We start from the raw sequence: 72089 nt of genomic DNA on the forward strand, positions 1-72089 counted from the left end.
AGGGAGGGGGCGCACCGTGCGGAGGGGTGGGGGGGAGGCGTAATGTTGTAACAAATAATATTTCTATTAAATAGGCTTTACTTTGCATTTTAATTAACGTGGAATTATTTTTTGTATTTAGAAATAATAGTACCAACTTTTTTTATTTTTTTCCTCCAACATTTGTTGCACTGGCGTGGCGCCCCCTGATGGACGGCGCCCTTAGCATTTGCCTATACGGCCTATGCCACGGGCCGGCCCTGCCTGAAAAACATCCCCACAGCATGATGCTGCCACCTCCGTGCCTCACTGTAGGGATGGTTTTCTCCAAACATGATGTCTGGAATTCGCGCCAAAAAGTTCCATCTTTGTCTCATCGGACCAGAGAATTTATTATTTATGGTCTGAGAGTCTTTCAGGTGCATTCTGGCAAACTTTTGACTAAGAAATGGCTTCCGTCTGCGGCCACTCTGCCATACATGCCTGATTGGTGTATTGCTGCAGAGATGGTTGTACTTCTGGAAGGTTCACCTCTCCTCTCGGGTTCTTGGTCACCTCCCTGACTAGACTAAGATGAATGCAGCAATGTACAGAGACATCCTGGATGAAAACCAACACTTCCCATCCAATCTGATGGAGCTTGAGAGGTGCTGCAATGAGGAATGGAGTCAATAAAGTATTGAGCAAAGACCGTGAATACTTACGTAGATGGGATTTTGAAATAATTTTTATTTGTAATAAATTTGCCAAATTAAAAAAAAAATGTTTTCACATTGTCATTACGGGATATTGTGCGTAGAATTTTGAGGACAAAAAAATTACTTATTTCATTTTGGAATTAGTAACATAACAAAATGTGGAAAAAGTGAAGCCCTGTGAATTAAACATCTACATCCTCTTATCATCCATATTCCAGGAAAAGAAGAAAGCCCAATCAGGACAATGTCCTCCAGGTGAACGTGACTTTGAACAATAGGAAAGCCTGTAATGTCAGCATGCGGACACTGTGTCCATGTCTTGTCTAAGTTTCATTCTGGCTTTTTTCTAAACTCTTTCCTCTCCTTCCTGCGCTGTCCTGTGACACTGATGGGGTCGAGCAAGCACTCGTGTGAATCTGTCAAATTTAAAGCTCGAGTGTGGAAGGGCAGAGGTTCACCACATAAATTAATAGTTTTAACAAGAAGGATTACCACAGATAGACAGACAACATTCACACTCACATTCACACACGAGGGCCAATTTAGTGTTGCCAGTCAACCCACAATACTTTAATATCCAAGAATCTCAATAATGAATTAATTTTATTTCTACAATTTCAAGAGTGCCAATGAAACACAAATACACTATATTGCCAAAAGTACTTGGCCACCTGCCTTGACTCACATATGAACTTGAAGTGCCATCCCATTCCTAACCCATTGGGTTCAATATGATGTAGGTCCACCTTTTGCAGCTATTACAGCTTCAACTATTCTGGGAAGGCTGTCCACAAGGTTGCGGAGTGTGTTTATAGGTATTTACGACCTTCTTCCAAAAGCGCATTGGTGATGTCACATACTGATGTTGGTCGAGAAGGCCTGGCTCTCAGTCTTTGTTCTAATTTATTCCAAAGGTGTTCTATCGGGTTCAGGTCAGGACTCTGTGCAAGCCAGTCAAGTTCATCCACACCAGACTCTGTCATCCATGTCTTTATGGACCTTGCTTTGTGCACTGGTGCACAGTCATGTTGCATCCGCTGACCCCTCTCTGTCAGTTTACGTGGCCTACCACTTGGTGGCTGAGTTGCTGTTGTTCCCAAACTCTTCTATTTTCTTATAATAAAGCAGACAAGTGACTTTGGAATATTTAGGAGCGAGGAAATTTCATGACTGGATTTATGGCACAGGTGGCATCCTATGACAGTTCCACGCTGGAAATCACTGAGAGCGGCCCATTCTTTCACAAATGTTAATAGAAACAGTCTCCATGCCTAAGTGCTTGATTTTATGCACCTGTGGCCGGGCCAAGTGATTAGGACACCTGATTCTGATCATTCGGATGGGTGGCCAAATACTTTTGGAAATAAAGTGTATATTCTGCACTTTGGACACCCCTGTCTATACAAAGCCAGCATAGTTGGGCATAGTTGTAATACACTTAACATAACAAAGTGTATTACAGATGTACACTTTGGGGGTGATCATGGGGATGGGTCAAATGCAGAGGACAAATTTCACCACACCCAGTGTGTGTGTGTGACAATCGTTGGGACTTTAACTTTAATAAAGTTTTGTATTATTGTAAAGTTTAAAAAAAAAAAATGGGCAGATCGATCCAAATATTGATAAAATTGATACTGATGTGTATTTCTGGTCTTGCCATCCTCGTCCAACAATATAATACAAGAACAATACTATACAAACAAAAACAAGAAAAGCTCCTGTTCACTAACAATACAATAGTACAACTGTTACTATGAGACAAGACAAGACGAGACAATTTCACCATCTACGGTCCGTAATTTCATCAAAAGGTTCAGAGAATTTGGAGAAATCACTGCACGTAAACAGCAAGGCCTTAACTTTCGATCCCTCAGGCGGTACTGCATCAAAAAGCGACATCAGTGTGTAAAGGATATCACCACATGGGCTCAGGAACACTTCAGAAAACCACTGTCAGTAACTACAGTTTGTCACTACATCTGTAAGTGCAAGTTAAAACTCTCCTATGCAAAGCCAAAGCCATTTATCAACAACACCCGGAAACACTGCCGGCTTCGCTGGGCCTGAGCTTGTTTTATTTGTTGATGTTGTGGCAATCTTGAGCCAACAAGAGATTGGTCAAATGCCTTTCTGGTGACTTGGAAAATAATGCTCTTTATTGCAGTAGCAACAAGACACAATGACTAGGGAGCTCAAACAAAACAAACTAATATGAACAAAACATCAACCGCATGAATGTGCATGAATGTTTGATGATGGTTGGAAGGGCAAATCGATAACTATGATGGGTTGTCAGTTTTCTCTGTAAAGCGCTTTGAGTGTCTGGAAAAACATTATAAAAATTTACAAAACCCAAAACCAGTGAAGTTGGCACGTTGTGTAAATTGTAAATAAAAACAGAATACAATGATTTGCAAATCCTTTTCAACCGATGTTCAATTGAATGACTGCAAAGACAAGATATTTAACGTTTGAACTGGAAAACTTTATTTTTTGCAAATATTAGCTCATTTGAAATTTGATGCCTGCAACATGTTTCAAAAAAGCTGGCACAAGTGGCAAAAAAGAGTGACAAAGTTGAGGAATGCTCATCAAACACTTATTTGGAACATCCCACAAACTTTATTGATCCACAAGGGAAATCGTTCCACACAGTAGCTCAGTCACAAAGGATGGAAAGGACAATGCAGGTATAAAGTAGACTAAAATGTACCATGGTAGCAATATAAAATATAACATACATGTAATATTTACATATTATATATACAGTATATAATATATACTAATATATTATATTATTATATTATATGTTTATATAATATATACAATATATTTAAAAAATCCCAATTACCATGTACAACAAAAATAAAAATAAAAACAATTAAAAAAAAAAAAAAAAAGGACAGCATAAATAAAGAGTAGATCCAGCAGAAAATATGCATTACATGTTGGTCTGAGTATAATCCATCCATCCATTTTCTACCGCTTGTCCCTCTCAGAGTCGCAGGGGTGCTGGAGCCTATCCCAGCTGCACACCCTGGACATAATCATGATCAACAAATCAAACCTTGAAAAAAATCAAGTAAAAAGTATCAATTAAAAAAATATTGTTTCAAGTGGTCATAAAACCATGCCCCACTATATTCAAACTATGAAAGGGACAAGCGGTAAAAAAAATGGATGGATGGATAGTACGTTCTCCCTTGCTTTGTAATTGGTCCATTGTACGAATCGGTGATGTTCTTTAAAGGCTTTCACGCCGGAAGGAAAAACATGCAAATAAACCCGACTGTGAAAGAATGGGAATAACCTCATTATACTATTGGCTAAGTTTTATGTAAGTTTCTCAATACCCGACCTGTATTTTGTGCCTTTAAAAAAGAATTAGAACTTAACTTTAAAACGCTTTCTACCTCTAACAACCAAAAAGCTGTGAAAACTTTGATGCTGTGCTCCATATTTGGATTATTTACGGAACTTGTGTGAGCCTATGGCTTTACATTGTGTTACATATGTATATATTGCATTCTATTTTAGTTACTTTATTGAGTTTACAACCCCCTGGCGCTGTTTTGTACTTGTTTTGATTATTATTTATTTGCTTGTATGTAAATGTTGAATATCATAAAGGTTTAAAAAAAATAATTAATTAATAAATCATCCATCCATTCAGTTTTTACCGCTTGTCCCTTTTGGGGTCGCGGGGGGTGCTGGAGCCTATCTCAGCTGCATTCGGGCGGAAGGCGGGGTACACCCTGGACAAGTCGCCACCTCATCACAGGGCCAACACAGACAGACAACATTCACACTCACATTCACACACTAGGGACCATTTAGTGTTGCCAATCAACCTATCCCCAGGTGCATGTCTTTGGAGGTGGGAGGAAGCCGGAGTACCTGGAGGGAACCCACCCAGTCACGGGGAGAACATGCCAACTCCACACAGAAAGATCCCGACCCCGGGATTGAACTCAGGACTACTCAGGACCTTCGTATAGGTTGATTGGCAACACTAAATTGGCCCTAGTGTGTGAATGTGAGTGTGAATCTTGTCTGTCTATCTGTGTTGGCCCTGCGATGAGGGGGCGACTTGTCCAGGGTGTACCCCGCCTTCCGCCCGATTGTAGCTGATAGGCTCCAGCGCCCCCCGCGACCCTGAAGGGAATAAGCGGTACAAAATGGATGGATGGATGTACTAACCCCTGTGCCACCGTGCTGCCCATAAATAAAACAAAAAATGTAAATAAAAAAAGAATGGGAATCACTTGACATGCAAAAAAACCAACAAAAATAATAATAAATTAAATTTAAAAAAAATAATCAAAAATAAAAATAAATAAAAAATTAAAATAATAAATGAAACAAACAAAAAATTCAATATTTTAAATACAAATAAATAATAATAATCACTGGACACGCCCCCTTTGAGCTACGTGCTACGACGAGCCTGCTGGTGGGGGCGAAATGCCAAGCAATTAATCCGAAAGAATGCCTGCACATTGTGCTTGTTTGAACAAGGACATTTGGAATAAAATCAAATGCGTAAACTTGGCAAATAATAAAATGTGTTTTGACGAGCGAGTGAATAGAAATGCAATGCCGTTAATGGTAGATTCCACTCGGGCTTTTTTTTTAAAATATATTATATATACCACAACATATTACAGCCACTATGTTTGGATACTTTTTATTTTTATTTTTTAAACCTTTATTTATAGTATTCAACATTTTACAACATTAGCATACATCCACTCAGGCATTTCGCTGCATGGATACCGCGGTGCGCTGACGTACGTAGTCTTTATGCACACGTATGTGCCACGACGGTGTCTTTTTTATTGTTTTGATTGTATATGTATGTGACGTTTGTGCGCGTCACTGACGTAGGACGACAGTCGCCCGGCGCCTTAATTCACTTCCAGGTGCAGGCAGCTGCGGTCCAGTCACATTTCAACACGAACTGCTTAGGACCTGATAAATACGCATGCGCACTGCAGCTAACCCCCCTCCGCTTCCCGAGTGCACTGCCACGTTAGTGAGCGCCAGACACAAAACATAGCACCAAAAAAAGAAAAACAAAAACCAATAAGGAAGAAAGAAATAGCAAATTTGACTGCAAATCTGTCTGTCCCTGCGGAAGACTTCTCGTCGACGAAGATGCTCAAGATATTCCTCCTGTGCACGTTAGCCGTAGCCATTCCGGCGGAGATCACCGAGGAAGATGACGTCCTGGTGCTTAAGAAAAGTAACTTCGACGAGGCTCTCCTACTGCATCCCAACATCCTGGTAGAATTCTGTAAGTAGCACAAAAGCCACCTAAAAGGTTGTCCGCCATTTTTCCTTTCTCTTCGGCTAGCTTGCTAGCTAACCTGTGTGTCATACAATGAAACTTTGTCGCCTTCCCCAAGTTACTTCCGGTACTGGCTAAATCCTGGAGTGGAATGGAAAAGTCTGTATAATGATGTTTCGATGCAGGCTAACACTTGACTTTGATACAGCTAATTACTTGGCGCGCTATACACAACATATAATACTTTAATTTACTTATCTTTGTAGTAGCATGTCTGTGGTCATTTAATGGTGACAATAAAGACAGAAGTTGTTTGCCAATGAGCTTTAATTTTGAACGAGTCACAAATACTTTGAAGCTGTAAGCAACTCAGGCCTGTCCCGCTGCTCTGGAGTCAGATTGTTGACCTGCTCCCAAACCACGTGACTATCCCTGGACCAATCACGGCCTGATCGTAGGTCAGACAAGCCAATGAGCTGAGGGTGGGCGGGGTTTCTGGATAGTGGAGCTAAGTTGACGTGTACTTAAAAGACTGCAGGGTGGCTTATTGTAAAGTATTGTAAAAGGAAGCGCTGCAGGGTATTAGTTTTTGGCATACCTGAATTGAATATGCTTAAGGGCGAACGCAATGGATGATCTGTGCAAAAATATTTTTTTCATCACCCCGTTATTTGATGTTTTTCAACAACATTCCCGTCTTTCACACCAACCCAGCATTAAAATGTTAAGCTCATTCAAGACTATGGCTGTTTATCAACCTCTAATAATTATCACATTTTCTGTACTTTAACATTTTTCTTAAAGGGGAACTGCACTTTTTTAGAAATTTTGCCTAAAGGAACTGCACTTTTTTAGTAATTTTGCCTATTTATAGAACAGACTTGGGCAAAATACGTCCCAAAGGCCACATGCGGCCCGTTAAGATTTTCAATCCGGTCCGCCGGACGTTCTACGTATTTTTTTTTTAGACCTTTAACATCAAAACTGTAGCCGCCATTATGATGTGCAGTGCCGTTTTTAAATGACCTTAAGTCTTGAACTATAGAAAGTATTTCAATGGTTGAAATCTGCGCTTTAGGATGGGCGGGATTCCTGTATGGTTGTGGAGCTAAGTTGTGTACTTAAAAGACTGTAAAGTATTCAAAATGATGCGCTGCAGGGTATTCGTTTTTGGCATACCTGAATTGAATATGCTTAAGGGCGAACACAATGGATGATCTGTGTAAAATATTTTTTTTCATCAGCCCGTTATTTGACGTTTTTCAACAACTTTTACGGTATTCAAACCAACCCATCATTAAAATGTTGAGCTCATTCAAGACTATGGCTGTTTATCAACCCCAAATAATTATCACATTTTCTGTACTTTAACATTTTCCTTAAAGGGGAACTGCACTTTTTTTTAGAAATTTTGCCTTAAGGTACTGCACTTTTTTTTAAAGAAATTTTGCCTATAGTTTAGAACAGACCTTTGATTGATTGATTGAAACTTTTATTAGTAGATAGCACAGTACAGTACATATTCCGTACAATTGAACACTAAATGGTAACACCCGAATACGTTTTTCAACTTGTTTAAGTCGGGGTCCACGTAAATCAATTCATGGTAACGTAAATCAATTCAAGGCAAAAATACGGCCCGCAGGCCACATGTGGCCCATTAAGATTTTTAAGCCAGTCCGCCGGACGTTCCACATAATTTTTTTTAGACCTTTAACATCAAAACTGTAGCCGCCATTATGATGTGCAGTGCTGTTTTTAAATGACCGTGAGTCTTGAACTATAGAAAGTATTTCATTGGTTGAAGTCTGCGCTTTAGGGTGGGCGCGGTTTCTGTATAGTTGTGGAGCTAAGTTGACGTGTACTTAACCAAAGACTACTGCAGGGTGGTGCATTGTAAAGTATTCAAAATGATGCGCTGCAGGGTATTAGTTTTTGGCATACCTGAATTGACTATTATCTGTGTGAATGCTTAAGAGCGAACACATCTGTGCAAAATTATTTTTTTCATCAGCCCGTTATTTGACGTTTTTCAACAACTTTTACGGTTTTCAAACCAACCCATCATTAAAATGTTGAGCTCATTCAAGACTATGGCTGTTTATCAACCCCAAATAATTATCACATTTTCCTTAAAGGAGAACTTCACTTTTTTAGAAATTTTGCCTAAAGGAACTGCACTTTTTTTTAGTAATTTTGCCTATCGTTTAGAACAGGCTTGGGCAAAATACGTCCCGAGGGCCACATGCGGCCCGTTAATATTTTCAATCCGGTCCGCCAGACATTCTACATATTTTTTTTTTTAGATCTTTAACATCAAAACAGTAGCCGTCATTATGATGTGCAGTGCTGTTTTTAAATGACCGTAAGTCTTCAACTATAGAAAGTATTTCAATGGTTGAAATCTGCGCTTTAGGGTGGGCGGGATTTCTGTATGGTTGTGGAGCTAAGTTGACATGTACTTAACCAAAGACTACTGCAGGGTGGTGTATTGTAAAGTATTCAAAATGATGCACTGCAGGGTATTAGTTTTTGGCATACCTCAACTAAGTATTATCTGTGTGAATGCTTAAGGGCGAACACAATGGATGATGTGTGCAAATATATTTGTTTCCAGCCCGTTATTTGATGTTTTTCATCAACATTCACCTTTTTCACACCAACCCAGCGATAAAATGTTGAGCTCATTCAAGACTATGGCTGTTTATCTACCCCAAAAAAATTATCACATTTTCTGTACTTTGTAACATTTTTCTTAAAGGCCTACTGAAATGAATTTTTTTTATTTAAACGGGAATAGCAGATCCATTCTATGTGTCATACTTGATCATTTCGCGATATTGCCATATTTTTGCTGAAAGGATTTAGTAGAGAAAATCGACGATAAAGTTTGCAATTTTTGCTCGCTGATAAAAAAAGCCTTGCCTGTACCGGAAGTAGCGTGACGTCACAGGAGCTAGTATTCCTCACAATTCCCCATTGTTTACAATGTAGCGAGAGAGATTCGGACCGAGAAAGTGACGATTACCCCATTAATTTGAGCAAGGATGAAAGATTCGTAGATGAGGAACGTTACAGTGAAGGACTTGAGAGGCAGTGATGGACGTATCTTTTTTCGCTCTGACCGTAACTTAGGTACAAGCTGGCTCATTGGATTCCACACACTCTCCTTTTTCTATTGTCGATCACAGATCTGTTTTTTAAACCACCTCAGATACTATATCCTCTTGAAAATGAGAGTCGAGAACGCGAAATGGACATTCACAGTGACTGAACATGTAAATACACGATTAATAATATTCAGCTTTGCGAAGCTAAAAAAATAGAAGCTAACCTAGCCACGTAGCCAACGTGATAGCATCTATCTCAAATGCAGATATAAACTAAATTAAAAAAAAACCCTGACTGGATGGATAGACAGAAGATAAAAAATACTATTAAACCATGAACATGTAAATACACGATTAATAATATTCAGCTTTGCGAAGGTAAAAAAAAATAGAAGCTAACCTAGCTACGTAGCCAACATGATAGCATCTGTCTCAAATGCAGATAGAAACTAAATTAAAAAAAAACCCTGACTGGATGGATAGACAGAAGATCAAAAATACTATTAAACCATGAACATGTAAATACACGATTAATAATATTCAGTTTTCGAAGCTAAAAAAATAGAAGCTAACCTAGCTACGTAGCCAACGTGATAGCATCTGTCTCAAATGCAGATAGAAACTAAATTAAAAAAAACTCTGACTGGATGGATAGACAGAAGATCAAAAATACTATTAAACCATGAACATGTAAATACACGATTAATAATATTCAGCTTGGCGAAGCTAAAGAAACAGAAGCTAACTTAGATGCGGCGGCGGGCTTACTCACTGTAGTGCGTCTGCTATCCTGCTCAAAACACAACACAACCTCCTGGTGTTGGTGTTGCTGTAGTCCGCCGCTCCACCGATCGCACCTACAACTTTCTTATTTGCAGTCTCCATTGTCCATTAAACAAATTGCAAAAGATTCACCAACACAGATGTCCAGAATACTGTGGAATTTTGTCGAAGAAAACAGAGGTATTTGAATTGGGTCCAAACACTTCCCTTGCCCTCGTGACGTCACGCGCATACGTCATCATACCGCGACGTTTTCAAGCGGAAGTTTCCTGGGAATTTTAAAATTGCACTTTATAAGTTAACCCGGCCGTATTGGCATGTGTTGCAATGTTAAGATTTCATCATTAATATATAAACTATCAGACTGCGTGGTCGGTAGTAGTGGGTTTCAGTAGGCCTTTAAAGGGGAATTGCACTGTTTTTAGAAATTTTGCCTATCGTTTAGAACAGACCTAGGCAAAATACGGCCCGCAGGCCAAGCGGCCCATTAAGATTTTCAATCCGATTTTTTTTAGACCTTAAACATCAAAACTGTAGCCGCCATTATGATGTGCAGTGCTGTTTTTAAATGACCGTGAGTCTTGAACTATACAAAGTATTTCATTGGTTGAAGTCTGCTTTGAATAAATGGATGATTATAAAATAAGTCAGTCTTGTCTTAAAATTAGGGCTGTAAACGAAAATATTTCATTGCGATTATTGTATTTTGTCTGTAGTTAACTCTTAATCACAGAAGTTTTATTAAACATATACATTTCAAGTGTTTAATATCAACATTGGACTGAACAAATTATTGTCGCTCTATGCAATTGTCTGTTTATTAGGCAAGGCAAGGCAAGGCAACTTTATTTGTATAGCGCTTTTCATACACAAGGCAGACTCAAAGTGCTTCACAGACAACAAAGTGAAATGAAAGAAAATAAAAGCAAAATTAAAATGCAGACAATAAAAATAAAAACAGTGCAGACGTTAAAAGTTAAAAGATTAAAAGATTTAGCTGAAAGCTAAGGTGAACATAAAAGTCTTCAGTCTAGTTTTAAAAGTAGTGAGTTGGGGAGAGTCTGACATCTTCAGGAAGTTTATTCCAGCTATGTGTTGCATAGTGACTGAATGATGATCTCCCTTGATTTGAGTTTACTCTTGGAACCGCTAACAGATTGGTCTCAGAAGATCTTATTGATCTAGAGGGCGTATATAGTGGGAGCATATCAGTGATATACTTGGGCCCTAGACCATGTAGTGATTTATATGTGAGCAGGAGGATTTTGAAATCTATTCTCTGATGTACAGGGAGCCAATGTAAGGATTTAAGAATTGGTGTAATGTGCTCACATTTTTTGGTCTTTGTTAGAACTCTAGCAGCAGCGTTCTGAACAAGCTGTAGCTGCCTGACAGTTTTTTTTGGGAAGACCTGCAAGGAGACCATTACAATAGTCTAGCCTACTGGTAATAATATATTAAACACAAGCTCACTATAAAGACAAAATAAATTGCACCTGCAGTGTGCCAAAACCATCTTTTCATGTGAATAGTTTTTTTGCCGTTGTGCCAAATATTTTACCTACGTGTTCACTACATTTCTTGCTTGTACGCCATCTGTCAGATGCCCCATGGTGTGGTCACTGCAAAGCGCTGGCTCCGGAGTATGCCAAGGCCGCTGGAATGCTGAAGGCGGAGGGTTCAGCGATCCGCCTGGGTAAGGTTGACGCCACGGAAGAGAACGACCTGGCTCAGGAGTTTGGTGTCCGAGGATACCCAACCATCAAGTTCTTCAAGGGAGGAGACAAGGACTCCCCCAAAGAGTACTCAGGTGAGCTGTTTTTTTCTTTTTTACCCAAACTGAATTACCAGAGGAGACGGGATGTTTTTAAAGCAACATTGCACAATTGTTGGTAAAAATTGATTTAAAAAAAATACAAATAAAAATTATAATTATAATTAAGATTTTGTCGAAACAAAATACTGTTGTATTTTGAGATAGGAGCTGTCTCTCTGCTTTTTGTTGCTGTTAAGTTGCAAGCATACTGTAAACACAGTTATGAGCCTCCCCGCTGCTAGCTACTGTGGCAAATGCCTCATTGAACAATGTCGACTAATCGGATTATGAAGCGAACATCTATTCAGTAGCTCTAATTTTGCAATCGGCTTTTAAGTTCAGCTTGAGATAGTTTTAGGCACATGCTTACTAACAATTAAAGACTTCTTCACTCTGAAAGATTTATTCATTTTATAACTGCTACTCATAATTTTTTTACTAAAATATTTTTTACTCCATTTAAAGCAAGAGCAGACAACGTGCCTATAAAAACAACATATTTGATATAAAGGACTCTCAAAATGGCAGCAATATAAAAAACAAAACACCAACGCTATTGAGCTTTCTCTAAAGAGAAAAGCGTTTTGTGATAATCTGTTTTGAAAGCTGTACACGAGTGTGTATATATACCAAGTTTAAAAAAAATGTGTTTTGTCTCTGTTGTTAGCTAGCTAGGTAACAAGCTAACAAGGAGAGTTGGAGACAGTATCCTTCAGATGTTAGACAAGCCTCTTGTCACTTTAAAAGTTGTTTCTATTACATTCTATTTTGTATATTTCAAACAATATTTTTTTTGTTCCAAAAGTTAGTTCTTTTTAAAAGGTGTGTAAAATGTTAAAATGGTGGTGTTTTGGGGAGTGCACGCAAGGACTAAATTGATTTCAATTAATTTCAATGGGCGACAATGATTTGAGATACGAGTGTTTTGAGTTACAAGCTCAGACGTAACCAAATGAGCGTGTAAGTTGAAGTAGTGCTGTAATTCAGAGATGACTGCACCCTAACACATTGCCATTAGAGGCCACTCTGATATTTTAAAGAATTGACCCATTTTCCAGACCATTGTCTTTTAAGTTCAATGTTTTCCAAAGGCTTCACTTTCCCATCGCCACTCCATTTTTTAGGTTATATTGTGTTTACGGTCATGGCAGCATTAAGAGAAGCTTGAAGTTGCTTAAAATGTTTAAATAAATCTACAACCTACTTTAAGAACAATAGAATGTTAGTTTATGTGCATGGACAGAAAGTCTTTGCAGACCACAGTTGCTACAGAGTGGCATTTTTTAGGTATTGCTGGAAGTAGGATGGAGGAAAAAGAAGACAGTAAATGAACGTATGTATTTGTGAACTTTCTGAAGTGGGAAAGGGGTAGGATTAAATAAGCGTTGCTTCTTCCTACTCCTTTTCGGACGTGATGTAAAGAGAAATTATATGAAATTGTGTGTATTACACTGTGTGTTCATGTTCGAAATAAAATTTAAAAAAGAAAAGAAAGAAAGGATGAAATGCGACTGAGGAAGCACAAAGACAGGACACAACTCTTAGTAAGCACAGTCTTAGAATGTACAGTACAGGCCAAAGGTTTGGACACACCTTCTCATTCAATTAGTTTTCTTTATTTTCATGACTATTTACATTGTAGATTGTCACTGAAGGCATCAAAACAATGAATGAACACATGTGGAGTTATGTACTTAACGAAAAAAAAGGTGAAATAACTGAAAACATGTTTTATATTCTAGTTTCTTCAAAATTGCCACCCTTTGCTCTGATTACTGTTTTGCACACTCTTGGCATTCTCTCGATGAGCTTCACGAGGTAGTCAACTGGAATGGCTTTCACTTCACAGGTTTTATACTTTTGATGCCTTCAGTGACAATCTACAATGTCAATAGTCATGAAAATAAAGAAAACGCATTGAAATGAGGTGTGTCCAAACTTTTGGCCTGTACTGTATGTGTATGCATCTTGCACCCTGCAATATAAAACAGGGAATTGACCCACCAAGGAGGAATGATGAAAGCATTTCAGCGCAAAATAAAATAAAAACCCTTACTTGGCAAGAGTGGGTCTATAAAACCCTGTCCAAAAGATTGAATATCGTGATAGTTTGCTATATCAATATATTGTCACACATCTAAACGAGAGAAAAAAAACAGGTAAATCGCCATTTTGGTCATTAGCCGTTATGCTGTCAAGCTATTTTCCTGTGAAATATTGATTGGAAGACATACCTGAATACATGTAACACAGATACCCTGAATGTTTTCAAATCAGACAAATGCTCAATGACTTGGGCAATGAAATGTTTCAGTCCGTTTAAAAAAATGTCAAATTTAGTGGTGATTCTTTGGATTTTAGGTCAATGACTAAGTTTACACTGCAGGCCAAAGTGGCCGAAATCAGATTTTTAAGATCTGATTTTTTTTTTCCAGCTGACTTTTTACACTGCAAGTAAAATGTGATTTTTATCAGACTCCTGTGTAAACGTGCACAGGCCCCAATGTTGTCTAGATGTCACCTGTATACGCACTTCGATAAAGTGAAAACAAAGTTGACCGGGAGGAAGCTGCCTTTGTGAGAGCCTGTTTGCACTATTGAAAAGTGATGCACCGAATATTTGGTCATTTTAAATTGAAACTGAACCAGGTGTGATGAAATATCCATTTCCGCTGGCGACTGCTCCTTTCTGCCGCACACGCCAAAAAAATCAGATTCTGGTCACATACTGAAGTCAAATTTGAAAAGATCAGATTCCAATCGTATTCAGGACTACCTTCTGATGTGACTAGGGCTGCAACTAACGATTAATTTGATAATCGATGAATCTGTCGATTATTACTTCGATTAATAATCGGATAAAAGAGACAAACTACATTTCTATCCTTTCCAGTATTATATTGAAAAAAAACAACATACTGGCACCATACTTATTTGGATTGTTTCTCAGCTGTTTGTACATGTTGCAGTTTATAAATAAAGGTTTATTAAAAGAAAAAAAATTGCCTCTGCGCAGCATAGATCCAACGAATCGATGACTAAATTAATCGCCAACTATTTTTATAATCGATTTTAATCGATTTAATCTATTAGTTGTTGCAGCCCTAGATGTGACCTGGATCTGATGCCAAAATATCAGATTTGAAGCACTTTGGAGTGTTTAGACTGGCAAAAAAAATCAGATCTTTCACTTTAGGGCCAAATAAATCTGATTCAGTGTGCAGTGTTTGATTTTCAAAGTAAAATTTGGGGGTTTATTAAAGAGTGCCATCATTTGGTGTATTTGTCAGAAAAATAACGGCACAGGATAGAGAACACAGGGTTACTCCTATATGTATCTGATCATGGCACGGCACCATGGCTAAATTGAAGCCACCACACCTTTTATAAAAATTGCTTTCTGTGGAGTTGAGGGAAGTAGCACTTTGGACTGAGACGCTGCTTCAGTGGGTCAGTCTGAATTTAAAATGTACATGTCAAAGTTGTCAATTAAAAAGTTTTGTTAATTAGTTTTATCTTCATAAATTAACTTTTTTTTTTTGTTTTAGCTGGAAGACAGGCAGATGACATTGTTAACTGGCTGAAGAAGCGCACAGGCCCTGCTGTCACCACGCTGACCGACGTCACTGCCGCACAGTCTCTGATCGCCGACAGTGAGGTGCTGGTCATTGGGTTCTTTAAGGTGAGAGCATTTTGAATGTGCAGCCCATAATACGAACTCCAATCTAAAGAAGATATTGGTAAAGTTGTAATCTTGTAATGTAAGCAAATACGCCACAGCGTACACGTCAATGTCAGGCATTCAACAATCGCTATTTCTTTGGAATCAATAGCAGTCTTGCAGAAACTCTCCGCTTACTTTACTCTTTACACAAATCCTCAAAGCAACAAAATACAAATTGATGCTTTTTTCTAGTCGATGTACTTGATGAATTGTTGTAGCCCCAATGTGATTGCTGTTTTAAATTTTTTGTGCTGCCCTGGTTCATACACATAACTTTTTAGTCAAAAGTCTCATCTCATTTGTGTAGATTTTTCTCTAAAACATAAAAGTACTTTTTTTTTTGTCTTTTTTATCATACAAAAATGTCAATAGGATGTTGAGTCTGATGGTGCCAAGGCCTTCGAAAAAGCAGCTGAAGCCGTAGAAGACATTCCCTTTGGCCTTACCTCCGAGGATGCCGTTTTTACCAAGTTTGAGGTGTCCCAAGACAGCATTGTCCTCTTTAAGAAGGTGAGTGTTAGCTTCTGTCATCAAAAACTCCAAAACTAATGTGGTAGCAATTACTACTAAAGCATTATAAATGACATGGATTGTATTTTATTATCTTGACTTGTTCCAACAGTAACATTTCACATATAGGAAGAATATAAGGCGCACTTAAAATCTTTTTTTTTCCTCAAAACTCGACAGTGCGCCTTATAACCCAGTGCGCCTAATGTACGGAATAATTCTGGTTTTGCTTACCAACCTCAAAGCTATTTTATTTGGTACATGGTGAAATGATAAGTGTGACCAGTAGATGGCAGTCAAACATAAGATAAATGTGTAGACTGCAATATGATGGCAGTCACACACAAGAGATGCGTGTAGACTGCAATATGACTCAAGTAAACAACAGCAACATTTTATATGTTCCATTGAAAATATAGAATGTTACACACGGCGCTCAAAAATCTATTAAAATGTTTTATTACGGCTTTGGTAAGCTATGAAGCCGCACCGCTTGATGGATTGTACTGTGCTTCAACATACGAGTATTATTATAGTGTGTGTATAAGGTAAGACATATTATCTGGCGTTTTGTTAAACAATATTATGCAAAAGCAACTTTTCTTATCTTCTGGTACCTGCTGAGCTGTATTTGGTATCTGCATAAGTCCTGAAAAATTTCGCGCGTCCGCCTTTGTAGTCGGTGCTGACACCATTGTTGATAAGCTTCTTCTTTTTCTCCTTGTTATGGAACGAACATTCATCCTCCGCTGTTGCCATTTCTAATACAAAGTAGTGTAAAGTTCTTACTTATATCTGTCAGTAAACTCACCATGAAAGCACTAAAACATACCGGTGTAGTATGTTCACATTATTCACCCAAGGAACTTTAGTTCTTAAGAGAGTTGTTGTTGCACTAGTGAGCCACGGATGAGGAGATGCTGCTCCGTTATTGATTCAAGTAAAGTCTGAATGTCATTAAAACAGTTAGCTCCATCTTTTGACACTTCTTCCATTCCCGTCCTTGCACGCTACACCGCTACAACAAAGATGACGGAGAAAAGACGCTGCCGAAGGTGAGCCACTTAAATAAGACCGCCCACAAAATGGTGATCCTGAAGCGACTGGTCAAAATGTTGCATAGATTATGTTTTACAGATCATTTTCAAGTTGCTTTCTGTCAAAGAATAATATTACTCCATTAATGCGCCCTATTAGGGCTGGGCGATATATCGAATATACTCGATATATCGCGGGTTTGTCTCTGTGCGATATAGAAAATTACTATATCGTGATATTCGAGTATACGTTCTCACGCAGTTGCTTTTAGCTGCGGGCATTACACTACAGGCTCCTCTCACTCTTGTCTCTCCTTCTCACAGAGAGATAAAACAAGCGTACCTTCTTACATACTGTCGTGCATGCAACGTCATACGCCCTCGCCGAGCAGAGAGGTAGCAGCATGGGTAACGTTAGCTGTGGTGCTAGCGGAGTGGTGCCAGTGGTAATACGAGAGAAAGAAGGTGCCAATCTGGTAACAAATGAAGGAATAATTAATTCCAAGAAAAACCATCGTCCGGCGGTGGTTTGGCTTCAAGTGGGAATATGTCGAACAGACAACCGTAATAATGTCAAGTATGCGGCAAAAGTGTTGCTACAAAAAGTAGCAGCACTGCTAATTTTTAGCATCATTTGAAAAGTCACCCGCTAGAGAATGAAGAGTGCTTGAAACTCTGCATGTCAACATCTCCGTTCGGTGCCACACCAACAAAATGCCCAAGCAACCATTTCCAGATCAACACCGTATGAAAAAAATAGTCAACAGAAGGAGATAACGTTCACAATAGCCTACCACATAGTGAAGGACATACACTATTTGATTTCCTATTATGCAGCTCATTTTTATTTGACAGTTATGGAAATATCTTTTGTGACATCATGCACAAAAGTGCACTTTATTAGTTTTAAACTATTGTAGTGGCGTTCTGTACAAAAAGTGCACTTTAATTTAGTGTTGTTTTGATGTGTCATCTTAGTGACATCATGCACAAAATTGCACTAATAGCTTGTTTTAAAATGTTTCTGACAATCTTGCACTTTCTGTTTTGAAATTACATGAATGTTTGTGCCACTGCTGAATAACTGTTTAATAAATACAGTTTTGGTAAATTGACTTAGCTGTGATTTCCCTCTCTGCATGAAAGTGTAAAATGAGCATATATTAATGCAGTATGAACAAGAATGTTTTAATGTAGACACATAGAATCATCATACTGGTGGGATTATATGCATCAAGTGTTAATTCAAGGCTAAGGCAAAATATCAAGATATATATCGTGTATCGTGACATGGCCTAAAAATATTGAGATATTAATGAAAGGCCATATCGCCCAGCCCTTTGCCCTATAATCCGGTGCGCCTTATATATGAAAAAAAGATCGAAAATCGACCATTCATCGGCAGTGCGCTTTATAATCTAGTGCGTCCTATGGTCCGCAAAATACGGTATATTAAAGTGGTCATCTTTGGCCTCACGTGAGTCTTTTTATTTAAGCTTGCGTTTTGGTCGACTGCACTTTTTTAGGATACGCGTTTGTAATCTGACACGGTTGACCCCACAGTATCCCAGGTGCTGATTTTGCCATGTCTTGAGGTCCCCCTACATTGCTTTTCACATCCCTGCCTTTTTGCAGTTGTGAGATCTGCTCACAAAGTGATGTGCGCACATGAGAAAAACAATCCACTCTTAGGCTAATTGACTTTGAGCAGTGAAAACTTTCTTCACTTACGTAGCTAATGCACATGTAGATTTAAATCTCCTACGTTCAAGCATCATAGAATTCCGCAAATGAATGAACCTGGAGCTTGAAACCTGATGGTACATTTTTTGTAAGGACACCTGCTGCAACCACATCTCTTGCATGTACACATTGATCGTGGTAATTGGTTTAGGATGCATGCCATGGTCTCCATGGAGGACTAATGGAGCAGCAAAAGAAGATAACTAGAGGAAGTGGGGCATTATTACAAGGTTGGTTGTCTATAATCCGTAATGACAAAGTTTCGAGCAGCTTTAGATTCTTTAACCTTCACCTCAACATGTCAGTTAATGGTCCTGTCTGTTGACATGCTGTGTTCAGTCCTATGGTCGTGTAAATAACCTGGATCCATTAACTCATGTGGGCTCCTTGCCTGCAGTTAGGCAAACTCTCAAAACAGGGTCTCGAGGCAACAGGCTTCATTTTACTGCCAGGAATTGCCAGCAAGTCTGACAGCATGGCATCAGCCAAAACAACCTTCTATTGAGCTATTCTTAACACGCAATAGTCAGTTTGCCTGGAAATCCCCAGGCGATTTTCATGTGGGTTGTCAGTAAATGTTTTGTCATCCAGGCAGACAAATGTGTTTTTCTGTTTTCAGTTTGATGAGGGACGAAACACCTTTGACGGTGAGCTTACCAAAGAAAGCATCCTGTCTTTCGTTAAGGCCAACCAACTGCCTCTGGTCATCGAGTTCACTGAGCAGGTAATTAGTGGGGTCGTGTACATTAACTCACCGATCTAAATTTTAGTAATAAAATAGTCCGCAATGCCACATGTCCATGTGAACACTTCGTTTTTATATCTGTTTTACCCAAAGACCGCCACAAAAATCTTTGGGGGAGAGATCAAGTCCCACATTCTCATGTTCCTGCCAAAAGCAGCTTCAGACTTCCAGGAAAAAATGGACCAGTTTAAGAAAGCGGCAGAGTCATTCAAGGGTCAGGTAGGTCATCTCTAAGGTCACATTTTAGTTATGTTTTTCGCAGAAATCACTTACTTCATGTTAGGATGAGGACATTTTGTTTGACTAATTTTCTCTGTGTAGATCCTGTTCATTTTCATCGACAGCGACGTGGACGACAACCAGCGCATCCTGGAGTTCTTTGGCCTAAAGAAAGAGGAGTGCCCTGCCATCCGTCTCATCACATTGGAGGATGAGATGACCAAGTACAAGCCAGATAACGATGCCATCGTTGCAGAAAGTATTATTGAATTCTGCACACAATTCACCGAAGGCAAACTGAAGGTAGGATTGTGATTGACAACAATGCTTCCTTGCTTAATTCATTTTTGATTCAGATAGATTTAAAAAAAAAAAAAGAGCTTTATGCTGATTTGTGTAACTGGAAAACAACTAATAGTTGTCTGGGTGTACAACTTTCGGGGTGCAGAGGTTTGACTAAGTTTGAATATCAGCAAAAAACAGGCACGTGTTGCGATAGCTTCTCTATAATTCTCTACATATGGCATGTATAGGGATGTAATGATAAATGGCATTAATGATAACCATGGTAAAACGTCCAAAAGTTAGTATTACCGTTTTTAAATTAAGATAATCGAAAAACCAGAACTGCACTTTGATAAACTGACTGGTGCTGACTTAAATGGTAGCATGAATACAAGATACATTCTCTTTTTCCATTAAGAAACCACATACCCCAGTTTAAACTTGTATATAAACACATTGCTGTTTGGGCAACAAAGTTTTTCAATTGTGTACATTGACCCTACAGAGTGACCGATCAATAATCGGAAGAATACGAGACAGAGGTGCGTTCAAGGGCAGCTGAACAGAGTAGAATGCCACAACGACCGCAAGAACACACTTGTTAGTGAAGCATAAGAAACACAAAACATGCAAAATAGTGGGATTTCCAACATCGTATCTATTTATTTTAGTTATCAGAAGAAGAAAACAAAACTGGTTAAAATATTTCAGTGCGATTAGAAGTACTTAGTGAGCACATTCAACAATACCGTGAGAACTGATCACTTCAGTCACAATAACCGTGATGGCATTTTCATATTGTTACATCCCTTGGTGCATGTGCTAGTTTGTTGGTTTGGGCTAGCAAAACACTGACAATGGCGAAAACTTTCGCACATGCAGCATAGCCAATTTTAGTGCGATTGCTCCTCTGCAATTTTAATATGAGCTATGTGTACGTGTGGGTTTAAGCAATTGGGTTAATGAGCAAAGAAACATGTATCTGCAGCATATATGTTGGTTGGGGAGACCGTGCAAGCAAAACTTTGAGACAACTGCAATTGCTACGCTACAGTTACATTTGGGGGGTGCGCATGTGTTTGTGGGTTCGAGCAATTGGACAAACTAACATAGAGATGAGCACATTATAGCCGACTGCAGTGTTATCGCTCTACAGTTATATTTGTTGAGCTTGCGCACAGGTGTGTGTTTGGTGGGATTTGGCGATCAAAGCACTGGGACAATAACACCCACCCACTCACGCATGCATAAATTGTAGCCAACTATAGTGCGATTGCTCCTCTTCCATTGCAATTATTTAGTATGAGGACATGCACAAATTGGTTGGGGGGATTGGGCTAACAGACATGTGCACCTGCTCAGTGCAGCCAACTGTTGTGCGATCGCTTCTACAAACGTTCATATTAGATGACAATAGACTACAAAATAATCTGCTAAATCGAAATGAAGTTGTCATTTTGAGTAATGTGATCGCTCCTTCGCATGCAATAGAAAAAGCAGATGAGGAATTATAAATGTGCAAACATGACACCAAATAACATGCCATTGAAAAAATAATTAAGATAAGGCAATTTAGTTTACCTCACCCAACAAGCCCAAGCACTCTCTTACCTGGCCAAGCAGCTGAGTAGCAAGCATGGTAGCTAATGTGGTACATTCTCACTTGGTGACAATTGTTGTGCTGTCTCTTCCTCCTCAGCCTCACCTCATGAGCCAAGACATCCCTGAAGACTGGGACAAAAACCCAGTTAAGGTTCTGGTCGGCAAGAACTTTGAAGAAGTCGTCTTCAATCCCAAGAAAAACGTCTTTGTAGAATTCTGTAAGAACTGTGCTTCTCAGTTTGTTTGCATAATGTTGAGAACAAATTAATTTTGAAACAGGATTAGGGCAAATCTGTTCGTCCTTACCGACCTTAGCGAGGCAAAAGGCTCATTTTTTAAAGTCCTATTTTCAACATGGCTGTTAAATAGGCAAAGTCTGTGTGTCTTGCCTGTAACCTGAATCTGTACCATTCTTAGTCTCACAGGGAACTAAGCCTTTTTCATTTCAAGCGTCGGTCAGGCTTCACACGTACGCAATGTGGCTGCTTCTGCCATGGGAATTGTTACCAGACACTGATGCTGAAAAGAGCCACTTAAAAATAGTAGCTGTATCATTCAGCAATTCACATTGAAATGTGCACTATTTTGGGTAAATTCTTTGATTCATCCCTAGTAGGGTATTGTGCAACTCAACAGATAATGGCTTATTTCTTAGGGTATGTCCACACAATCAGTATTTGTGAACAAAAAAAAAGGGTGATAGCGGAACAAAAGTCCTTGATTGAATGAACTTTCCTGTGTTGCAGATGCACCTTGGTGTGGCCACTGCAAGCAGCTGAATCCCATCTGGGAAAAGTTGGGAGAGAAATACAAGGACAGTGCTGACATCGTTGTGGCAAAGATGGACTCCACAGCCAATGAGATTGAAGTAGTCAAAGTCCACAGCTTCCCCACACTTAAATTCTTTCCGGTGGGAGATGAACACAAGGTATTTCAATCATTTATTTGAGCAGACTTTTTTTTAAACACACGAGCAGGTCTTCACCTGGTCTTGCAGTTGTTCATTGGAAATATAGGGGTTTATTCACTTCCAAAGTAACGGCCAAGTGTCATTAGAGCTTCTAGGTTTAGCAATGCGAACGGTGGAAATGTGAGCCTGTTGACCTCCATATGCTTCTTGTTTGGTTCTGCTACCTTCCTGCTTTATGATACTTGTAAGACTGCTTTCCTCTTGCGCCGATATTCTCATTTTTGCCATCAGTTGTTTTGTTGGTTTAGCTGTGGTTCTTAACCATAGGGCAGGGGCCTATTGTTGGGCTGTGAGCGCCCCTAGAGGGCTGCCAAAAAATACCTGTTTCTCATCTGTGGGCCGTATGGGCCACAGCAGTACACTGTTTTAATAGTTTTCCACCACGTGTGGCAGTAATGACAATATTTTAAAAAATAACTAAACAAAGAGGTCTGGAGCTAAAGTCAAAGAACTTTCTCAAAGCGCAAAAAATATGACTTAAGTGACAAAGCTGTATTTTAATTTCCGCCTGCAGTTTATTTGAGAAACATTATTTATTAATTAATTTAGAATTTTTAATTTTAGCACTAATTGTATTTACATTTTTCATCAGTTGAGTAATTTTGCAGTATATTTTATTAGTGTTTTGTATTCGGCCTGACCTTAGCCTTAAAAATTTTATACACATTTTTATATAATTTTACATGGTTTATTCTGTTAAACTGTTAGTAGGTACAATTATTGAATACAATTAAAATCAAGACTGAAATTACTAAAAAGAAAAATGCTCCCGCAAATTATCAGTTTTGCTGCACTTAAATAACTGCAGCCCAGACATTAATGTTGCACTACAATATATATCGCACAGCACAAGCTGCTATACTGGTTTCCCCCTCGTAGAAAGTGTGAAAATTAGCTCCTGACCCTAATTTGACAATGTCTGTGGCAGGCTGTGGTGTCTGCATTGAAATACATGTGTCCTTTTCACATGTGACCACTTCCAATAAAATCACGCCTGAGCAATCTTATACTGTATTGTAAAGCTTCTATATACCGGGTTGAAGAAATAAAAAAAACTACATCCTGTCAATAGGTGATCGATTACAATGGGGAGAGAACATTGGAAGGCCTCACCAAGTTTCTGGAGAGTGGTGGTCAGGATGGAGGTGCTCCTGCTGGGGATGATGATGACGACGACGATGACTATGATGAGGTAAGAAATTCACCATTTATTGGTATACGTGTCTTTGCACACAATATACGATGACAAGTTGTTTAGTGGCGTGACTTCTAATTCTAGCAGCATTAAGATATGTTAGTTTTAAGTATATATTATAGTATAAAACTTAAGCAAAGAATGTAGACAAAATATGCAATGATTATAAGTTGCAGCAGTCTTTCGAGCAGTGTTATTTCACATAGGGTGATAAAGAACATAATTATTTTACAATGTATGAGTACCTACAGTAGCACAGATGTATACAATTTAGGGCTGTCAAGCGATTAACATTTTTAATTGAGTAATAGCATCTTGTCTGTAGTTAACTCGTAATTAATCATGATATCACAATTTTTTTATATCTTTAATAAATGTACCTTAAGCAAATAATTTTCGAGTTTTTGGTACTACCAACATGGGACAGGACAATTAGTTTTTTTTTATGCAAATGTTTTTTTTTTGTTGTTTTTTTTTTTAAATGCTCAATACTAAATGGACACAATCTTTTAAAGACAAACACTCTATGACTTCACACAATTATACTGTCTCACACATGCTTATAAGCTTGTGATACAGGATCCCTTTAAAACTAAACCTATTTTTAATAACAATAAAAAATGACTTGCAGTGTGCCAGCACAGCTCAGCTGGATGTGTAACTGTACTGCTCAGTCTTTTTAACGGACTCCCGAATTTTAGTACCCCTACCAAAAATCTCCCGGGGCAACCATTCTCCCGAATTTTCACCCGGACAACAATTATTAGGGGCGTGCCGTGATGGCACTGCCTTTAGCGTCCTCTACAACCTGTCGTCGCGTCTGCTTTTTCACCATACAAACAGTGTGCCGGCTCAGTCACATGTTGTATGCGGCTTCTGCATACACACGAAAGTGACTGCAAGACATACTTGATCAACAGCCATACAGGTCACACTGAGGGTGGCCGTATAAACAACTTTAACACTGTTACAAATATGCGCCACACTGTGAACCCACACCAAACAAGAATGACAAACACATTTCGGGAGGACATCCGCACCGTAACACAACAGAACAAATACCCAGAATCCCTTGCGTCCCTAACTCTTCCGGGCTACAATATACACCCCCGCTACCACCAAACCCCGCCCACCTCAACCCAGTCCCCCACACCTCAAACCCCCCCCCCCCCCCCCCCCCCCCCCAAATCTACCGAATTCGAAGGTCTCAAGGTTGGCAAGTATGCTGTGAAGTGAGTAAGGTTGTATATACTGTATAGAGTAGACTAACCCATGTGGTTCCTGTGGATGTGAACACAATTACTGTAGTGACTAAATAACATAGTGACTGAAACATACATAGTGATTCATTTGGATGAATGGGCTATGTATTTATGTCAACTCTGTTGATACTTTTTCAATTATTTAATCACTAAAACATCTTTTAAATGGTGCTTTTTTTTGCTAATATATTGCATGTTCAATTGCTGAAAAACCAAGAGCTTCGAAGGGGTTGTCCCTCCCACCAGGACCTAGCTGGGGACCTGTGGCCCCCAGACTCCCGTCTTTTTCATTAAGTTCATATCACATGCCTGTTTAGAATTGTGCACCCCATCAATTTTACAAAAATGTCTGAAGTTGATTAGAAAGAATGGTTCAGATAGACTCAAGGTATTTGAGTGCATTTAATCTTTACTAGTTTTCGTTGTGTCTTAAGATCCTAAAATAGCCCTAGGATGAGTCATGATTGTAGGTCCTAACATTATCCCTGACCCCTATTTCTCCAAGTGGGTGTGCTTAAAGGGGAACTGCACTTTTTTGGGAAATTTTGCTTATTTTGGGAAATTTTGCTTATCCTTCACAATCATTATGAAAGACATGACGACGGACTGATTTTTTTATTTTTATTATGAATTCTAAATATTAAATTATGTCAAGTCTGCTTACAATAGAGACTATGGGAGCTGTTTAATTGTAGAGCCCTTAAAAACATCCAAATACCTCCATATAGGTTTTATATACATGATGTAAGTATAAATGTAACTAAGTAACTGGTACATTTATAATAACGTTGGCAATTTACATATTTTGAGCATTTTAATCATACGCGGCACATTAATTAAAAAAACTCATAACGTTTGCTTTTTTTTCTTCATCCCTGATTTCTGCTCACTGTAGACTTTGAGAGCCAACAAACATAATTAAACATCACTTACTGTGCAAGGTCTGCTGTCATTAGGTTGCCGACTGCTAGGATGTTCATATATTCCATTGAGATGAAAAATTACCATAATCCTTGTGAGGGCGGAACAAGTGTTTCATGTTGTCCACGCCAGTTCCAGATCCTAAATGGCTGTCAAAGTGTGCCAACTTGTCAGATTATATCCAATCCAATCCAATCCACTTTATTTATATAGCACATTTACACAACAAGAATGTTTCCAAAGTGCTGCACAGCCATGTTAAAAACAATATTAAAAACAATATTAAAAACTATATTAAAAACAATATTAAAAACAATATTATGCTACACCAATGACTGAATAAAAACAAAGAATAAATGAATAGAAAACCAATACAGAGACAATATAAAAAATAAATATGATTAAAAACGATTTTAAAGGGTGAAACCAATTAAAACAGTAAAATAGACATCAAAATTTATAACCCTAACCCTAACCACACAGGACAACAGAGGACAGAAGACCACACAACTCACGTAGTGTTAAAAGCCAAAGAATAAAAGTGGGTCTTTAGACGAGACTTACAACACTCCACTGTGGGAGCAGTTTGAACATGGAGGGGCAGAGTGTTCCAGAGTTTAGGGCCGACCACAGAGAAGGCCCTGTCTCCCCTGGTTTTAAGTCTCGTCCTGGGCACCACGAGCTGGAGCTGGCTCTCGGACCTCAGAGCGCGCGCAGGAGTGTAAATTTGGATGAGGTCCGAGATATACTGAGGTGCCAGTCCATGTAAAGCTTTAAAAACAAACAGCAAGGATTTAAAATCAATTCTAAAATGAACAGGGAGCCAGTGCAAACTCCGAAGAATTGGGGTTATATGCTCACGTTTCCTGGCCCCTGTTAAAAGTCGTGCTGCCGCGTTCTGGACTAACTGCAACCGGGAGAGAGTTTTTTGGCTAATGCCAGCATAAAGTGCATTGCAGTAGTCTAGGCGACTTGAAATAAAAGCATGCACGACTTGTTCAAAAAGGTTAAAAGATAAAAATGGTTTTACCTTTGCTAAAAGACGAAGATGATAAAAACACGATTTTAAAACGCCATTGACTTGTTTGTCAAATTTAAAATCGCTGTCTATAGTGACGCCAAGGCTGGTGACTTTATATATCTTCAGCCATCTTCTTTTCAGGTGAGAGGCATGATTGATGATCTACAATAAACTTACAGGGTGCAGGGAAACAAGCAAGCAGCTGATCAGTTGATGATGTAAACATCATATTAATATCACTAATACTTGGTTATATTTAAGTTACTTAATGTAAATGGAGTATTGCTGGCGCTTTTTGAGTGGTTATTGATTTTTATGGGCGAAACAGTGGACCTCCCATTGGCTGCGCTGTTATTAGCGGACTTCTATTTACGTTTAATATTTAGAACGCATTTTTAAAAATCCATCCGTCATGTTTTTCATGATTGTGAACGATGGGCAGAATTCCCCCAAAAAAGTTCCGTCCCCCTTTAAACTAAAAGATCGATAGTTGAACAGTGAGCATTGAAGTCGTTTGTAATTCACAATTTCAAGTGTAAATAGGTGAGATGTTAATGTGTCGGGTTTTAATGCAGAGGATTCATGCTGGCTTTTAATTGCCGCTCACAAAGCCGAACATTACGGGTCCTCTTTGCACAACAGGACTGATTAATTTTATTACCACTCCTTCTCAGAAGTCTAATTTGAGCACAGCCTATTACTGTCCACTCATATCTTCTACAGCTGTTCTGTTTACTGGGCCTTGCCCGGAGACGCACGTGCAACATGGAGGGCCTTCCTGCGCACATCTTTCTCAGCTGGTCCCAGACCAGACAGGAGTGCAGATGTCACATAAAGTGGGGCGAGGGGGGAACTATTTGATCCCATACTGGTTTTTACGAGTTCACCCTCTAACAAAGATATCAACTTTTTTTTTTCGTAGCTTGATTGTCACAGAAAGATCTTCAAAAAAAATGTAAAAGTTCATACATTTGTATTTGATACTGTGAAATAACTATTTAAAGGCCTACTGAAACCCACTACTACCGACCACGCAGTCTGATAGTTTATACATCAATGATGAAATCTTAACATTGCAACACATGCCAATACGGCCGGGTTAACTTATAAAGTGCAATTCTAAATTTCCCGCCACACTTCCTGTTAAAAACGTTTTATTATGCTGACGTATGCGTGTGACGTCACGAGGACAAGGGAAGTATTCGGAGCCCGGAGAATCCTATACAACAAGCTCTGTTTTCATTTCATAATTCCACAGTATTCTGGACATCTGTGTTGGTGAATCTTTTGCAATTTGTTTAATGAACAATGGAGGCTACAAAGAAGAACGTTGTAGGTGGGATCGATCGGTGTATTAGCGGCTGGCTGTAGCAACACAACAAGAACTTAGCAGACGCCTAGCCGATGCTAGCCGCCAAACCCACGGATGAAGTCCTTCGTCGCGCCGTCGATCGCTGGAACGCAGGTGAGCACGACTGTTGATGGGCAGATGAGGGCTGATGAATGGGCAGATGAGGGCTGGCTGGCGTAGGTGGAGCGCTAATGTTTTTATCATAGCTCTGTGAGGTCCGGTTGCTAAGTTGCTAAATTAGCCTTAGCGTCGTTAGCAACAGCATTGTTAAGCTTTACCAGGCTGAGAATTATTAACCGTGTAGTTACATGTACATGGTTTAATAGTATTGTTGATCTTCTGTCTATCCTTCCAGTCAGGGATTTATGTATTTTGTTTCAATCTGCATTTGAGAACGATGCTATCACGTTAGCTCAGTAGCTAAGTGTGTCACCGATGTATTGTCGTGGAGATAAAAGTCACTGTGAATGTCCATTTCGCGTGCTCGACTCATTTTCAAGAGGATATAGTATCCGAGGTGGTTTAAAATACAAATCCGTGATACACAATAGAAAAAGGAGAGAGTGTGGAATCCAATGAGCCCTTGTACCTAAGTTACGGTCAGAGCGAAAAAAGATATGTCCTGCACTGCCTCTAGTTCTTCATTCTAATGTTCCTCATCCACGAATCTTTCATCCTCGCTCAAATTAATGGGGTAATCGTCGCTTTGTTGCTCCAAATCTCTCTCGCTCCATTGTAAACAAAGGAAAATTGTGAGGAATATTACCTCCTGTGACATCACGCTACTTCCGGTACAGGCAAAGCTTTTTTATCAGCGAGCAAAAGTTGCCAACTTTATCGTCGATTTTCTCTACTAAATCCTTTCAGCAAAAATATGGCAATATCGCGAAATGATCAAGTATGACACATAGAATGGATCTGCTATTTCCGTTTGAATAAAAAAAAATAATTTCAGTAGGCCTTTAATACCAAAGCAAAACATGAATCCGCAAGTACTTGGTGGAAAAACCCTTGTTGGATGTTTTTTTGTGATTATGGCAAAAGTCACAATTATTGAACCTTCTACCGCACTTTCGGTTATTGCACGGCTATCCCACTCAACTATTCTATTTGGGCGAGGTCTTCCTTGTTGTAGCCAAAGTGTGTCTGAACTAACCATGAATGTGTACACACTCGTGTTGTATCGCTCAGCTGTGTTTTAGTTTCCTCCATGATGGGACTGTCACATGGCTATTTCTTCCCATGCCTTTCTAGAAATTTGTTGTGCTTTGCAACACATGGATGCATGTCGTAACTGCACAGCTAGTAGTGTATTTTAGGGGGTTGGTGTACAGCAAAACAACAAACAGCAGTTTTAACATCAGTTAAAATCTTTGAAGTTGGCTTTTTATTATTTTTAACGAAGGGTTTCAAACATTTCAGAAGGGATTTTTGTCAGAGGAACATTCCGATAGCAGATTGTTTTCACCTCCATGTTTGTTAATAGTGATGCCGCTGGATTAGTTTCAAGTTTGAATGGTCAACAAAAGTATGGCAAGTCCATTCCTCCCTCTCTGGCGTTATGTTTTAACATTCTTGGCTCGCTGATTCTGCTTCAGTATGGTGCAGACGACCAGTAATACATTTGTGTTTTTAATCATTTATTTGTGATTCAATGAATGAACTTCTTCTCAGACTGACCTTAACGTGCACTTTTTTCCTTTACATGGTTGGAAAAACAGTTATTTGCATCTCTAGCTATGAGCTAATACTGGCGAGTAAGACCAAATGTTTTGGTGTGACTGAGTGTCAGACATTTGCTACCCTGATTATTGTGGGGATGTTTAACTATTTGCTTGCAACTTAAAGCGTAACAATAGTCGGACAGCTCTTCTATCAAAACACTCTTAAAAATGTCATTAAATCACTGTTGGCGTTAACACACTTTTAGTGTCTTTTTACGCATTGAAATCAGAAAGGACGCGCAATTCCGAAAGTCCTCTTCAGGAGCCACTTTTCAGCAAATGGCTCACTTATGAAGATGGAAAGATGTTTTGCACGCCATGTAAATGGGCTAATAAAACAACACATTTACGACTGGGTGCACTGATTTTCAAAGATCCAGCCTCACCAGGCACCAAGAAACATCCTGTTACACCTTTCCTGCTTGTCTGCTCCCGGACCGTGGTCCAGGAGCGCAGGGGAGACGTTCCCTCCAGGGCCGATATATTGTCGGGGGTCAACACCCTCCACTTTACCCGGCAGTGGCTCCCTACAGTTCCGTTCTTTGGTCGGAGTGATGAGGCCGTTGATTTGTTACAACTCTTTATTTATGTTTTCCACAAAGCCAAGCGGATATCCACCAGGCTATTAACACTCCTGAACATGCTAGCGCTCCCTCTCCTAACTTGCCCACTCACTTACATGCGTCACTCACCCCACATGCAGCCATTCTTAAAGGGGAACACACAGCTTATGGCCATCACCAAGCCAGAGATGAAATGCGAGAGGTATTGAGTGCAACTGTATTAAAATGACATTGAAACTAACTTGCCAAATTCTAAGTTTGTTGGCATTATTTGCCATGAAAGTGTAGATGTGGCGGTTTTTAAACTGATGAGAATATATAACATACAGGTGAGAATAATCAATTCCATTTGTCATATGCATGTATGCCTTGGCACACCACTATCATCATTTCATGACCGAAGCAAAAAACTTTTTACACTCTTATACTAAAATAAATACACCTACAACTTCCATCCATCCATTTTCTACCGCTTGTCCTTTTCAGGGTTGCGGGGGGTGCCTGCGCCTATCTCAGCACCTACAACTTATTAAATGAAAATATAGAAAAAAATACCGGCAGCGGTAAAGAGTTTAGATCAGTGGTTCTTAACCTGGGTTCGATCGAACCCTAGGGGTTCGGTGAGTCGGGCTCAGGGGTTCAGCGGAGGTCAAGACACAACCGACTCATCATGTAAATAAAAACTTCTCCCTATCGGCGTATTACGGATACGGCAACAGCAGAAGTCAGACTGATTTGCAGGTGTGTAATTTGTTGTGAGTTCATGCACTGTGTTGGTTTTGTTCTTTGAACAAGGTGATGTTCATGCACAGTTCATTTTGTGCACCAGTAAAAAACATGGTAACACTTTAGTATGGGGAACATATTCACCATTAATTAGTTGCTTATTAACATGCAAATTAGTAACATATTGGCTCTTAACTAGTCATTATTAAGTACTTATTAATGCCTTATTCGGCATGGCCTTATTATAACCCTAACCCTCTAACCCTAACCAAATAACTCTAAATTATGTCTTTGTTACTTAGAATATGTTCCCCATACTAAAGTGTTACCAAAAACATATAACTTTGTCTTGAATTTGAAAAAAAAACATTTTATTTTTCACGAAAGAAGGGTTCGGTGAACGCACATATGAAACTGGTGGGGTTCGGTACCGCCAACAAGGTTAAGAACCACTGGTTTAGATCCATGAAGGAAAGAAGAAAGTGAATCAATGAATGTTTATAACAGAATAAATTTACATATGCATAACAATGTATTTTCTTTTGTATAATTTTTTTAATGAATCAACGTTTATGACAACCTTTTTCCAAAACACAATATAGAATGTGAGATATAACAGGATAATTCATACATTTATCATTTGTTTTCAAGACGGTTAAAAATTGGGACCCCAAAAATTTACTGTGGGACCCCATTTTTATGACTTGATGGGGTACCTGTGACCCCATTTTTTAAATTCCTAGCACCAACACTGTCAATGTTTTTGATGGATTGTTTTTACATCCAAAAATGTTTGCACTTCATGCTCTGATTGTAGTTGTTTGAGGATTAAAGTAACATTTGTGTTTGCTCGCCAGGATCTGGGTGAAGGTCAGGACGAGGACTCTGACGGTGAGGACGACGATGGTCATGACGAGTTGTAAGAACTGGTAGGAGAGAAAAAAGGAGTTCCACCCTGTCCCCTCTTTACAAGTCACTACACTAACTTCACTTTTAATTGAACCCCCCTGACCCCGAGAACATTAATAAGTCACTTTCGTAACCGCCAAGTAGTTGGCCAAGTCAGCACATGAGTGGCGAGGCGGCCCCCAACCTCACATTCTGGTGTTCTATCTGAAGGGAGGGGCTGCACAGTGATGCCTCCAGCAAGGCTTCCACGCCAACTCTCTGCCTTTTTTTCTCAAACCTGATTTTTTTTTTTAGCCATCAAGAGTCTGCGCTAAAGCGGTTTTGTGCGAGGACAAGTGGCATTCTTGTTTGTATTTTCCCTCGGCGTGTAGCAACTTCTTGCCCCTCTGTGTAGTTAAAGATCTTCGTTTGTTGCTCTCCTCACTCGTCTTGAGGAGGACTGACCATTTTTCTAAAAGGAACAAATGCTAACTTTTTTTGGCTAGGGGAAAAAACATGTTTTATTTAATTTCTTTAACTATCTAGTGTGTTTTTTTTATGTTTGACCATCGTGCCCAGTTGGCCTCCTTGGGCAGAGTTGGCACTTGGACACACTCAGGCCATGGATGTTTGGTTTTGGCGTTTTTTTGAGTGGGTTCTGCAAAGTGGCGTTGTGTTCATGCCTCACTAGAGATTGTTTTTGGTGACTCAAACAGGACATTTGATGTTGGTTTGAGAGAAGTGCTTGTTAATCTGACGCGCCTCACACATGCTGTACCTTGTATCCATCTTGGCTCTCCCAACACGCTACTTGTCACCGCAAACTCAAGTGGGAATGGATCGTTTGCATTTAGTCTTATTGACTAAAATAGAGCGTACTGTATTACTGTAGGTGGTGGCACAAGTAGAGCTAGGAGATTACGTTTAACATCTGTACAGCAGTGAGGGATACTTAAAGCATTCCATCATATCCAGATTGGTGTGGAAAATGTGAAATGGTGGCCAATAAACAAAAAAAATGAAAAACACATTTTGCCTCCTGTTTTTGTTTTGCAATGTCAATTTAGTCATACACGTCAAACGTCTGTTTCCAACTATATACAAAATCATTCTTGCGTGTTTTGCCCCAATGGGAAGGCACAAGGAGTACCTTATTTTTCAGAGTACAAGTCGCTCCGGAGTATAAATCGCACCTGCCGAAAATGCATAATAAAGAAAGAAAAAAAACATAAGTCGCACTGGAGTTTAAGTCGCATTTTTTGGGGAAATGTATTTGATAAAACCCAACACCAAGAATAGACATTTGAAAGGCAATTTAAAATAAATAAAGAATAGTGAACAACAGGCTGAATAAGTGTACGTTATATGACACATAAATAACCAACTGAGAACGTGCCTGGTATGTTAAGAGCCTACTGAAATGAAATGTTCTTATTAAAACAGGGATAGCAGATCCATTCTATGTGTCATAGTTGATCATTTCGTGATATTGCCATATTTTTGCTGAAAGGATTTAGTAGAGAACATCGACGATAAAGTTCGCAACTTCTGGTCGCTGATAAAAATGCCTTGCCTGTACCGGAAGTAGCGTGACGTCACAGGTTGTGGAGCTCCTCACATCTGCACATTATTTACAATCATGGCCACAAGCAGCGAAAGCGATTCGGAACGAGAAAGCGAAGATTTCCCCATTAATTTGAGCGAGGATAAAAGATTTGTGGATGAGGAAAGTGAGAGTGAAGGACTAGAGGGCAGTGGAAGCGATTCAGATAGGGATCTTCCTGGATAGATAAAGAGTACCAGTACTTTTTTTAGGTCAGTTCAGGAGGACGGTCAAGATTCTGGTCAATTGATAATCGCAATTATGACACTTGCACGCTGTCACATTCACTTAATCAGGTGGCGCTGCAACGCATAAAAAAGATGGAGGTCATCAGCTTGGAATAATTGCAAATAAGGAAGCAACACCACACAACTTTGTGACACGACACTGTCTTCGCCTCAAAAGTCAGTCAAGTCAAGCACACTAATAATCCAGCAAGTGTCGGTTTGAAGTGGACCTGCTTTACTCCAGAGTCCCGACCAATTAACTGTCCTTTCAGCCATCTAGTAATCCACGGCCCAATATTAATCCACTCCAAAAAGTGAAAAAATAAGTAACAATCCATAAATTGCTCTGAAGCAATCCATTTTCTACCACTTGTCCCCCTCTTGGGGGGTGTACTAAAGCCCATCCCAGCTGCACTTGGGCGGAAGACCGGGTACACCTTGGACCAGTCGCCACCTCATCACAGGGTCAATACAGATAGACAAGATTCACACACTAGGGCCAATTTAGTGTTGCCAATCAACCTATCCCCAGGTGTGTGTTTTTGGAGGTGGGAGGGAACCGGCGCAGTCACGGGGAGAACCTGAGCCCCCGTGGAACGAACCCATGACCTTATTGTGAGGCACACACACTGTCCCCTGTGCCGCTGTTAATATATTTTATATGATGTATCATGTGAAACAGCTGTGTCATTGAGGGGCCATATTGCAGTGAGGGCTTCCATCAAACGGCAAATATGAATTATGCATTTGAATATTGAGAATATTTTTTATGTAAACTGTTAAAAAATAAACATCTGTAGATTTTACAGGGAAAAAATGGCAACTCATTCACCAGAATTTAACTGAAATATACAGTGTTTTTACAACGTATTACGGTAAATGGGAAAACAATAACACTTTTAATTCTGCCATCTGAGCTGCCAGATTATTACCGTCATTTTTTGTTTTCCATTTACGGTAATACACCTTAAAAACAACAAAAACTGGCAGTTCAAACGACTTGAAGTTGTCACTTTGACTTTTGATTCCAAAGCAGGTTTTAGTTTATTGATAAACAACGATAATAATCCAAGAAAATGGAAACTACTAGGTTTGTACGGTATACCGGTATTAGTATAGTACCGCGATACTAATGAATCATATTCGGTACTATACCGCCTCTAAAAAGTACCGGTCCCCCATACTGAGTGTATGTATGTGGGGTGGGAGCCCTTCAGGAGTCCAGTCATCATAATAATAATGATATATTAAAGAGCAAATTGGGGCCACAAACAATATTTGGGGTCACCGTGTCTTGGTGCGTCATTTTGCTTTATATGATTATGGTTCTTGAATAGTCGATGACGAAAGCTGAAGACATTCATTTCAAATGAGAACAACATCCTGGCTATCGCATCTGAACGTGAGTGACCCGGGAGTCTCCTTTAAATCTGATCCTCCTCCACCTGCTGAGGACGTGAAGATTCTCCCGGCTCGTGACCGGTTAAGGGAGGAACCCTGACCGCTCCTAAAATAGCCTGACGGGGCGTATAAAAAGAGGCAGAGGGAGGTCTTGCACCACTCTTGATTCATCCTGAGAACGTGAGTGGATCTGACAGAAGGAACATTAAAGAACAGCGACTTTCTCCGTGGGATCTGACAGAAGGATGAAGTACTACAGTTACCCCGTGTCTCAGACTGTGGGACTGGGCGCCTTCCCCCGGGACAAGTACAGAAGCTCGGCGTCGCAGAAGTGCCTCCGCAGCGTCCACTTCTCTCACGACGTCGTCTTCCAAGATTATGTGCGGCACGGTGAGCTGGAGAGGATCAAATGCTTCATCCGCGCCAAGAGAGTCCGCCTGGACACCATCTACCCCTCCGGTACCGGCCTGTTCTGGTCTGACGTGAAGACGGTGCGTTGACATGGTCGCTAACGTAATAAGTGTGCGCAGGTATGGCGGCCATCCATGAGGCAGTTCTGTCCGGGAACCTGGAGTGTGTGGAGCTCCTGGTCCGCTACGGAGCAGACATCCACCAGCGGGACGAGGAAGGGTGGACGCCGCTTCACATGGCGTGCAGTGACGGCTTCCCTCACATCGCACGGTGAGCATCTTCACACTCTCAACATTCCTGATACCGACAGCCATTAACGTGATCCGTTTTTCCTCCAGCTACCTTCTCTCCCTTGGCGCCGACCCAAACCTGGAAAACGACAACATGGAGAAGCCCTCGGACCTCATCGAGCCAGACAACAAGGAACTGCTGGACCTCTTCGGTCCGGTCGTCGACGGCTGAGAAGCTCTGAGGTTCCGTCTCTCGACTCGGAGACGGGCGGTGAAGCCCCGACGAGTTCGGCATCTTGAAGCGGAGAGCTGCCTCGACTGAGGAGGCGACGGCGGACGCCCGACGAAAGGAGGCCAGACGGAGCTGGCTGCATCCTTTGGTGGACCTCCAGGAACCAGCTCTGGTTTTTATGCTGCGGTGACTTTCAACCAACACTTAGGTCTAATTTGACATGATACTGGAGAAGGTGGACAAGACACAGGTTGTGGCTCACATGAAATACGTCCATCAGTGCACTTCAATAAGTACACTGTCCTCCAGTCACAATTTTTACCTGCTTCTTCCCCTCCTTTTTCTTGTACCCATTGAGTTTCCAGTAGTGCACACTGAATTGTGTAGACTCTTTTTATGGACAACATCCATGTACTGACCGAGCACTGCGTCTAGTTCAGGGGTGTCGAACTTCATTTTAGATCGGGTTCCACATGGAGAAAAATCTACTCCCAAGTGGGCCACAAAGCACGACACTCTTTTCAACTTTTATTGTCAATATTGTGCTAACAACAGGTTCAATTCCGACACGTATTCTTTCCCGTGCGCACACGTTTTTTACTTTCTCATTCTACGTCAATAATCTTTGAAGCACGGGAAACTCAGAAAACAAAGACAAACGAACTACAACCAACGCTAGTAATGGTTATACTGGTGAAAATAAGTAGAGCATGCTTAGCAGCCTAATGCAGTGTTTTTCAACCTTTTTTGAGCCAAGGCACATTTTTTGTGTTGAAAAAATCCAGAGGCACACCACCAGTAGAAATCATTAAAAAACGAAACTCAGTTGACAGTAAAAAGTTGTTATCGCAATTGTTGGATATGACTTTAAACCATAACCAACCATGCATCAATATAGGTCTTGTCTCAAAGGAGGTGTACTGTCACCACCTATCACATCACGCCGTGACTTATTTTGAGTTTTTTTGCTGTTTTTTGTGTGTGTAGTCTTTTAGTTCTTGTCTTGCGCTCCTATTTTGGTGGCTTTTTCTCTTTTTGGTATTTTCCCGTCGCATTTTCATGTCTTCCTTTGAGCGATATTTCCCGCATCTACTTTGTTTTAGCAATCAAGAATATTTCAGTTGTTTTTATCCTTCTTTGTGGGGACATTGTTGACTGTCATGTCATGTTCGGATGTACGTTGTGGACGCCGTCTCTGCTCCACAGTAAGTCTTTGCTGTCGTCCAGCGTTCTGTTTTTGTTTACTTTGTAGCCAGTAGCCTTCCCTAAGCTTCAATGCCTTTTCTTAGGGGCACTCACCTTTTGTTTATTTTTTGTTTAAGCATTAGACACCTTTTTACCTGCACACTGCCTCCCGCTGTTTCCGACATCTACAAAGCAATTAGCTACCTGCTGCCACCTACTGATATGGAAGAGTATTACACGCTGCCGAGTTCTAGACAGCACCGACACTCAACACATCATTTGCAGACTATAATTACTGGTTTGCAAAAAACATTTTTAACCCAAATAGGTGAAATTAGATAATCTCCCACGGCACACCAGACTATCTCACGGCACACTAGCGCCGCGGCACAGTAGTTGAAAAACACTGCTTTACACTATGAAGTAAAGGAAAACATGACAGATTTGTAATTATATTTACGTGACTGACAGGTTATATGATTATTTAAGTTCATATTCTGGCCACTTTATAGTGAATTTGTTAGCACTTTTTGGGGGGGAAAAGGACAACTAACTTTTTTTTTTTTTTTTTTTTTTTTTTTTTTGGGTGGGTGGTTATGTAGATATGTTGTAGATATATATCTTTAAAAAGTCCAACACCTAATTTAGGTTTTTACATGTTTTGTGCGAATGAGTGGGAATGAGGAGGGAGGTTTTTTGGGTTGGTGCACTAATTGTAAGTGTATCTTGTGTTTTTTATGTTGATTTAATAAAATTAAATTAAAAAAAAAAAAAAATTTTTTTCTTGTGCGGCCCAGTACCAATCGATCCACGAACCGGTACCGGTGGTTGGGGACCACTGCATTATATAGTTTTGTGAAAGCATTGCAATAAAGTAATTAAAAAATATATCTTTCACGTTATTTCAGACTTATTTGCTGTAAGTCTTTACACCTTTTTTTTTTATTGCTTGCTTTTTTTTTAAGTTACACTTTCAATCGCAGGTTTTTTATCTCGTCTGGCATGCTGTTATTGACTGTTTATTAGGGCTGTGAGTCTTTGGGTGTCCCACGATTCGATTCAATATCGATTCCTGGGGTCATGATTCGATTCAAAATCGATGGTTTTTTTTCAATTCAACACTATTCTCGATTCAAAAACGATTTTTTTCCTGATTCAAAACGATTCTCTATTCATTCAATACATAGGATTTCAGCAGGATCTACCCCAGTCTGCTGACATGCAAGAAGAGTAGTTAATTTTTGTAAAAACCTTTTATAATTGTAAAGGACAATGTTTTATCAACTGATTGCAATAATGTACATTTGTTTTAACTATTAAATGAACCAAAAATATGACTTATTTTAACTTTTTGAAAATATTGGACACAGTGTGTTGTCAAGCTTATGAGATGTGATGCAAGTGTAAGCCACTCTGACACTATTGTTCTTTTTTTTTTTTTATAAATGTCTAATGATAATGTCAATGAGGGATTTTTAATCACTGCTATGTTGAAATTGTAACTAATATTGATACTGTTGATAATATTCATTTTTGTTTCACTACTTTTGGTTTGTTCTGTGTCGTGTTTGTGTCTCCTCTCAATTGCTCTGTTTAATGCAGTTCTGAGTGTTGCTGGGTCGGGTTTGGTTTTGGAATGGGATTGCATTGTTATGGTATTGCTGTGTATTGTTTTGTTGGATTGATTAATTAAAAAAAAATATATTTGTTTTTAAATAAATAAATAAAATAAAATAAAAATCGATTTTTTTGTTACATTTGTTACTGTTTATGTACTGTAAAAATACAAATAAAAAACTAGTTACGAGCTTGTCACGTGGCGGAAGAGGCGGGACTAATGTAAAGTAATGGCGGCTGTCGCCAGTGCCTACGACAAGCTAGTGGGGGCAAAGTGCTGCAACGCATACGCTTGCACACTGGGGGAATAACAGAGTTAAACTAAAACAATGAAATGTGGAAAATTAGTAGCAAACCGCATATAAATCAAGTTATGATTTATTTCCAATATACATCAAATGCATGGCCTTTAGCGGGAACATGCCCCTACCTGGTCGGCACGTCGCTGGGGTGCTAGCTAGTCGTCGAAGAAGAAGCGGGTAAAAATTGGCGTCCTCATTTCCGGTAAGCGTGAAACGACAGTAATGAATTTGGGATCAAGATTGACGCACTCAGGAAGTAAGTACACGTTTTATACATACTATACTTATTGAAGTGTACATAGTATACTCATTGAAGTGTACGTAGTATACTTATTGAAGTATACTGTAGTGTGCTTTATTGGAGACACGACTATCAGCTGCTAGCAAGAAGAAACGTTAGCATCACATGGATTTGCCAACCAAAGGAAAACCAGGATAAATGTTGTTTTGGAAGGAGCATAAACGCTAAAGTGTGGGGCTGATTTAAACGCTGACAAGTGGGTGAAGTAGCTAAGAGCTCAAAAGTCATACATGTGTTAGCTGTACGTGTAGTAGCATTGCCGGCTAACGTTGTTGTTAATAATAAAATGTTGACTGTTTGTCCCTCAGGACGTGCAGGATGAAGGTGAAGGTGAAGAAATGGAACGGGGTCGCGTCCTGGTTGTGGGTGGCTAATGATGAGAACTGTGGTATCTGCAGACTGGCCTTTAATGGCTGCTGTCCTGAATGTAAGTATGCACTTATCTCCTAGGTACACTATATGGCCAAAAGTATTTGGCCACCCATCCAAATGATCAGAATCAGGTGTCCTAATCACTTGGCCCGGCCACAGGTGTATAAAATCAAGCACTTAGGCATGGAGACTGTTTCTACAAACATTTGTAAAAGAATGGGCCGCTCTCAGTGATTCATAGTCATAGGATGCCACCTGTGCAACAAATCCATTCGTGAAATTTCCTCACTCTTAAATATTTCAAAGTAAACCGTCCGCTTTGTTAGAAGAAAATGGAAGAGTTTGGGAACAACAGCAACCCAGCCACCAAGTGGTAGGCCACGTAAACTGACAGAGAGGGGTCAGCGCAAAGTGCAAAGAGGTCGCCGACTTTCTGCACAGTCAGTTGCTACAAAGCTCCAAACTTCATGTGACCTTCCAATTAGCCCACGTACAGTACGCAGAGAGCTTCATGGATTGGGTTTCCATGGCCGAGCAGCTGCATTTAAGCCATACATCACCAAGTCCAATGCAAAGCGTGGGATGCAGTGGTGTAAAGCACGTCCCCACTGGACTCTAGAGCAGTGGAGACGCCTTCTCTGGAGTGATGAATCACGCTTTTTCATCTGGCAATCTGATGGACCAGTCTGGGTTTGGAGGTTGCCAGGAGAACGGTGCATTTCGGACTGCATTGTGCTGAGTGTGAAATTTGTTGCAGGAGGAATTATGGTGTGGGGTTGTTCTTCAGGAGTTGGGCTTCGCCCCTTAGTTCCAGTGAAAGGAACTTTGAATGCTCAAGGATATCAAAACATTTTGGACAATTCCATGCTCCCAACCTTGTGGGAACAGTTTGGAGCGGGCCCCTTCCTCTTCCAACATGACTGTGTGCACCAGTGCACAAAGCAAGGTCCATAAAGACATTGATGACAGAGTCTGGTGTGGATTAACTTGACTGGCCTGCACAGAGTCCTGACCTGAACCCGATAGAGCACCTTTGGGATGAATTAGAACAGAGACTGAGAGCCAGGCCTTAGAATGGTCGAAAATTCCTATAAACACACTCCACAACCTTGTGGACAGCCTTCCCAGAAGAGTTGAAGCTGTAATAGCTGCAAAAGGTGGACCGACATCATATTGAACCCTATGGGTTAGGAATGGGATGGCACTTCAAGTTCATATGTGAGTCAAGGCAGGTGGCCAAATATTTTTGGCAATATAGTGTATGTGATCAACATTTTGAAAAATGAACTTCAAAACATTATAGCCCCCTTAATAATTGTCATAAATGCATTAGATCAGGGGTGCCCATTACGTCGATCGCGAGCTACTGGTCGATGGTGGAGGGTGTGTCAGTCGATCGCCAGCCAGGCGTTAAAAAAATAGACCTAAAAATTAGCAATCTTCAATAAGACGCCACTTTCGTCACATTCATGGCACCCGAGGGTCTTGTGAGATGACGCTGGCTGCTGCCAGATCATTATTAAGAAAAAATGACAGAGAGGAGGGCGAGAAACATTTTTTATTTCAACAGACTCACGCACCGTTCTTGCTGTCAAAACTCTAAAGACCCGACTGCACAGTTCCTGTCTTCACAATAAAAGCCCTGCTTCATCCTGCCTGCTCTAACAAAATAAGAGTCTCAGAAAACTAGCGTGCACAAGCTAGTAAGCTACGGAGTTTGCCGCCAATGTATTTCTTGTCAAGTGGATAAAAACTGGTATGGAAGCTGGACTAATAAGATGCCAAAAAGCAACCACTTCCATGTGGTATTGGACAGAAAGGAGAACTTTTTTTCTCCTCCATTTGAAAATGTGGACATTATCATCACTACTGTTTGATTCCAATCAATGGAAGTCATCAAAATCAGGTAATACACTAATTTATATTCTTGTCTTCATGAAAGAAAGGAATCTATATGTGTTAAACATGCTTGTATTATCATTAAACACATTTAACTTGTTAACAAAAATGTATTTTATAAATAAATACATATAAATTATTTATATGAATGAGGTAGATCCCCTCCACTTGGTCAGTTGAAAAGTAGCTCGCCTGCAGAATAAGTGTGGGCACCCCTGCATTAGATAAAAGTAACTTACCGTATTTTTCGGACTATAAGTCGCAGTTTTTTTCATAGTTTGGCCAGGGGTGCGACTTATACTCAGGAGCGACTTATGTGTGAAATTATTAACATATTACCGTAAAATATCAAATAATATTATTTAGCTCATTCACGTAAGAGACCAGACGTATAAGATTTCATGGGATTTAGCGATTAGGAGTGACAGATTGTTTGGTAAACGTATAGCATGTTCTATATGTTATAGTTATTTGAATGACTCTTACCATAATATGTTACGTTAACATACCAGGCACGTTCTCAGTTGGTTATTTATGCCTCATATAACGTACACTTATTCAGCCTGTTGTTCACTATTCTTTATTTATTTTAAATTGCCTTTCAAATGTCTATTCTTGGTGTTGGGTTTTGTCAAATAAATTTCCCCCAAAAATGCGACTTCTATATGTTTTTTTCCTTCTTTATTATGTATTTTCGGCCGGTGGACTTATACTCCGAAAAATTTGGTAATTAAAATGGTAATACCGTATTTTCTGCACTAAAAATCTCATTCCCAATACAGGTTCTGTTACACCCCTAGACACATTTTTTCCAGTAATAGCTGTACCATCACAATTGTCAATCTGTTTTGCAGGTAAGGTCCCTGGGGACGACTGTCCACTGGTCTGGGGTCAGTGTTCCCACTGTTTTCACATGCACTGCATCTTGAAGTGGCTCAACTCTCAGCAGGTCCAGCAGCAGTGTCCCATGTGCAGGCAGGAGTGGAAGTTTAAAGAATGAACACACCTGATTGTTGGTATGATTGTAAATAAGCTTTTTTTTCATACCTGTACTTGACACAACTGAAATGAAGCGGACGTCTAAGGCATTGGTGTACAGTTCATTTGAAAAATAAGTTATCCGAGCCAAATATGTGTTTGTACTGTACAGTAGAGGGCACTGCAGGCTGGGGTAAATAAGCCATTGGTCAACACAGGTGGTTGTCAGGTGTTGACCTGGCAAGTTTGGACTGAATTTGGCAAATTATGGAGTTTTTTGACTTGCTGGAGCCAAATAAATTGTTGACGTTTTATCAAAGATGGCTCTTTGAATTTAATTTTCACATGCCAAATCAAGCACAAAATGAACCGCTTGCAGAGGTGCTTGCTGAGTAAACCAGTGCTGTTGGGTATTTGTCACCCCTTCCAGAAAAACTCAAGAAGCATTTCGAGGTCACATGGTTGCAACCCATGTGCGCTACATTTTCTGACGGCCATTTTGTGTTCGACCCAATGCAATAGTGACTCGGTCGTTAAAATAATGCATTTAGGCGTTGCCTCCTTGCATTGTGACTCTCAATGTGTAAATGCTGAAAAATAATGAGGGAAAATAAATAATTTAACTTATTTTTTATTAAAGAAGTGTACTATCTTAATGTCAGTCAATTGCTAGCATGCTAACTGTTAACGTGCGTGAAGTAACAAAATAATTAACTTTTTAGAAACTGTTTGCTGGCATACGCCTCAGGGTCAAATATGTTGTTACTTGGTGCATGTTAACTGTTAGAATGCTAATGTTAGCATGCAATTTTTTTTTTTAGTATTTTGCAGGTATGCACCTCAGAGTCAAATATAACTTAGTATGTTCGATTTTTACCAAATTTTGCAAGTAAATGCCTCAAAGTATTCAAATATTCTTATTTTATGGAGGTTAACTGTTAGCATGCCAACAGTTGAAATGCAGTGCACTGTCAGTACCCCAGATGGTGCACTCAAAATTTAGTCGACACAATTTTTTGGGCGGTGCATCGTGTAGAGGTGGCTAGCTAGCACGGCTAAAGCATGGCCACACATTGGGGAGACGCTTCTGAGTTACTCATTCAGAAAGGGACTAACTTGAGTGGTTGCAATTCAGCATTCAAAAGGAGATAAGAGGAGGAAGTGAGTAAATATTGGGATCGTCCGTTTCGGTAAGTGCACAACAACAGTTATAAAGTATATTTGGGACAGTACTAGGACTGCAAGATTTTGAGGAAAAAACCTAATTGTGATTTTTTTTTTTTTTCCCACCAAGATTGCGATTTTTATATTTCATACATTAAAATGCATAACACTGAATATAACGACTGAAGGAAGCCATGCTACTTTTAGACTGTTATTCATTATATCCTTGTCTAAAGGTGCCACACAGAACAATATGCAATCATTTACTTAAAAAAAATATTTGGCTTTCTGCAGACAGCGCTTTTGTCTCCGTCATGTTCTTAAACTGAAGAAATAATAGATACAAACTATACAGTGTTTAATGTAATCATAATATACAATAATAATGTAATATTGTGGCCAAACAGCTCAATTTTTGTTTCAATTGACCACAGAACTTTCCTCCAGAAGGTCTTATCTTTGTCCATGTGATGTCAGATGAAACAAAAATTGAGCTGTTTGGCCACAATACCCAGCAATATGTTTGGAGGAGAAAAGGTGAGGCCTTTAATCCCAGGAACACCATCCTACCGCTACCGTCAAGCATGGTGGTGGTATTATTATGCTCTGGGCCTGTTTTGCTGCCAATGGAACTGGTGCTTTACAGAGGTGTACAGCTCTGGTAATGGGTACATTCGCACCCACCTGCACAAATGTACTTCAAAATAAATGACTTTTTTTTTTTACTAGGGCATGCATATACAATATGCATTAGTTTGACCATTTAAAATCAACGATAATAAAAAGGAGATGCTTGGAAATAGCATAAAAATGCCCCAAAAACTTGGAAAAATGTGATTCATAGCGTTACTTTTTGGTGTAACCACCATGAGCGTTCTGTTCAGGTATATTTCTTTTCTATTTTTATAAATCATCATATTTATGTGTTACTAAATTTAAATAAGTATTGATCAATCTTTAAGCTGTGTGTATTTGATTTCAGTTTGCTTTTGACATCTTATTTAGAATTGTAGTTGAAACTTTTACAACCTTGTGTTCCGCTCATGATGGCGTAACCAAACTAGATTTAATTTAATGATCTTATTTTGAATATTTATTCCCTTTTTTACATTTAGTATATTTAAATATTCATTTATAAACATTGAATACATTTCAAATATCAATAAAATGCAATTTCCTTCATCTAATAGGGTAATGTTTAGTTACACCAAGTCATGAATGTAACACTAAGCTTCATCACTTTGACTTGTAATATCTCTAATTCTGGTGGTGTTTTTTTCTTTTTTCTTTTGGAACATGTACTATACATATAATACAATAAAGTCCCATATGAAATTATGTTTCCAGCAATACTTTAATTTTGCCTTTGAAAGTATCACTCCAATTTCTATTAGTGGAGCTGTACACCTAAAGTAACACTCCAATGTCCATTAGTGGAGATGTACACAGAGAGTAAATGGAACAATGAAAAAGGAGGCTTACCTCCAAATTCTTCAGGACAACCTAAAATCATCAGCCCGGAGGTTGGGTCTTGGAGCAGTTGGGTGTTACAACAGGTCAATGACCCCAAACACACGTCATAAGTGGTAAAGGAATGGCTAAATCAGGCTACAATTAGGGTTTTAGAATGGCCTTCCCAAAGTCCTGACTTAAACGTGTGGACAATGCTGAAGAAACAAGTCCATCTCAGAAAACCAACAAATTTAGCTGAACTGCACCAATTTTGTCAAAAAATTCAAGCAGAAGCTTGTAGATGGCTACCAAAACCACCTTATTGCAGTGAAACTTGCCAAGGGACATGTAAGCAAATATTAACATTGCTGTATGTATACTTTTGACCCAGCAGATTTGGTCACATTTTTAGTAGACCCATAATAAATTCATAAAAGAACCAAACTTCATGAATGTTTTTTGTGACCAACAAGTATGTGCTCCAATCACTCTATCACAAAAAAATAAGAGTTGTAGAAATGATTGGAAACTTAAGACAGCCATGACATTATGTTCTTTACAAGTGTATGTAAAATTTTGACCACGACTGTACGTAAGTATTCACAGCCTTTGCCGTGAAGCTCAAAAGTGAGCGCAGGTGCATCCTGTTGCAACTGATCAGTCTTAAGATGTTCCTACCTTAATTGGAGTCCACCTGTGGTAAGATCAGTTGGTTGGACATGATTTGGAAAGACACACACCTGTCTACAGTATATATAAGGTCCCACACTTGACAGAGCACAAACCAAGAATGACGTCAAAGGAATTGTCTGTAGATTGTGTTGAGGCACACATCTAGGGAAGAGTACAGACAAATATCTGCTGCCTTCAAGGTCCCAATGATCACAATGGCCTCCATCATCCGTGAATGTAAGAAGTCTGGAACCACCAGGATTCTTCCTAGAGCTGACCGGTTGTCTAAACTGAGCGATCAGGGCATCTTACCGAAGGACAACCATCTGTGCTGTAATCCACCAATCTGACCTCTATGGTAGAGTGGCCAGACAGAAGCCCTTCTTTAGTAAAAAGCACATGGCAGCCTTTCTGGAGTTTGACAAAATGCATCTAAAAAGACTCTCAGACCTTGACAAACAACATTCTCTGGTCTGATGAGACAAATTGATTGATTGATTGAGACTTTTATTAGTAGGTTGCACAGTGAAGTACATATTTCGTACAATTGACCACTAAATGGTAACACCCGAATAAGTTTTTCAACTTGTTTAATCGGGGTCCACTTAAATTGATGATTGAAGTCTTTGGCGTGAATGCCAGGCGTCATGTTTGGAGAAAACCAGGTCAATACCATCCCTACAGTGAAGCATGGTGGTGGCAGCATCATGATGTGGGGATGTTTAACAGTGGAAGGACCTGGGAGATGAGGCAGGATAGAGGGAACGATGAATGCAGCAAAACCTACTCTTGAACTCAGAATGAGGCGACGGTTCATCTTTCATCAGGACAACGAACCTAAGCACGCAGCCGAGATATCAGAGGGATGGCTTCAGGACACTTCTGTCAATGTGCTCGAATTAACATCCCTGGAGAGATCTGAAAATGGCTGATTGAGGTTGAGAGGTGCTGAAAGAGGAATGGGCAAAACTGCCCAAAGATAGGTGTGCCAAACTCGTGGCATCGTACTCAAAAAGACTTGAGAATGTAACTGCTGCCAAAGGTGCATCAACAAAGTATTAAGCAAAGGCTGTGAATAAAATTTCTTAGTTTATCATTTTTAATACATCTGCAAAAAGCTCTAAAAAAAATATTTTCATATTGTTATTATGGGGTATTGTGTGAAGAATTTGGAGGACAAAAAAGATTGTATTCTATTTTGAAACAAGTCTGTGACATAAAATGTGGGGAAAAAGTGAAGCGCTTTGAATATTTTCTGGATGCAGTAAAACTGAGTTATAAACTATACAGTACATGGTCCATGGAAATGTTGCATATAGTCCTAACAACATAAAATTATGTAATAATAATTAAAATACAATATTTTAAGCTTCTGCTATGATAATCTTATAATTCTCATCTGGCAACCCTGCAGTCACGTGACTCCCAGGCAGTGTATCAGGTAAACTAGCTCATTTCTAAAAGCTTTTTTTTGCCATTAAAGCTCATTTACATAATTTACCAATTGCAATGCTTTAAAGGGTCAAATATTACAATTCAACTATTCTTAGCAGGTTTCTTAAATTAATGATTGTGGAACAAGTAGAGGAATATAGCTATCTGCCTTTTAGCTTTGACATCGTTAGCCTCACAGTTTCAAGGATTTTCATGGAATAAAATGATATTTTGCTTTAATTTAAAGTATATTTGTGCGACACAAAGTTATGATATTACGATATACCTATTTCTGATAAGTAGTACTTCATTTTAAAACCAAATATCCACCACTTTAATCAAATGTGTTAGGAGTTAATGCAGTTACTTGGGTGTCTCTCCGTCAGGCGGCCACCAGGGGGCGCCCCAGTAAGCCGCCACCTTCTAACAGGCTGATTGTGTTTCTTCCTAGATCCACTTTGCAGCCACGGAGCTCAAAGTTCCAAAAAGCAGTGGACCACATCACTCACATATTAAGCTGCTGCTGCAACAACAACAACAACAAGATGTTCTGCAGGAGGGTTTGGCAGAGACTCGGTCCAGGGGTCCTGAGGGTCTTCACACCAACATTTAGCAAAGGTCAGTTTAAAAAATGTTAATTGTTGGGTTTGCTTTGTGTTGTGTGTTTACATTGATTTACACATGAAAAAGTCTTATTGTCTACTGTAGTATACTTAAATTGATATATTCATGATATATATGATACATACACCCATTATGAAACTAGAATATAACATACAACTGCTGACTCCTTTGTAAGAGTTCAACATTTGCTGTTTTTTTGTTTTTGTTTCTTGTCATAGGAGCATTAAAACGGCAATAACTTAGCCCAAAGGGTGGTACAGGGGCCATTTTAGGAACAGTGTGTTTTTATTTATTTAATTTTTTTTATTAGCTCTTGTCATATTGTAAACATAAAGTGCATGTTTTATTAAAATTAGATAACATGCTAATTTGATTCATCACCTATATCAAAAAGCTATAATGTTTTGTTCATATAGCCCTGCATATATATGATATGTGATGGATTTATTCATCACATATTATTAAGGAAATTCAACAGTTGTAAATTTGGAAAAAGTGGAATGAGAAAAACTAATGAATAATAGTCACCCCCAAAAAGATGACACTATATAGATATGTATTTGTAGTTATGAAGTGTGTGGAGAAATGAGCTGCATTCCTGCTTGCTAAATAACAACCTGTTCCTCCATAGTGTCATATATAATATCCCTCCATCCATCCATTTTCTACTGCTTGTCCCAATATGTAATCCATATATTGGTATGCATTGAATTGCTTTGTGTGTCTTTTATGTACAACATTACATGAGTTGAAGTAATCCTTCATTTCTTTTGATTAATAGAATAACTATTACAAACCCGATCATACATATCTTCTATATGCAACCATCACTAGAAAGGGTTTTTGGTGCCGTGCTATATAATCATGTGTGTAAGTTTAAAGTCAACATTTTTCATCATCACAAATCCAAGTTCTCGCCGTGCAAGTGAGTTTTGGGTCTTGTATTCTCAGGATGCTTCTTTTCTTTTCACGCATCCTTGCCCGCATCATCATTTACTCTGGGCTCTGAGCATGTGGAATTCAGGCGAAGGGGAAAAACTGCTTCCACTGCTTTTTTTCCCCCCACTGTCAATTTCCTGAATCGAGTCCCGACTCTTGGCTGGAGTGAATTTCTAGCTTTGTTTTATTAAATTTAAATAAGAAACACATGAACGCTCCTCCCAAAGTTGGTACATAAAAGGGACAGACATGCTGTTACTCATTTTGTAGTCTCAAAAGCAATACCACTTAGTGCACTTACGTAAGTATACTTAGTGAGTGTGCACATTTTGATGCACTGTAGTTGTGTACGTTTACCTTTTTCCTTCTCTTCTTTACTGGTGCAATGCAACCACTTGGTGCAGAATGATTTCATGTCATTTGTGACTGCACGTCACTAACACTTAAGTGCACTAACTAAAACACAGCCTGGGTGTAGTTGGTAGTCTCTTCTGACACAACGTGTGAGGAGAACACATGGTCACACAACAAGATCATCCACACGTGTATCTTCCGACTCAGGTGCCATCTTGGCATGAACGTCCGTTTTAACAGGCTTGAACAAGTGAGATTAACTGATTACTTTGTATAAATAACTCGTACTTGGCCTTGTCCATGCAAGGTGCCGCACTCGCTGTCACAATATTGGACCTCACTGCCTCATCAGGACACGGCCATTAAAATGTGTTTTGGAGGGGACACACGTGCACGCTCGCGGCATAGCTGAGTCACAGGAGGAGTGTAATGCTACCTTACCAACTACAATGTCTCTAAATTATTTTCTTTCACATATGCACAAGGGGGCAGACATTTGTTTACACCCCCATAAATGTAATAACTATTACAAACCCGATCATACAAAACCCAAAACCAGTAAAGTTGGCATGTCATGTAAATCGTAAATAAAAACAATGATTTGCAAATCCTTTTCAAACTATAATCAACTGAATAGACTGCAAAGACAAGATATTTAACGTTCAAACTGGAAAACTTTATTTTTTGCAAATATTAGCTCATTTGGAATTTGGTGCCTGCAACATGTTTCAAAAAAGCCGGCACAAGTGGCAAAAAAGACTGAGAAAGTTGAGAAATGCTCATCAAACACTTATTTTGAACATCCCACAGGCGAACAGGCTAATTGGGAACAGGTGGGTGCCATGATTGGGTATAAAAGCAGCTTCCATGAAATTCACAAACAAGGATGGGGCGAGGGTCACCACTTTGTGAACAAATGTGTGAGCAAATTGTTTAAGAAAAACATTTCTCAACGAGCTATTGCAAGGAATTTAGGGATTTCACCATCTATGGTCCGTTATATCATCAAAAGGTTCATAATATCTGGAGAAATCACTGCACGTAAGCGGCAGTGCCCGTGACCTTTGATCCCTCAAGCGGTACTGCATCAAAAAGCGACATCAGTGTGTAAAGGATATCACCACATGGGCTCAGGAACACTTCAGAAAACCACTGTCAGTAACTACAGTTGGTCGCTACATCTGTAAGAGCAAGTTAAAACTCTACTATGCAAAGCGAAAGCCATTTATCAACAACACCCAGAAACGCCGCCGGCTTCGCTGGGCCTGAGCTCATTTAAAATGGACTGATGCAAAGAACACTTGTCAGTGTTCTGTGGTCTGACAAGTCCACATTTCAAATTGTTTTTGAAAACTGGACGTCGTGTCCTCCGGACCAAAGAGGGAAAAAAACATCCGGATTGTTCTAGGCGCAAAGTTCAAAAGCCAGCATCTGTGATGGTATGGGGGTGTATTAGTGCCCAAGGCATGGGTAACTTACACATCTGTGAAGGCACCAATAATGTTGAAAAGTACATACAGGTTTTGGAGCAACATATGTTGCCATCCAAGCAACGTTATCATGGACGCCCCTGCTTATTTCAGCAAGACAATGGCAAGCCACATTTTACAATAGCATGGTTTCATTGTAAAAGAGTGCATACTAGACTGGCCTGCCTGTAGTCCAGACCTGACTCCCATTGAAAATGTGTGGCGCATTATGAAGCCTAAAATACCACAATAGAGACCCCGGCCTGTTGAACAACTTAAGCTGTACATCAAGCAAGAATGGAAAAGAATACCACCTGAAAAGCTTCGAAAATTGGTCTCCTCAGTTCCCAAACGTTTACTGAGTGTTGTTAAAAGGAAAGGCCATGCAACACAGTGGTAAAAATGCCCCTGTGCCAACTTATTTGCAATGTGTTGCTGCCATTAAATTCCAAGTTGATGATTATTTGCAAAAAAAAATTAGTTTCTCAGTTCCAACATTAAATATATTGTCTTTGCAGTCTATTCAATTGAATATAAATTGAAAAAGATTTGCAAATCATTGTATTCTGTTTTTATTTACAATTTACATAATGTGGGGGTGTGGTTAGGGGCTTGGTCACCATGACGTCGTCAAATCATTTGTATGATATGTTATATGATTTTCTTGAAAAAGTCTAACAAATGTATAAATATATTTAAAAACAAATCTGTGTTATAAATCAATATTAACATATAGCTTTTATATTGTGTTGCTCTATTTTCAATTGTTGCCGCTTATTGTACAATATACTTTGTTGAGAATTTTTCAATTGTCTAGAGACTTTTAGTGACTTTCTCTATTAAAAACAACAAACAACAGATCTAGCATCTTTTTCTGGTGTTATTATAGACCGTACTCATGTTTAGAGACTCTATCTCTGTCCCTCGATGTGCGTGACAAACTGCAGGCTGCAGCGAGCATGATGAGGTCACACTTGCTTTGCGCTGCTGCTTTTGTTGGACTTTCTCTCCGTAAAAGCCGCCACGGTCCTCTTAATAGTTGCACCTTTTGTGAATGGCTGTCATCAGATATACGAATTTCCGCCCACATCGCAGACACGCTGCCTCCACTGCATTGCCTACGTCATCACAACATCCTGTTCCAGTGGTCAGTCTTTTTTTGGCGGACAATTTTTAGTGCATTACTAGTCAATATTGCGCAAATAATACCGTATTTTTCGGAGTATAAGTCGCACCGGCCGAAAATGCATAATAAATAAAGAAAAAAACGTATATAAGTCGCACTGGAGTATAAGTCGCATTTTTTGGGTAAATTTATTTGATAAAACCCAACACCAAGAATAGACATTTGAAAGGCAATTTAAAATAAATAAAGAATAGTGAAGAACAGGCTGAATAAGTGTACGTTATATGATGCATAAATAACCAACTGAGAACGTGCCTGGTATGTTAACGTAACATATTATGGTAAGAGTCATTCAAATAACTATAACATATAGAACATGCTATACGTTTACCAAACAATCTGTCACTCCTAATCGCTAAATCCCATGAAATCTTATACGTCTAGTCTCTTACGTGAATGAGCTAAATAATATGATTTGATATTTTACGATAATGTGTTAATAATTTCACACATAAGTCGCTCCAGGGTATAAGTCGCACCCCCGGCCAAACTATGAAAAAAACAGCGACTTATAGTCCGAAAAATACGGTAGGTTATACATCCATTCATACTGTTAATGTTTTATCTGTGTGGTTTTAAATTGTTGTTCATTATACCCATAATTGCGAATAAACGGTCCGTGCCTGAAAGGGGATTGGCGGAGAAAGAGGAAGTGTTGTTGTGTGTCTGGGAGTGCAGGACGTAGACATGAAATTAATTTAAATGGTGCTTGCCCCCCTAAAACACCACCATTGCAACATGTACTGTACCATCCATTGTGAAAAGAAAAACACATTTTTAGATATGAAATATCGTATAAAAACAATACAATAGAATATAGAACAAACTACAAAATTCATTTTATGAAGTAATATACCTTATTTTCCGGACGATTAGGCGCACTTAAAATCCTTTTTTTTCTCAAAACTCGACATTGCGCCTTATGCGCCTAATGTACGGAATAATTCTGATTTTGCTTACCGGCCTCGAAGCAATTTTATTTGGCACATGGTGAAATGATAAGTGTGACCAGTAGATGGCAGTCACACATAAGAGATACATGTAGACTACAATATGATGGCAGTCACACACAAGAGATACGTGTAGACTGCAATATGACTCAAGTAAACAACACCAACATTTTAAATGTTCCCTTAAAAATATAGAACATTACACACGGCGCTCAAAAATCTATCAAAATGTTTGGTAAGCTATGAAGCCGCACCGCTTGATGGATTGTACTGTGCTTCAACATACGAGTATTACTATGGTGTGTGTAAGACATTATCTGGCGTTTTGTTTCACAATATTATGCAAAAGCAACTTTTCTTACCTCCTGCTACCTGCTGATCTGTATTTGGGATCTGCATACATCCGGAAAAAATGCACACGTCCGCCTTTGTAGTCCGTGCCGATGCCGTATTCGATAAGCTTCTTCTTTTTCTCTATCTTCTTGTTATGGGACATTCATCCTCCGCGGTTGCCATTTCTAATATAAAGTAGTGTAAAGTTCTTACTAATATCTGTCAATAAACTCGCCATGAAAGCGCTAAAACATACCAGTGTAGTGAGTTTACGTTATTCACCCAAGGAACTTTAGTTATTAGAGAGTTCTGGTCAGACAGTTTTTCACGATACACATTTCCAGCGGATGAGGAGATGCTGCTTTGTTATTGATTTAAGTAAAGTCAGTTAGCTCCATCTTTTGACACTTCTTCCACTCCCGTCCTTGCACGCTACACCGCTACAAAAAAGATGACGGGGAGAAGACGCTGTCGAAGGTGAGCCACGTAAATAAGACCGCCCGCGAAACGGCAAAAAATCATAATAATAATATGACTCCTTCAATGCGTCTTATAATCCGGTGGGCCTTATATATGAGAAAAGATTGACAATAGACCATTCATCGGCAGTGCGCCTTGTAATCTGGAGCACCCTATGCTCCGGAAAATACGGTAATAATGTACAGTGTTTACCTTGGAGAATTGACTTCTACAGTATCCCCTTCCAGCTACGTCTCCGTCAAACACACCATCAGATCATTTTCAATATTTTCAGGGATAAATGTCCACTGTTTAGATATTATTTAACACTGTATTAAACTCATTCTGCTTCAGTATGGTGCAGACTACAGTGATAGAGTGAAGCACTGGGAATACTTTCTGGATGCCCTGTACACTCTGTGATGTTTTTAATCATTCATTTCAATGAATAACATCCTCTTCTGCTTGTCAGAACTGTGCTTCACACTCACTTTCTTCCTTCCCATGGTTAGAAACCAAAGTTATGCCCATCGCGATCCATAAGTTAATGCTAGCCATCAGACTGTATAATGCATATGTTCCTTTTTGACTGTACTTAAATGTATAATAGACTGTATTTATATTATTCACATGTGAATAATGCTGTATAATAGACTGTATTTATGTTATTCACATGTGAATAATTCTGTATAATAGACTGTATTTATATTATTCACATGTGAATAATGCTGTATAATAGACTGTATTTATGTTATTCACATGTGAATAATGCTGTATAATAGACTGTATTTGTTATTCACATGTGAATAATGCTGTATAATAGACTGTATTCATATTATTCACATGTGAATAATGCTGTATAATAGACTGTATTTGTTATTCACATGTGAATAATGCTGTATAATAGACTGTATTTGTTATTCACATGTGAATAATGCTGTATAATAGACTGTATTTATATTATTCACATGTGAATAATGCTGTATAATAGACTGTATTTATATTACTCACATGTAAATAGTGCTGTATAATAGACTATTTATGTTATTCACATGTGAATAAGGCTGTATAATAGACTGTATTTATATTCACATGTGAATAGTGCTGTATAATAGACTGTTATTTACATGTGAATAATGCTGCAAAATATACTGTATTTGTTATTCACATGTGAATAATGCTGTATAATAGACTATTTATACTGTATTATTCACATGTGAATAGTGCTGTATAATAGACTGTATTTATGTTATTCACATGTAAAAAATACCTAAATGTTTATTGTGAGCGAACTGTGGTGCTGAATTTCCCCCAGGGATCAATAAAGTACTTGCTATTCTATTCTATTGTATTCTAGTGAGTAACACCAGATGTTTTCTCTCATCTCAAAATACTTTGAAGTTGAGATAATAATAATAATAATGGATTAGATTTTATATTGCGCTTTTCTATTGTTAGATACTCAAAGCGCTCACAGAGAAGTGGGAACCCATCATTCATTCACACCTGGTGGTGGTAAGCTACATTTGTAGCCACAGCTGCCCTGGGGTACAACTGTTTATCTAATATTGTGTTCATATTTTCATGATATACAATACATGATAAATATGAGTAAAGATGCTAATACTGAAAGTCCCTCTGGCTCTCGCGGCCCCCTGAGGGGACCCATCCCACTGTTTGAGAAGCACTGACTTACAAGTCGTTACTTGCACAAGTTTCAAGAACTTGTTGCAGGCGGCTGAGTATGCATTAGTTTAGCTCGGAACTAAAGTACCAGTACCAATCTGGTAGCATGTTTCAGTGTTCATCCCTGGTTTTGTCCATGAAGTACACAAAAAAGTCCATTTAGGAAAAAACTCTTGATCCTCAGATCGAGTGGATCAAAGACACCTGTCTTCCATTCAAACCTCTCCACCAAGTAAATTGTAGACCTACACAAGACTAGCATGGACTACAAGACCATCATAAATTGAAAACATATACGATAACAATCAATTGTCATGGTGTTGTAGGTCCATGCAAGGTTTCACATAGTGGGTTGGGATGATTGTTTGACAGATACAATTTCAAGGTAGTGTAGTTTGGACTGCAGTCACCAACAAAAACATGATCATTGTGTGGACTTTATATCAGTCAATGCGTGTTTACTTGCTGGCAGAAACCTCTTGTGTGAGAGCTCCAGATGGGATTAAAGTGCTTGTATTCCTGGCCTCCTCTGCATGCACCAATGGCAATCCTCTAAACACGAACACGTCTTCACAAGCTACAGGAAGTCAAACACCCGTCCTCTGCCGTAACAATAGCCTATTAAGTAGCTTTTGACGTCTTGTCAGTGTTAGTAAGTCACCATGTCTTGGAGGACGACTGTTTGTGATAGCATCACACTCTTGAGAATGTTGTTTTTATGATACAAATCAGGGATCAGTGAGTTATTTGTGTGGTCTGCCGGATATTTAATGTAGGGGATGGTTTGGTGTTTAGTTCTTCTTTGCTCCAGTTAAGCAGGGTCACATTGTGTAACAGGATTTAGGAATGCACTGGCGGTCACGTTTTGTGTTTGGATTAGACTCTAGATGCAGAGACTGAGGCAGCCTGCGAGAACATCAACGTCCTTTTAACACTTTTTTTTTAGTTTGTCCTTTATTTTTGTCGACATTTTGTGCTTTCCAGTTATTTAGTTTGATATGTGGAAAACAATAGGAACATATTGGAATGGGAAAAATACCCAGGAGGGTAAATAACATGCTGCTGGGACAGAACAAGCAGACAAAAGCATGAAGAGGCGATTGAGGGAGGCGACATCTGTAAATATAATAACATGGAAGCTTTGTGTGGCCCTAAACAAGATGTTGTTTGTGGCCCCATTTGGATCATAAATACAAAACCCAAAACCAGTGAAGTTGGCACGTTGTGTAAATGGTAAATAAAAACAGAATACAATGATTTGCAAATCCTTTTCAACTTATATTCAATTGAATAGACTGCAAAGACAAGATATTTGATGTTGGAACTGAGAAACGTAATTTTTTTTTGCAAATAATCATTAACTTAGAATTTAAAGGCAGCAACACATTGTAAAAAAGTTGTCACAGGGGCATTTTTACCACTGTGTTACATGGCCTTTCCTTTTAACAACACTCAGTAAACGTTTGAGAACTGAGGAGACCCATTTTTGAAGCTATTCAGGTGAAATTCTTTCCCATTCTTGCTTGATGTACAGCTTAAGTTGCTTCATAATGCGCCACACATTTTCAATGGGAGACAGGTCTGGACTATAGGCAGGCCAGTCTAGTACCCACCCTCTTTTACTATGAAGCCACGCTGTTGTAACACGCGACTTGGCATTGTCTTGCTGAAATAAGCAGGGGCGTCCATGATAACGTTGCTTGGATGGCAACATTTGTTGCTCCAAAACCTGTATGTACCTTTCAGCATTAATGGCGCCTTCACAGATGTGTAAGTTACCCATGCCTTGGGCACTAATACACCCCCATACCATCACAGATGCTGGCTTTTCAACTTTGCGCCTATAACAATCCGGATGGTTCTTTTCCTCTTTGATCCGGAGGACACAATGTCCACAGTTACCAAAAAACAATTTGAACGTTGGACTCGTCAGACCACAGAACACTTTTCCACTTTGCATCAGTCCATCTTAGATGAGCTCAGGCCCAGCGAAGCCGGTGGCGTTTCTGGGTGTTGTTGATAAATGGCTTTCGCTTTGCATAGTAGAGTTTTAATTTGCACTTACAGATGTAGCGACCAACTGTAGTTACTGACAGTAGTTTTCTGAAGTGTTCTTGAGCCCATGTGGTGATGTCCTTTACACACGGATGTCGGTTTTTGATGCAGTACCGCCTGAGGGATCGAAGGTCACTAGCTTAGCCGCTTACGTGCAGTGGTTTCTCCAGATTTTATTAACCTTTTGATGATATTTCGCACCATAGATGGTGAAATCCCTAAATTCCTTGCAATAGCTTGAGAAATGTTGTTCTTAAACTGTTGGACAATTTGCTCACGCATTTGTTCACCAAGTGGCGACCCTCGCCCCATCCTTGTTTGTGAATGACTGAGCTTTTCATGGAAGCTGCTTTTATACCCAACCTGTTCCCAATTAATCTGTTCCCCCATGGGATGTTTCAAATGAGTGTTTGATGAGCACTCCTCAACTTTCTCAGTCTTTTTTGCCACTTGTGCCAGCTTTTTTGAAACATGTTGCAGGCATCAAAATTCCAAATGAGCTAATATTTTGCAAAAAATAACAAAGTTTTCCAGTTCGAACATTAAATATCTTGACTCTGCAGTCTATTCAATTGAATATAAATTGAAAAGGATTAGCAAATCATTGTATTCTGTTTTTATTTACCATTTACACAACGTGCCAACTTCACTGGTTTTGGGTTTTGTATAACTCATTGGTATCTTCAGATTTCCACCTTGACTTGAAATAATCATACAACCTGTCATTATCCACTTAAATGTGACTGTAAATAGAAGTTTCCCTTTACTTCAAAGTGGAAAGTAGATATTAGCTGATTCATGTAGGATTATCCAGAGCAGATAATAATAATCATAGTAATACATCATTATTATATTAATATTATTAGTGCATCTACTGGGAGTTAAACCTCTCTCTGTCTTTAAAAACAAGTGATGACTCAGTTTTCTCACTTTTTTCCCTCTGTTTGTAACTTGAACACACCACAGTTGTGGTATGATATACACAAATTAAAATTGAATACAACTTTGTCTAATGGTGCAACAAATTGTTTTTTTTTAAATATTTTTACCTTTCTTCTATGATCTCATCATGGTTCCCAAATGTGAATTAATTAATTACATATTATAAAACGGTTGTGTATACTAATTCACGGATGTTATTTTATTATAAAAAGGTCAGTAAATGATTCTATATATTTGTAAACTCTCTGAAGTGGGAAAGGGGTAGGATTAAAAAACTAAAGAAAGAAAGAAAGAAAGAAAATGTTGGCGCTGCGTGTGAATGACGTCATGACGTCCGTGTTGGACAATTTTTCATTTTTGCAAGGGGAAATACACATTCCTCATTTGATTCAAGCAACCTTATTGTTGAACTTTGACAGAAACATTTTTTTATCTGCACTTTTATGACTTTGTATTTTATAACTGACAGAATTAAATAAAAATAAAAAATCCCCGTAGTGGTGGTGGCCCTAAACAACCACGTAGTGTTTATGCTAGGGGTGGGCCCTGCATGGGATGTAGGAGTGAACAAAGGGTGAGACAGTGGCAGTAGAAACAAACAAAGTAAACAGCTCACTTTCTTAGGAATGTAGAGGAACTATTCTGTGTCTTCCTGCAGCCGCAGGTGTGCCTCCATGGTAGTACTGCCATGCCATCTGGGGATGAGACGGAGCACAAACAGGAAACACAGAAAAATGAGTCTCATCATCATTTGTCTTTTCTTCAGCTCCAGTGCGACATATGGCCTTAGGAGTTCCTGGGGGCTCCACCAACATGACTTATTTTGTTCTATGTGGAGGAGGCCTGACTGCTGCAGTTGTCTATGTAAGTATGTCAGTAAGTCTATGTGTATATATATGTATAGTACAGGCCAAAAGTTTAGACACACCTTCTCATTCAATGCGTTTTCTTTATTTTCATGACTATTTACATTGTAGATAGTCACTGAAGGCATCACAACTATGAATGAACACATGTGGAGTTATGTACTTAACAAAAAAAAGGTGAAATAACTGAAAACATGTTTTATATTCTAGTTTCTTCAAAATAGCCCCCCTTTGCTTTGATTACTCTTGGCATTCTCTCGATGAGCTTCAAGCACACCTGTGAAGTGAAAACCATTTCAGGTGACTACCTCTTGAAGTTCATCGAGAGAATGCCAAGAGTGTGCATATTTGGCATCTTTTTTTTTTTTTTTTACAGCTGCAACAGAACTACATCAGCAGATATGATATATAAACATGCGATACGCATATTTAAGATTTAAATAAAACAACAATTAGCAGTGATGTCCAATTCCACTAATTTTTGTCTGATCTGATGAGTAAAATACAGGCTGGTATCAGCGATACCGATACCTTGTTAAGTTAAAGCTAAAGTACCCATGATTGTCACACTCACACACACTAGGTGTGGCAAAATTATTCTCTGCATTTGACCCATCACCCTTGATCACCCCCTGGGAGATGAGGGGAGCAGTGAGCAGCAGCGGTGGCCGCGCCCGGGAATCATTTTTGGTGATTTAACCCCCAATTCCAACCCTTGATGCTAATTGTCAAGCAGGGAGGTAATGGGTCCCATTTTTATAGTCTTTGGTATGAACTCACGACCTGTGCAAATATAACTAACGTGTCCGCTACATTTTTTTAAATTGTGTATTTGCGAATACTAACATATCTATCTATCTAACAAACGACCGTAAAAATGAGAAAACATTTCGGAATATAAGGAGAAAAATCTCAAGTATTTAAATAAATAATTTAATAATAATATACTTAGTCATCTATACCACAACGTTTTGTGTATATATATATATATTAGGGCTGCAACAACTAATCGATTAAATCGATTAAAATCGATTACCAAAATAGTTGGCGATTAATTTAGTCATCGATTCGTTGGAACTATGCTATGCGCATGCGCGGAGGCTTTTTTTTATTAGTTTTTTTTTTTTTTTGGTTATTTTAATTTTTTTAATTTTTATAAACCTTTATTTATAAACTGCAATATTGACAAACAGCTGAGAAACAATAATCAAAATAAGTACAAAAACAGTACAAAACAGCGACAGGGCGGCGGTTAGGCTACGTCTCATGAGGTGGCGTAAGCTAGCCAATGATGTGTCATGTGCAGCTCACGTGACGACGGCGTCTCCTTTGCTGGAAAAATTCGAAAAATGGCGCAGGAAAACACTACCGATAGTTTAGCGGAGAAACATCTTGAGGTTATTGCTTCAATGGAGAAAAGTGTACGACCTAAGTCGTCAAAAGTGTGGGAACACTTTAGTTTAAAGACTTCAAGGAAGACCGTTTCCTGCAAAATGGCACGGAAGTACAACATTGCTTCAGGAGCACCTGAAAAGGGAACATGTTGGAGCCATGGATGATTGATTGATTGATTGAGACTTTTATTAGTAGGTTGCACAGTGAAGTACATATTCCGTACAATTGACCACTAAATGGTAACACCCGAATAAGTTTTTCAACTTGTTTAAGTCGGGGTCCACTTAAATTGATTCATGATACAGATATATACTATCATATATACTATCATCATAATACAGTCATCACACAAGATAATCACATTGAATTATTTACATTATTTACAATCAGGGGTGTGGAGGGAGGGGGGGGTGGGGAGGGGGGATATGGACATCAAGTAGTGGACATAGAGAGAGAGAGAGAGAGAGAGAGATCAGAAGGCATAAGAAAAAGAAAAAGTATCTGCATTTGATTGTTTACATTTGATTATTAGCAATCCGGGGAGGGTGTTAGTTTAGGGTTGTAGCTGCCTGGAGGTGAACTTTTATTGCGGTTTTGAAGGAGGATAGAGATGCCCTTTCTTTTATACCTGTTGGGAGCGCATTCCACATTGATGTGGCATAGAAAGAGAATGAGTTAAGACCTTTGTTAGTTCGGAATCTGGGTTTAACGTGGTTAGTGGAGCACCCCCTGGTGTTGTGATTATGGCGGTCATTTACGTTAAGGAAGTAGTTTGACATGTACTTCGGTATCAAGGAGGTGTAGCGGATTTTATAGACTAGGCTCAGTGCAAGTTGTTTAACTCTGTCCTCCACCTTGAGCCAGCCCACTTTAGAGAAGTGGGTAGGAGTGAGGTGGGATCTGGGGTGGAGGTCTAGAAGTAACCTGACTAGCTTGTTCTGTGATGTTTGGAGTTTAGATTTGAGGGTTTTGGAGGTGCTAGGGTACCAGGAGGTGCATGCGTAATCGAAAAAGGGTTGAACGAGAGTTCCCGCCAGAATCCTCAAGGTGCTTTTGTTGACCAGAGAGGAAATTCTGTAGAGAAATCTCGTTCGTTGGTTAACCTTTTTGATTACCTTGGTTGCCATTTTATCACAGGAAAGGTTAGCCTCTAGAATGGAACCTAGGTAGGTGACCTCATCTTTCCTGGTGATGACACTGTCACCTACTTTTATGGTGAAGTCATTGACTCTCTTAAGTTTGATGTGGGACCCAAACAGGATGGATTCTGTTTTACCCAAGTGGATGGATAGCTTGTTGTCAGCGAGCCAGGTGCAAGTTCTACAGAGCTCAGCACTGAGGATTTTCTCCACCTGTGACTTGTCCTTGCCGGATACCAGCAAGGCAGAGTCATCCGCAAACAAAAACAATTCACAGTCGCATGCCGATGACATGTCGTTTATGTATATTAGGAACAGTAAAGGTCCCAATATACTGCCTTGGGGGACTCCACAGCTCACCGAGAGGGGGGGGGACACGGTGCCGTTCACCTCTACCACCTGCTCCCTCCCCTCCAAGTAAGACTGCATCCAGCTCCAAGAGGTTTTGTTAAATCCGATTGCTCTGAGCTTATCCAACAGTATAGCGTGGTTAACGGTGTCAAAGGCCTTCTGAAGGTCCAGCATGACCATGCCGCAGTATTTGCCCGCGTCCACCTCATGTTTGATGTGGTCGGTCAGATAGAGAAGGCATGTGTCAGTGGAGTGGTTAGTTCTGAAGCCGGATTGGAATTTGTACATGAGTTTATTAGTGGCAAAGTAACTATCGACCTGTTCATAAACTATTTTCTCCATTACTTTCGAAATGGAGCTGAGAATAGAAACAGGTCGGTAGTTGCCAGGTTCCAATTTGCTTCCTTTTTTAAAGAGGGGAGTTACTCTTGCTATCTTAAAATCTTTTGGTACTTGGCCTTGTGTAATTGATAGGTTTATTATGAAGGGAACAACTCACAGTACGTAACTTTTTAAGTCCATAGTGGCAACAAGCATTCATGAGTTCAGCTTTTTTGTGAGTAACGTTAAAGTTATGCCTTTGTTGCAACGCGGGGCTGATAATGTGTCTCCGGCACATTTGACTCCGTTTTGAGAGAGAAAACGCACTGTTACCAATTTCGAAATAAACGTAACGGACAGAAATATCTCAGGTTGGTTTCATAATGGATCAATGTAGCCGGGCTGATAAAGCTATATAAATATATTTAGATTTAAGTGACGCTTTAGTATAACTAAACGTTATGAAAGTGCTGGAATATTTCATGCTATTATTCAGAGGCAGGCTAAAATGAATCCTTTATTATTCACAACAGAAACGTGTACAATATCTGATTCAGTTCTGATGAGTTACATTTCTGTGTTATTATTGGTGTATGCTGCACCCCCAATGTCCACAACATGGTGCCAGTATGCTGTTTTTTTTCAATAAAATACTGGAAAGGATAGAAATGTAGTTTGTCTCTTTTATCCGATTATTAATCGATTAATCGAAGTAATAATCGACAGATTAATCGATTATCAAATTAATCGTTAGTTGCAGCCCTAATATATATATATATATATATATATATACATACATACATACATACATACATACATACTGATACGTTTTAGAGGCGGTATAGTACCGAATATGGTTCATTAGTATCGCGGTAATATACCGTATACCGTACATCCCTATTCATACATTTTGAGCATACATTGTGTTTGCTTGTGTGTCTGCTGTTGCTTTTAAAGTAACAATAGAATGGAAAACAAGTGGCCTCTATATTGAAGCTATTATCATACAAATCTGATGTATGACACCAAAAAACTTAGAGTTTGCGAGTAAATTGATATGATCAAAATAGTATCGATCTCAAGAGAGATTCCTGAGCCATTTTGAGAGATAATGAGCAAGCCGGTCACGTGATCTGTGACGTAGCGTTAGGAACCGCAGATCCCTTCCCCACCAACAGCACTGCTAATCATGCAGATTTTGTGAGAGTCAACAACGGTGACTTTGGGACAAATAATGATCCAAAACGTTCTATTTGTTAGCCTAAGGTTGAGCTACAAGTTTTAGAAGCTGTGTGCTAAACAGATCCAGCTTTAGTGAATCATGAGGATGTCGCTGTGGCTTGTGCAGCCCTTTGAGACACTTGTGATTAAGGGTTATACAAATAAACTCTGATTGAGGTGGCGACTTGTCCAGGGTGTACCCCGCCTTCCGCCCGTTTGTAGCTGAGATAGGCTCCAGCGCCCCCCGCGACCCCGAAGGGAATAAGCGGTAGAAAATGGATGGATGATTGATTGATGTGCTCAACAATGAATACAAACTATGAACATAAGAAAACAATAGCTTACTGTACGATGTCTGCTCTTACTTCGATGATAACTGATAGGATGTCCATATCTTCCCATTTAGACCAAAAATAAATATCCACATGAAGTGTTAGAAGGAAAATTTGTTGTCTGCAGATAATGTCTTCAGTTGTCGTGTCTTTCTCTCCATATGTCACAGATGAACAACTTCTAAATCCTCCTATGGGTCACATGACCTAGAGGCACATTTGGGCACTTGTGGGTTTCACGCGATGTTCTAAAGCCCCATTAGGCTACTGTTTACATACCTGAATCCATGCAGATTTGGGAGTACTTTGAAAGGTTTAGAGGAAAAAATATTTAAAATGGGATGGAGTGGATTTAAACACTCTTAGGAAAATAATTTTTTTAATGATTTCAACTATTTATCAGCAAAACGTTACCCCTCGCCACAACTTCACTTCATTTGACACTCACGGTATTTAGAGATGAAAAGATTGGAGGCTATCTCAGCTGCATTCGGGCGTAAGGCGGGGTACACCCTGGACAAGTCGCCACCTCATCGCAGGGCCCCGAAAGGGACAAGCGGTAGAAAATGGATGGATGGAAGATTGGAGGCACATCATGTCTTCAGATCTGAGGGGTCCACAAATTAAACATTAACCCGTGAAAGACAAAGTTGGACTGAAAGTAAGGATAACTTTATTTGCAGTTGATTTCAGTTATTGCAGTTATTGTTTACCTACTCAGTGGCCTAGTGGTTAGAGTGTCCACCCTGAGATCGGTCTGTTGTGAGTTCAAACCCCGGCCGAGTCATACCAAAGACTATAAAAATGGGATACATTACCTCCCTGCTTGGCACTCAGCATCAAGGGTTGGAATTGGGGGTCAAAAATGATTCCCGGGCGCGGCCACCGCTGCTGCTCACTGCCCTCCTCACCTGCCAGGGGTTGAACAAGGTGATGGGTCTAATGCAGAGGGCACATTTCACCACACCTAGTGTGTGTGAGTGACAATCATGGGTACTTTAACTTTAACTTTAGTCTCATGTCTGCAGTTGTTTTTATGCTGTAAAGTTCATATTTAGTTTCATTATTTCGCTATGGATGTCCCAGTTGTTCAGCATGAATCTTTGCTAGCGATATCAAGATTCAGTGTAAGCTGTTGAGCCCACGAGAGATTTATTCATCTACTGTATCAATACTATTGAGGATATTTTCTTGATGCTAACAAATATATTACGAAAGACGCTATAATGTGGTCATTAGTGTCAAATAAAGCACTTTTCTGCCCAACAACAACTGAAAATCAACAACAAAAATAGGGTGGATTGAACCAACAATCACAATATTTATTACTAGGACTTAACAGGACGTTAGTTTATTTGCACAACCAGGTCGTAAGTATATTTACACATAGCAACCACAAAACAACACAAACTAATGCCATCTGTTGTCCTTTTTGTACGTTTAGTTCTGCTATCAAACATTACTAATATAGTAGAGAATAAACTCGATTGCATCGCAGACACTTTCTCAAACAAATCAAATGTTCAAACAAACATTTTACTAACGTTTACTAGTAGCACATCGCATTCTAATTTTTGCATATTTCTAATACGACTGATCTTCTAATATGGTCAGAGTGCAGAAGCGTTCCCATCGTGACATCATCACACCCCAAAATCTGCGGAAATTGCTGAAGACATTTGGAGCGTAATATTCAAAATGGCCGTCTGAAATTGTGGCATTTTGTGATGTTTAGACAGTATTTTCACATACTTGGCAGGTTGGAAATACAATTGGATATAGTTTAATGCAGGGGTGTCAAACTCATTTTAGAGGGGGGGGGGGCCACATGGAGAAAAATCTACGTCTATCTAAGTGAGCCGGACTGGTAAAATCACGCCACGATAACTTAAAAATAACGACAACTTCAGATTGTTTTCTTTGTTTAAAAATAGAACAAGCACGTTTTTTTGGGTTTTTTTACACTTACATGTTGCGGTTAATAGTATTCTATCTTTATTTGTCGTTATTTATACTTTCTGAATAAATGATGTGATAATGTTCATCAGTCAACTCATTGGTGTTCATTTTCAATCTATCAAGATAAAAAAAAGTATATCAAAATGAAATTACAGTATGTTATTTATGTAGTTTGCTCATTTTCCTCGACTGGTGCACTAACATCATGTGGTTTATTTTTTTGTACATATGTAGCATCATCTATAAAGATACAAAGAATTGCTATTGTGACATGTAGTGGACACATTTAGAACAGCAGTTTCTTTCATTCAAAAATGTTGTCTCATTTTTATACTTAGCAAACTCATCCCACGGGCCGGATAAAACCTGGTTTAATGGATACATGAAACAAAATAAAGCATATAAAGTGAACTTGTTTTTCCGTTCTACTGCTACTTTAAGCATTTTAATCAAAATATATCGTGTGCCATAAGGCAAAATATAAATGTGCTTTCAATCTGCTGTCTATTTGTCAGGCCTACAAGACTGTCAATGGTGATATTGAGCGGTATGAGGACAGACTCGCCAACATGGGCTCCACAGCAAAAGGTCAGCCCACACACACACTGTTGTAAGTCTGTTGATTGTGGCGACTTCATAACAAACTAGAATGATAACTACACTACTTACTCAACAAATATATAAACGTTCCCAGTTTTCATGAGCTGAACTCAAAAATCTAAAACTTTTTCCATGTACCGTGTTTTCCGGACCATAGGGCGCACCGGATTATAAGGCCCACTGCCGATGAATGGTCTATTCTTGATCTTTTTTCATATATAAAGCGCACCTGATTATAAGGCGCATTAAAGGGGTCATATTATTATTATTTTTTTCTAAACGTAAAACACTTCCTTGTAGTCTACATAACATGTAATGGTGGTTCTTTGGTCAAAATGTTGCATAGATTATGTTGTTATTTACGTGGCTCACCTTCGACAGCGTTTTCTCCCCGTCATCTTTGTTGTAGCGGTGTAGCGTGCAAGGACGGGAGTTGAAGAAGTGTCAAAAGATGGAGCTAACTGTTTTAATGACATTCACACTTTACTTCAATCAGTAACGGAGCAGCATCTCCTCATCCGCCGGAAATGTGTCCCGTGAAAAACCGTCCGACCGGAACTCTCAAATAACTAAAGTTTCTTGGGTGAATAATGTAAACTCACCACACCGGTATGTTTTAGCGCTTTCATGGCGAGTATACTGACAGATTTAAGTAAGAACTTTACACTACTTTATATTACAAATGGCAACAGTGGAGGATGAATGTCCCATAACAAGAAGATAGAGAAAAAGAAGAAGATTATCGACTACGGTGTCAGCACGGACTTCAAAGGCGGAGGTGCGCAAATTTTTAGGACTTATGCAGATCCCAAATACACATCAGCAGGTACCAGAAGGTAAGAAAAATTACTTTTACATAATATTGCAAAACAAAACGCCAGATAATGTCTTACCTTATACACACACCATAATAATACTCGTATGTTGAAGCACAGTACAATCCATCAAGCGCTGTGGCTTTATAGCTTACCAAAGTTGTACTAAAACATTTTTATAGATTTTTGAGCGCCGTGTGTAATGTACTATATTTTCAATGGAACATATACAATGTTGGTGTTGTTTACTTGATACATATTGCAGTCTACACGTATCTCTTATGTTTGACTGCCATCATATTGCAGTCTACATGTATCTCTTATGTGTGACTGCCATCTACTGGTCACACTTATCTTTACCATGTTCCAAATAAAATTGCTTCAAGGTTGGTCAGCAAAACCAGAATTATTCATTAGGCACATTGGGTTATAAGGCGCACTGTCGAGTTTTGAGGGGAAAAAAAGGATTACGCCTTATAGTCTGGAAAATCTGTTACACCAAAGGCCTTTTACCCTCCAATAGTGTGTCACATCTATGTCCTGACAGTGCAAATCATATTGTCTTACTTGTCTGTGTTGAACTCACTTATGCAATTAAATAGTGTGTAAATTGAGACACAGCCCAAGTTGTCATTTATCTTATTCTCTTCTCTTCTCCAACTCTGTACCTTGGTCAGCTGATGAAGAGGCTGCACCTGAAGTCATCCCAGTCGAGCAGCAGGTGCTGGCTTCCGAAGCGGTCGCAGAGTCCATCGCCGCTCCTGCAGAGGGCGCTGTTGAGCCTGTTGATGAGAGCGAAGCACCTAAAGTAGACGCTGGTGAGGTCTCAGAGATCATCTCCACTGAGGAGGAGGAGGCCGCTGCAGAAGAGACTGTGGCTTTGGAGGAAGTAGTTGAAGAAACCCTCGTCACAGATGAGGTGGAGACCCCGACAGAGGCCCCTTCAGCTGAGAGTGCGGGTACATCAGTAGTGGATGAGGCCCTCCCTCCTGGTCCTGCTGCAGACATGTCTGCATGAAGCGTGTGGTGGTTAGACAGAAGTTAGATGTGCACACTCCCACCTCTTCACCCAGGAAACAGGCTCATGGACCCCAACCGAAGCAATCTTGGTGTCTTTCGATGAAAACTAGTTTGGAGTCCATCAGTCTAATTCTTTGGAGTCTTCCTTCACATGACACCCACCCCCCCTCCCCCCACCCCCACCTATTCATTCAGATCCACGCTTTAAACTTCAAATTAGGTTGCTTTTATGGGAGTTTTCATCACCAGCGCAGTAATAAAAGTGTGTTAAATCACAGGCGTGTACAGGGCAGGGAAAGCATTGTTTCACTTAGTTACTGCTTATCTTTGTTTTCCTTCTTTATTTTTTTTAAAAGATTAACCGACTTTAAAAAATTTTTTTACATGTACTAACATGATTTAGTAATTTTTCAGTTTTATTTTTAGGTCATCAATATGATTTTAGTTATGTCGCTATAATAATCAAATAAAGATGAGAAGAAACTAACCATTTCAGAAGGCCTCTTTGTCACCTATGACAAACATTTTAATATCCTAGCAGATTTTAGCCTGTTTCATGAATTCAGTTGCGTAGAATATACACAGTACAGGCCAAAGGTTTGGACATACTTTCTCATTCAATGGGTTTTCTTTATTTTCATGATTATTTACATTGTAGATTGTCACTGAAGGCATCAAAACTATGAATAAACACATGTGGAGTTATGTACTTAACAAAAAAAAAGTAAAATAACTGAAAAATAAATTATATGCTAGTTTCTTCAAAATAGCCACCCTTTGCTCTGATTACTGCTTTGCACACTCTTGGCATTCTCTGAATGAGCTTCAAGAGGTAGTCACCTGAAATGGTTTTCACTTCACAGATGTCATAGTTGTGATGCCTTCAGTGACAATCTACAATGTAAATAGTCATGAAAATTAAGAAAACGCATTGAAATGAGAAGGTGTGTCCAAACTTTTGGCCTGTACTGGAATAAGTACAAAGAGACGACAACTTGTTAGGGTATGTAAGCTTGGTAAACATAAGCAACCACTTTTATTTGGGTTATCAGTCTTCTTTTTTGTTGACAAACTCTGATCTCCTTCTGCTCAATAAATACTGTAATTGATTACTTCCCACCAGTCTGTGCTTGTGCTGAGGTTCACATCATGTCAGTGGTGAAAGTGGGTGTTATAGGTGGTATTATAGTACCACCTATCGGATGATTACTGACACTGCAACTTGAGAAATGTCAAGCAGTTTCCCCCAGTATGCCTGGCAAGTTGAGCCATCGCAATTGTGCTGAGATCTAAACCGAAGCAGTTAAGTTAATGGAAGCTTTACGGTCTTTGTTCCACCACAAACCCCAACATGGTGTCAGAAGTGGACGTAATCTGGTGCCTTGAGTCGCCAAGTGAGTTGGTATGATGTAACTGAAGATGCCTGCGCCAGGAAATAGCCATGAGTATGTTCGAGGCGAACATACTCTGTGGCAATTTCAGTGCGAATTGGGACATCTTCCCAGCAGGATATGAGGATTATGCTTTGGCAAAGGAGCTAGTGACCAAGCCCAAGGAGGTCCAGGCGGTGACATTGAGGAATGTTATGGGAGCGCAGTGTCGACATGTCTACAAACACAACTTGACTGACGGATATGACCATTATCCTGAACTCACTGGAACAGGTATTTAGACCTGCAAAAAATGTGATATATACGAGCGCTACATATCCTGCAAACAGGTTTGTGATTTGACGCCGAGAGAAAGCTGCTACCTGTTAATAAGGTGCCTTACGAGAAGAATTAATCGGAGACAGAATAGCTATCGGCTTTGCTAATGAGAGCGCAAGCAGACGGCTTCTGAAGGAAAAGGACTGTTGAGGCAGCTGAGCTCTATGGGGAAATCGTACTTGGACAATGTCAACGCCGTAGGAAAAGAAACATTCACAAGACAAGCTATCACGGCAGAGAAAATGAGTCCCAGATCACAGGTTGAGAGTCACTCCACGGTAAGTACTGTGGCACATTACATGAGTGGGGAAAGGAACACTGCCCAGCATTTGGCAAGAATTGTGATGCTTGTGCCAGAGCTCATCGTTTTGCAAGAGTGTGCAAAAAGGCCAGGAGAAAAGATGGAAAATCCACATATTCGAGGGACTGATTGTTGACAAAGAAAAAGCAGTGATGGAAATAAACGATGTGTTGGAGCAGTGAGGACAAAAGGCAAAAAATGGTTTGTTAATCTTCGGTTGAATGGAAAATGACAGATGGCAGCTTGATTCGGGAGCTACCTGTAACGTCATGAGTGTCAGAGACAAGAAGAGGCTGGCTCCGGGAGAAAAACTAAAACAAAGCAGCACACTAATACTGTATTCAGACCACGAGTTGCCATCACTAGGCTTTAATAGGGATTGTGTGGTGCGGGGTTGCAAATACAAACTGGAGTTTGAAGTTGTGAACTCGGTCACCATGTATGAAGAGATGGGGCTCATACACTTCACCATCCCAGAGGATCTCAACACAGGGAACAACAGCCTCACCCAGCCTCCCTCCAGAAATACAGTCCTTACATGATGTCTTCGTGAGTCCGGTGGGGGCACTGCCTGGCGAAGTTCACTTTAAGCTGGATCCAGCAGTTCAGCTGGTACAGTCAATGTCCCTGTAGCCATGAAGGACTGTGAACTCTCAGCTAGACCGATAAATCGGAAGGCTATATGACATCCGTCAGTGAGCCCACAGACTGGATAAACAACATGGTCATCGTCAAAAGACCAGAAAAGCTGTGCATGTTTACAGCCTCACCATCTCAACCGTCAAGTGAACTTCTCACATCATACCCATGCTGGAGGATGTGCTTTACAAGCTGCCCAAAGCCTAAGTTTTCACACTGGTTGATGCAAGAGATGCTGTTCTGCAGTGTAAGCTGAATGAAGTCCGTAGCCTCACGACCACCCTTTGGACATCCTGGGGCCGAAAGAGATGATAGAAACTTTTATTTGGTGTGTCAGTGGCTCCGGAGGTCTATCAGAGGAAGCAGCATGAGCTGTTGGCAGGGCTTGAAGGTGTGGAGCCTATAGTGGACGACATCTTGCGGTGACAGTGAGGAAGAGGCATGAGACCATAATGCAAATGTGGAGTCTGACATTTATAATGCAGAGCATGCTACTGGCTCTACAGAGCTACAACCTGCGAGTTGTCTATAAACCAGGGCTGGAATTGTTTATGAGTGACACTCTGAGCAGGGCTGTTGTGTTATATTGGCCTGGAATGGAGAGGACTTTGTCATTAAGTAGCCCTCACACCCTCCCCTATGTTGCAAGTGGTGTGGATTCTATGTAACATGTTTGTGCTTATGGCTAATTAGTTTTTTTCTTGGCCTCAGTCTGGACCCCCATACCCTGACCCTTTTTTAAAATTCATCCACCTCCCGCCCCCACAGCATTTACCTTT

General features: G+C 39.5%; 4 protein-coding genes across 5 annotated transcripts in view; all 4 read left to right on the forward strand.

The window, feature by feature from the left end:
• Positions 1–5662: 5662 nt before the first annotated feature.
• Positions 5663–33195, forward strand: p4hb (prolyl 4-hydroxylase, beta polypeptide). The gene is made up of 11 exons (XM_062032435.1): positions 5663–5976; positions 11467–11673; positions 15228–15361; positions 15776–15913; positions 19313–19417; positions 19532–19657; positions 19760–19960; positions 21642–21762; positions 22291–22472; positions 23587–23706; positions 32135–33195. Exons 1-11 carry the CDS (start codon positions 5838–5840, stop codon positions 32198–32200), a joined length of 1539 nt encoding a protein of 512 aa, XP_061888419.1. The 5' UTR covers positions 5663–5837; the 3' UTR covers positions 32201–33195.
• Positions 33196–35539: 2344 nt separating this feature from the next.
• Positions 35540–36754, forward strand: ppp1r27b (protein phosphatase 1, regulatory subunit 27b). Its single transcript, XM_062032600.1, has 3 exons — positions 35540–35855; positions 35927–36077; positions 36146–36754. Exons 1-3 carry the CDS (start codon positions 35642–35644, stop codon positions 36267–36269), a joined length of 489 nt encoding a protein of 162 aa, XP_061888584.1. The 5' UTR covers positions 35540–35641; the 3' UTR covers positions 36270–36754.
• Positions 36755–39308: 2554 nt separating this feature from the next.
• anapc11 (APC11 anaphase promoting complex subunit 11 homolog (yeast)) lies at positions 39309–43723 on the forward strand. Of its 2 annotated transcripts, none has more exons than XM_062032912.1 (3): positions 39309–39629; positions 39983–40101; positions 42800–43539. In XM_062032912.1, exons 2-3 carry the CDS (start codon positions 39993–39995, stop codon positions 42943–42945), a joined length of 255 nt encoding a protein of 84 aa, XP_061888896.1. In that variant the 5' UTR covers positions 39309–39629; positions 39983–39992; the 3' UTR covers positions 42946–43539. The 2 variants fall into 2 exon arrangements, with proteins under 2 accessions (XP_061888896.1, XP_061888897.1); XM_062032913.1 differs by lacking the exon at positions 39309–39629 and adding an exon at positions 39660–39870 and having other exon boundaries at positions 42800–43723.
• Positions 43724–47635: 3912 nt separating this feature from the next.
• LOC133639536 (uncharacterized) overlaps positions 47636–72089 on the forward strand; it is a 30827-nt gene continuing 6373 nt past the window's right edge. Inside the window, exons 1-5 of the mRNA XM_062032911.1 lie at positions 47636–47652; positions 48097–48263; positions 59409–59506; positions 66742–66814; positions 68319–68600. Coding sequence (XP_061888895.1) covers positions 48191–48263; positions 59409–59506; positions 66742–66814; positions 68319–68600 — 526 coding nt within the window. The 5' untranslated portion in view covers positions 47636–47652; positions 48097–48190. The remainder of the gene's footprint in view (positions 47653–48096; positions 48264–59408; positions 59507–66741; positions 66815–68318; positions 68601–72089) is intronic.

Source organism: Entelurus aequoreus, linkage group LG22, assembly GCF_033978785.1.
Source record: "Entelurus aequoreus isolate RoL-2023_Sb linkage group LG22, RoL_Eaeq_v1.1, whole genome shotgun sequence".
NCBI classification, from domain to species: Eukaryota; Metazoa; Chordata; class Actinopteri; order Syngnathiformes; family Syngnathidae; genus Entelurus; species Entelurus aequoreus.

Coding starts and splice junctions, on each gene's coding strand:
- p4hb (XM_062032435.1), top strand. CDS start 5,838: ATGCTCAAGATATTCCTCCTGTGCACGTTAGCCGTAGCCATTCCGGCG. Junction 15,362..15,775: donor TGGTCATTGGGTTCTTTAAG/GTGAGAGCATTT, acceptor AAATGTCAATAG/GATGTTGAGTCTGATGGTGC. Junction 22,473..23,586: donor CGGTGGGAGATGAACACAAG/GTATTTCAATCA, acceptor TCCTGTCAATAG/GTGATCGATTACAATGGGGA.
- ppp1r27b (XM_062032600.1), top strand. CDS start 35,642: ATGAAGTACTACAGTTACCCCGTGTCTCAGACTGTGGGACTGGGCGCC. Junction 35,856..35,926: donor GGACACCATCTACCCCTCCG/GTACCGGCCTGT, acceptor AAGTGTGCGCAG/GTATGGCGGCCATCCATGAG. Junction 36,078..36,145: donor GGCTTCCCTCACATCGCACG/GTGAGCATCTTC, acceptor TTTTTCCTCCAG/CTACCTTCTCTCCCTTGGCG.
- anapc11 (XM_062032912.1), top strand. CDS start 39,993: ATGAAGGTGAAGGTGAAGAAATGGAACGGGGTCGCGTCCTGGTTGTGG. Junction 40,102..42,799: donor TAATGGCTGCTGTCCTGAAT/GTAAGTATGCAC, acceptor TCTGTTTTGCAG/GTAAGGTCCCTGGGGACGAC.